Source organism: Saimiri boliviensis, chromosome 1 (genome assembly GCF_048565385.1).
Source record: "Saimiri boliviensis isolate mSaiBol1 chromosome 1, mSaiBol1.pri, whole genome shotgun sequence".
Taxonomy (NCBI): Eukaryota; Metazoa; Chordata; class Mammalia; order Primates; family Cebidae; genus Saimiri; species Saimiri boliviensis.
This window is the reverse complement of record NC_133449.1, coordinates 301,949,586-302,004,518: the sequence shown is the minus strand read 5'-3', so window position 1 is coordinate 302,004,518 and position 54,933 is coordinate 301,949,586. Positions and strand designations below refer to the sequence as shown.

At 41.8% G+C, this 54,933-nt stretch overlaps 1 protein-coding gene and 1 non-coding gene across 2 annotated transcripts; both read right to left on the bottom strand.

The window, feature by feature from the left end:
- Window positions 1–25,195: 25,195 nt before the first annotated feature.
- LOC141581638 (endogenous retrovirus group K member 25 Env polyprotein-like) lies at window positions 25,196–32,779 on the bottom strand. Its single transcript, XM_074387743.1, has 2 exons — window positions 31,774–32,779; window positions 25,196–27,987 (listed from the first exon to the last, which is right to left on the bottom strand). The coding sequence occupies exon 2, from the start codon at window positions 27,941–27,943 to the stop codon at window positions 25,979–25,981; it is 1,965 nt and encodes a 654-aa protein (XP_074243844.1). The 5' UTR covers window positions 27,944–27,987; window positions 31,774–32,779; the 3' UTR covers window positions 25,196–25,978.
- A 15,144-nt stretch (window positions 32,780–47,923) lies between these two features.
- Window positions 47,924–48,064, bottom strand: LOC141581839 (U4 spliceosomal RNA). The gene has a single exon (XR_012514610.1). It is a non-coding gene; the product is annotated as a U4 spliceosomal RNA (small nuclear RNA).
- Window positions 48,065–54,933: the final 6,869 nt, after the last annotated feature.

The window sequence follows — 54,933 nt, the reverse complement described above, 5'->3', positions numbered from 1 at the left end:
TTTTGGGAATCGACTTTTTTGGCATTGCCTGAAATCAATTTGTCTGGAGACGTGCCTTGTTTGAAATCGACTTTTCTGAAATCGACGTGCCTGGCCTTGCCTGAAATCCATTTTCCTAAAGCACATAAAGCGGGGACCATTTTAGCTGTGTATTCTGAAACACTTGTCTAGCATTCAAAGCACGGACAGTTTTAGCTGTGTATTTTCAAAAAGTTGTCTCTAAGTGCCATAGCTCATGAAGTCAAAACGAGTGATCTGTGTCCCCTTGAGTTGAGCATTCTTTTAGTAAGAAAGGATTAAGTTCTATATGAATTCTGGAAAACTGCCTCTCATCTTATCAATCAACTGTCAATTTTGTGTGTTAATTTCTAGGAGAGGTAATAGAGTCAATCCAAAACCATAGGTGTATTCAAGTCCAGATTGACAAGTAAAATCCAGAAACCAGGCACTGAGCTGGAAGAGGGATCTTTTCCCAGGGGGCCTTAAGGCCCACATAAATCCCTGTGAAGAAATTGGGAAACAAAGACAGAATGGGACTAGCCTAAGGTTTCTCACTTGAAAGTGTGTGGCGGACTGACTGGCAGAGGGCTGGAAATCAAATCCAAATCTTTGGACCTCTAATTCCGCAGGGTGCACTGCATCCCCCAGGCCCAATATTACACTTCAATGGCTTAACAAGAGCTTGACTGGATTGAGGTCAACATGAAAAGACATTAGATTCCATCGGCCCAGTCTTTGGCCCCTTGTCTCTAAGGAGAATGTGCCTGGTTCAAATTCTCACTTTGCTTCTAACCTGAGAGATCTGGCCTCAGAGGTCAATGGGAAATGAGCTGGTTTCAATCACCACCCTCTCACTCATCATCAAGAAAATTTCTTCAAACATACATGGATTGTGTTTTCAGGAGTGCTGTTTTTTTATCCACGGTTCTGAGTAACGTGCTAACAAAGGAGGCAAGATTTGCTGCTCAGGAATGGAGACAGAAACACTGACACACAGACACAGACACTGACACAGACACACACACACACACACACACAATGACACAAAAACCACACAAACACAGGCCTCACACACAACCTGTAGATTTCAGCCAAATATTAGTGGTATGATGTGCGCTTTGAACCCATCCATGCTCCAAAGGAAGACACACCTTTCGCTAATTCACACGGCCATTCTCGTGGGAAATGTCAATAATTCTTTCAGACATGGCTCATGATGACAGGGGCCACTCTCATTTCACCCTCAGAGGCAGACAAGAGGATTGCAAAGACTCAGGTGTCGTCCCTGCTGACTGAAAAGGACTCCCATTTCCCTTCGGACCCAAAGTCACAGCAAAAGTAGCTTTTTCTTTGAATAGCCCACAACTTTTCCAAAATACACAGCTATAATGGTCCTCAATTTAAGTGATAAAGCACTGATAGCTAAAGCACTTTAAATATCTGGACCTCTAATTGCAGATTGTGTACTGTCCCCCCTTCCCCAAATTCACAGGTAAATGTCTTAACAAGAGCTTTACTGGATTGAAGTCAACACTAAAAGATATTAGATTTCATCTGAACTTTCTTTGGCCTCTTGTGTCTAATGAAATTTTGCCCAGTTCTAATTTTAACTTTGGGTGTAACCTGTGAGACATTGACTTTCAGCCTGAAACTCTTGAAAAGCTTTGATTACCTTAGGAGTTTCTGCTCCAAAGGAAGAGTCAAGAAACATCTTCGGCAAAGGCGACCTGAACTCAGTAGTAAATGGGAAATAAGCTGTTTTCAATCACACCCTCTCACCAATCATCAGCAGAAAGTTCCTATAACATACTCGTATTGTGTTTTTAGTAGGGCTGGGGTTATCCAAGATTCTGAATAAAATGCTACCACTGGAAGAAAGATTTGCTGCTGAGTCCTAGAGGCAGAGAAACACACACACACACATGTGCACACAAACACCACACACAGGCTAGACACACGTCTGGTAGTGTCCAGCAAAATACTTAGTAGTAAGAGGAGGGCTATGAACCCATCCATGCTCCAAAGGATGGGACACGTTTTCCCAATTCACACGTCCATTCTCCTGTCTTCTCCCCTTACAGTGCTTCCACCTCAATACAATCAATTTTTACATAGAGCACAATTAGGCAGGGCTATCAGGTTACAGGATTGTCAGCAATACTCTCAGTATAAACAACCGCACCATCAGAGAACGCACTTTCATATAAAATGTGATAAATTCTTTCAGACGTGGCTCATGATGACTTTGGCCACATCATCAAGACAGCAGCTCTGCTATCCATCGAGCCTACCTGTGTACTTGGCCACATCCCATAGCGCTTCGCACTCTCATTTCACCATCGGAGGCAGACAAGTGGACTGCAAAGGACTCATGTGTCTCCCGTGCTCTCTGAAAAGAACTCCCTTGTCTCCTAGGAAACAAACATAACAACAAAAGTAGCTTTTTATTTGTAGAACACTCCACTCTCTCAAAATACACAGTGGAAACTGAATATTTTAGCTGTGTATTTTCAAAACGTAGACTCTAAGTGCTATAGATGATGAAGTTAGCTTGAGAGATCTCTGTCCACTTGAATTGAGCATTCTTTTAGTAATAAAGAATTCGGTTATTTTTTAATTCTTGAGACATGATTCTGATTCTTGTCAATCAGATGTGAGTTTTCTGTGTTAATTTCTAGCAGAGGTAAAAGAGTTAATCAAAAATCATAGGTGTATGAAAGCCCTGATTTACAAGTGTACTCAAAAATCCAGGCACTGTGCTGGAAGAGGGATTGGTTCTCAGTGGGCCTTAAGGCCCACATAAATCCCTGTGCAGAAATTGAGAAACAGAGACAGAAAGGGACTCGCCTAAGGCTTGTCAATTGAAAGTGAGTGTCTGGCTGACTGGCAGTGGGTTGGAAATCAAATCCAAATCACCTCACCTCTAATTTCAGAGGGTGCACTGCCTCTCCAAGGCTCAATTTTACAGTAAATGAATTAACAAGGGCTTTACTGAATTGAATTCAACATTAAAAGATATTCGATTCCATCATGCTGCCACAGAAAGAAGGAGGTGCTGCTCAGGCCTGGAGACAGACACACATAAACACACACACACACACACACACACACACACACACACACAGTCTAGACACACAACTGGTAGTGTTCAGTGAAATATTTAGTAGTATGAGGAGGGCTTTGGACCCATCCGTGCTCCAAAGGGAGACACACGTTTCCCTAGTACACACGTACATCCTTCCCCCTTCTCAACCAACACTGGCTCCTCCTCCAGCCCACGCATTATTAGGTAGAAAAAAAATAGGCAGTGCTATCAGGTTAAAGCATCTTCAATGATGCTCTCATTAAAAACAACAGCACAGTCAAACAGAGAGCATGCTTGCATATGATATGTGATTAATTCTTTCAGACATGGCCCATGATGACTGGAGACACACCAACAAAAAGAAGCTCTGGTTTGCTTCTAGCCTAGCTTTGGGCCTGGACACCTCCCAAAGTGCTTCACAATCTCATTTCACCCTCAGAGGCAGCCAAGAGCCCTGCAAAGGACTCATGTGTCTCCTATGCTCTCTGCAAACAGCTCCAATTTCTCCTGGGGACCGTAAGTTACAACAGAAGTGGCTTTTTATTTGTAGAGTGTACAACTTTTTCAAACTATTTTGAAAAACTTGTCTAGCACTTTAAGCAGGGACAGTTTTAGCTACATATTTTGAAAAAGTTGTCTCTAAGTCCGATAGCAAATGCAGTCAAAATGAGTAATCTGTGTCCACTTGAGTTGAGCATTCTTTTAGTAATAAAGGATTCAGTTTTTTTTTTAATTCTTGAGACACGATTCTCATTCTTGTCAATCAAATGTGAATTTTCCATGTTAATTCCTAGCAGAGGTAAAAGAGTTAATCATAAACCATAGGTGTATGAGCATCCTGATTGACAAGTATACTTGACAAACAAGCAAACAACTCCTCACAAGCAAGGGAACAAATCACGTTGGAGAATGAGTTTGATGAACTGACAGAAGCAGGCTTCAGAAGGTGGGTAATAACTATCTTCAATCAAGCTAAAGGAACTTGTTCTAATCCAATGCAAAGAAACTTAAAACCTTGAAAAAAGGTTTGACAAAATTCTAACTAGAATAACCAGCTTAGAAAAGAACATAAACGACTTAATAGAGCTGAAAAACACAGCAGGAGAACTTCACAAAGCACACGCCAGTTTTAATAGTTTAATCAATAAAGTGGAAGAAGGAATATCAAAAATTGAAGATCAACTCAATGAAATAAAATGAGAAGGCCACATTAGAGGAAAAAAGGAGTGAAAAGAAATGAATAAAGACTACAAGACCTAAGGGAATATGTGAAAAAACCAAATCTATGCATGATCGATGTACCTGAATGTGGCAGGGAGAATGAATCCGAGCTGGAAAACACACTTCAGAATATTACCCAAGAGAACTACCCCAACCTCACAAGGCAGGCCGACATTCAAATTCTGGAAATACGGAGAACACCACAAAGATATTTCTCAAGAAGAGCAATCCCAAGGCACATAACCATCAGATTGACCGGGGTTGAAATGAAGGAAAAAATGTTAAGCGCAGCTAGAGAGAAAGGTTGGGTCACCAACAAATGGAAGCCCATTAGACTTACAGTGGATCTCTCAGCAGAAACCCTATGGGCCGGAAGAGAGTGGGGCCCAATATTCAACATCCTTAAAGAAAAGAACTTTCAACCCAGAGTTTCATATCCAGTCAAACTAAGTTTCATAAGTGAAGGAGAAATAAAATGCTTTACAGACAAGCAACTGCTGAGAGATTTTATCACCACCAGACCTGCCTTACAAGAGTTCCTGAAAGAAGCACTAAACATGGAAAGGAACAACCACTACCAGCCACTACAAAAACGTATCAAAAGGTGAAGACCAAGGACATAATGAAGAAACTGCATTGACTAATGGACAAAACCACCAACCAGTGACAAAATGGCAGGATCAAATTCACACATATAAATATTAATGTTAAATATAAATGGTCTAAATGCACCCATTGAAAGACACAGACAAACTGGATAAACAGTCAAGATCCTTTGTTGTGCTGTATTCAGGAGACTCATCTCATGTGCAAATACACACAAAGACTCATAATAAAGGGATGGAAGAAGATTTACCAAGCAAATGGAGAGCAAAAAGAAGCAGGGGTTGCAATCCTGGTCTGATAAAATGGACTTTCAACCAACAAAGATCAAAAGAGACAAGGTCTTTTACATAACGGTAAAAGGATAAATGCAAGAAGAGCTAACTATCCTAAATATGTATGCACCCAATACAGAAGCACCCAGATACATAAAGCATATCACTCCTTCTAAAACTCTTTGAAACAATACAAAAAGAAGGAACACTCCCTTTTTTTAAAATTACATTTCAGGTTTTGGGGTACATGTGAAGAACATGCAAGATTGTTGCATAGGTACAACATGGCAGTGTGATTTGCTGCCTTCCTCCCCTTCACCTGTATCTGGCATTTCTCCCCATGCTCTCTCTCCCCAACTACCCACCCCCTGCTGTCCCTCCCGTATTTTCCCCCGACAGACCCCAGTGTGTAGTGCTCCCCTCCCTGTGTCCATGTGTTCTCATTGTTCAACAGTCGCCTATGAGTGAGAACATGAGGTGTTTTTAATGACCCACAAAGAGACTTAGACTCCCAAACCATAATAGTGGGAGACTAACATTCCACTGTCACTATTTGACAGATCAACAAGACAGAAAATCAACAAGGATATCCGGGACTTGAATGCAGATCTGGACCAAGTGGACCTAACAGACATCTACAGAAATCTCCACAGCAAATCCACAGAATATATATTCTTCTCAGCACTGCATGATACCTAGTCTAAAACTGACCACATAATTGGTTGTAAGTCGCTCCTCAGCAAATGCAAAAGAACGAAAATCCTAACAATCTCTCAGAACACTGTGAAATCAAATTAGAACTCAGGATTAAGAAAGTCACTCAAAACCACACAAGTACATGGAACCTGAACAACTTGCTCCAGAACAGCAACAAGATAAACAATGAAATGAAGGCAGAAATAAAGATGTTCGTCGAAACCAATGAAATGAATGAATGAAAACACGACATGCCAAAATTTCTGAGACACATTTAAAGCAGTGACTACAGGAAAAATTATAGCAATAAATGCCCACATTGAAGTGAGGAAAGATCTAAAATCATCACCCTATCATCAAAATGGAAAGAGCTAGAGGAGCAAGATCAAAAAGATTCAAAACCTAGCAGAAGACAAGAAGTAACTAAGATCAGAGCAGAAGTGGAGATAAAGACAAAGAAAAACTCTTCAAGAAATCGGTAAATCAAGCAGCTGGTTTTTTCAAAAGATCAACAAAATAGACAAGATAGCCATACTAATGACATAGAAAAGAGAGAAGACTCAAATGGATGCAATACAAAATGATAAAAAGGGTATCACCACCAATTCCAAAGAAATACAAACTACCATCAGAGATTACTACAAACAACTCTATGCATATAAAGCAGTAAATCTGGAAGAAATGGATAAACTCCTGGACAGTTACGCCCTCCCAAGACTAAATCAAGAAGGAGTTAAATCCCTTAATAGACCAACAATAAGGTCTGAAGTTGAGGCAGCAATTAATAGCCTACCAACCAAGAAAGTCCAGGCCCAGATGGGTTCGCAGCAGAATTCTACCAGATGTACAAAGAGGAGTTCATATCACTCCTTCTAAAACGCTTCGAAACAATACAAAAAGAAGGAATACTCCCTAACATATTTTATGAGACCATCATCATCCTCAGACAAAACCTGACAGACATACAACTAAAAGAAAAAAATTCAGGCCAATATCCATAATAAACATTGACGCAAAAATCTTCAATAAAATACTGGCAAACTGAATCCAACAGCACATCAAGAAGCTTACCCATCACAATCAAGTAGGCTTCACCGTGGGGATGCAAGCCTGGTTCAGCATACTTAAATCTATAAATGTAATCCATCACATAAACAAAGAAAAAAAAAACACATCATCTCAAAGGATGCAGAGAAGACCTTCAACGAACTTCTACAGCCGTTTATGCTAAAAAAAAAAAAAAAAAAAACTCTCAATAAACTAGGTATCAATGGAACATATTTCAAAATAAAAAAGCTATTTATGACAAACCCACAGCCAACATCTAACTTAATGAGCAAAAACTGGAAGCATTCCCTTTGAAAACTGGCACTAGACAAAGGTGCTCTATCTCACCCTTTCTATTCAACATAGTATTGGAAGTACTAGCTAGAGCAATCGGGCAAGAAAAACAACATAAAGCGTATTCAATTAGGAAAAAAAAAAAGTTAAATTGTCTCCATTTGCAGATGACATGATTGGATATTTAGAAGATCTCATTGTCTCGGCCCAAAATCTCCTTAAGCTGATAAGGAACTTCAGCAAAGTCTCACAATACAAAATCGATGTGCAAAAATCACAAGCATTCCTATACACCAGTAAAAGACAGAGAGCCAAATAATGAGTAAATTCCCATTTACGATTGCCACAAAGAAAATAAAATGCCTAGGAATACAACTAGCAAAGGCTGTGAAGGACCTCTTCAAGCAGAATTACAAACCACTACTCAAGGAAATAAGAGAGGACACAAACAGATGGAAAAACATTCCATGCTTATGGTCAGGAAAAACTGGTATCGTTAAAATGGCCCTATTTTCCAAAGTAATCTATAGATTCAGTGCTATCCCCCATCAAGCTACCACTGACCTTCTTCACAGAACTAGAAAAAAGAAAAAAAAAACTTTAAACTTCATATGGAACCAAAAAAAAGAGCCCACAAAACAACAATCCTAAGCAAAATAAACAAAGCTGGAAGCATCACACTACCTGACTTCAAACCATTCTCAAAGCTACAGTAATCAAAACAGCATGGTACTGGTACCAAAAATAAGATGTAGAGCAATGGAACAGAACCAAGACCTCAGAAGTAATGCCACACATCTACAACCATCTGATCTTTGACAAACTTGACAAAAACAAGCAATGGGGAAAGGATTCCATGTTTAATGAATGGTGTTGGGAAAAATGGCTAGCCATGCACAGAAAACTGAAACTGGACCCCTTCCTTACACCTTATACAAAAATTAACTCCAGTTAGATTAAAGATTTAAACATAAGACCTAACACCATAAAAACCCTAGAAGAAAGCCTAGGCAAAGCCATTCAGGACACAGGCACAGGCAAGGACTTCATGACTAATACACCAAAAGTACTGGCAACAAAAGCCAAAATAGACAAATGGGATCTAATTAAACTGAAGAGTTTCTGCATAGCAAAAGAAACAATCACTAGGGTGAACTGGCAACCAACAGAATGGGAAAGGAATTTTGCAACCTACCCATCTGACAAAGGACTGCTATCCGGAATCTACAAAGAACTAAAACAGGTTTACAAGAAAAAACGAACCTATTCAAAAGTGGACAAAGGATATAAACAGACACTTTTCAAAAGAAGACATAGATGAGACTAATAAATATATGAGAAAATGCTCATCATCTCTGGTCATTAGAGAAATGCAAGTCAAAACTACACTGAGATACCATTTCAGGCCATTTAGAATGCTGATCATTAAAAAATCTGGAGACAACAGAATATGCCCAAAGGATTATAAATCATTCTATTATAAATACCCATGCACACATATGTTCGTGGATGAATCTGGAAACCATCATTCTCAGCAAACTGACACAAGAACAGAAAACCAAACACCACATGTTCTCACTCACAGGTGGGTGATGAACAATAAGCACACATGAGCACAGGAGGGGAACATCACACACTGGGTTCTGTTGGGGGGTGCAGAGTTAGGGGAGGAACAACAGGGAGTGGGAGGCTGGGTAAGCATAACATTGGGAGAAATGCCTGATGTGGGTGATGGGGGGATGGGGGCAGCAAACCACCATGGCACGTGTGCACCTTTACAACAATCCTGCAAGATCTGTACGTGGATCCCAGAACTTAAAGTACAATAAAATAAATAAATAAATAAATAAAAGAATCAATGCAGAGCAAAAAAGACTTGTTTTCAAAGGTAAAACACATTTTTTTATAGAAAAAATAGAAACCAAACACTGATTTGTGAGAATAATCCATAATTCAGACATGTTATTGGTCGATAAATATCTGAAAAATAAGGTACAAAAAAGTGAGTTACAGGGAATATTACAATCTGACAATTATTGTGCATTTAGCAATAGGACAGTACCACAGGGGCAAAGGAATCTCAAAGACCCCCTATAATCTAACATAAGCTAGCTGAGTTCATCTTGTTCTCAAATTGGACCTTTGACTCCAGCTTATCTGGCCCATTTCCCTATACTCTGAATACAGCTTGCTCATTCATACATCTTTGCCTTTGGTGACACCTTTTGATGTTCATGGAAAAATCCTCTAATCCCTAAATCACATGCCTCATTAAAATCCTTCCCTAGATACACCTTTTCCTCACAGTGTTCCCTACATAACAATACTATTCTTGCAGAATTGAGAGAGGACTCACTTAGATAAGATCAAGAAACAGTCCCGGACCTGCCACGTTCTCACACAAATATGTGTTACCATGAAATTACTCTCTCACTGTACCACACTTGTTTATTGTGTCCTGCCAAATTAGATCATAAACTATTCTGGAGTAAGAATGGTGTCCATTGTTCTCTTTGTTCCAAATCACCTGGTTGAATAAGAGGTTAATAAATGGTCATATACTTGCTATTTTAGACCTAAAAAATTTCTTCCTAAAAAAACAAAGTACTTAAAACAATTACAACAAAAGCAAGAGAAGAGGTTAATCTTCATAATGTCTTTATTTTAAGTGGCCTAGGTAATTACTATTATCTTCAAGTTTAAGTGCAATTCTTCGGAAGAGGTCGGAGGAAAGACGAGTGAGGACAATACAATTTTTTAATGTTCTAAGTACTACTCAAGAAGCAAAAAAGCAGATATCCTTCATTTCCATACAGACCAGAAATATGTGATGTAACAGGCTTCACACAGACCCCAAGTAAATTTGTTTATATGTGAGGAAGAATTTTTCACTGCACAGCTAACCACTGAAGGAAGCTTCTTAAAGGAAATTTCAAAAACCATGTAGACAACGATGTGTTTCAATTCGTTGGAACATTTTACTACTATAGGAACAATCGCTTTCTTGACTCTCCTCCCCCTGCCCTAGATCCATCATGAACAAGTGTCTTTGGAAAAATCTTACATTTAGAAAGTTGGATAGTCTTACTGGAGTGAAAGAAATAGTTCTTACCATTTTTATCCACAAATAACATAAAAATGTAACAATGATTGCAAGTAGATACTGAAGAAATAGAGATGACACTGCAGGTTTATAGAAGACACAAAGTCAAAGCAAAAGCAAGCAAAAAGTCATCAAATGGAGAAGAAATTATTCAGCCTTTCTCTTTTCTTGATCTGTACCTCTGAAGCTGGCATAAACCCTCATGTTTATTAGAAATGTTCTGAACAGGGAATCTTGAAGCAGGGATGTGTATCCTAGTCACTAATGGGATTATTTAATCTCCCTGAACCTCTGTTTTTCCCCCATTGATAAGATGAGAATGAGAATACTTATCTACCTATATAGGTGCGACCAGATGCTGTCATGAATATGAACATATTTGCTAAAGTAAAGTGAGCTATTACTGAAATGTATGATTATTATGGGAAATTTGGTGGGGAAAGTAGAATATGATTAGAATAGCATTTTACTATATTATTATTATTTTACCACAGCACAATTGCCGATTTTCCATTTAATACTTGTTGAGCACCAGGTTCCCAGGGTAGAGAAATAAACAAAACAAATATTCCTGCAGTGATTGAAGGAAAGCAAACTCTTGTCAAATACATGTTTGTGCCTCAGTACAATATAGCTAACATTTCCTGACTGCCGGCTAGACAACAAGTGCATAAATGTTTCCATATAAACACTCAGAGCTTAATCTTTTTGCTTAAACTATTTTCTGACATGGAAAGAGCCCAGGTTTTCTTTCAAAAAGATAAAAAATTTAGAATGCTTAGTAAAAGTTATGACATCAAATTAATAGAAATTGACTCAGTTTTTACCACTTAAACTTTACAGTGCTTGAACTGAATCAATATTGATTGAATTCTTTTGAGAAAACTTCAACCCTTACTAGTGTTGCTTCCTTCAGGTTGATTCAACAGAACTTTAATCCACCCAGATCATATGTGCTGGGCCTGGATGTGCCTCTGGAGAGCATCAAACTCTCCGTGTACACAAACAGCTTTTCACTCAATTTTTAAATCCCACTTCAATATCGTGGAATTTTAGAATTACAAAAGGACCTTACAGGTTAAAATCTTCCACTCATTCTAGGAGTCTTATAAAATATTCATGGACAATTTTGACCTGTCTTAAAGCTAGACTCCTTTCTATTATGTAAACATCTAAAAAAAAAAAAAAGCATCATATTCTTTCATTAGGTAGCCCAAACGATTATTTCATTGGTAAAATATTAAGACAAAGTCCATATTCCTGGAACATATTTAATGCCTCAATTTTGAAAAAAAAAGTCATTATTGTCCTCCATCAAAATTAGGTAGAACTGGAAAATTTTTTAAATTATTAGCTGGACTTAATGTATTTTTAGACCCTCAGAATAAAATACGTACATATTTGCTTTTTAACGCCCGAAATTATCACTAATGTTAGTAGTCTCCTCATCTCTTACATTATGTTAATACAGTATTTACTAATTAATTTACTCAAATATTTTACATTCTTAGTATATGTCGTGTAGATTACCAGTCCATGAAAAAAATCAAAATTCAATTCTTTATTGTAATTCTTATGTGTTACACAGGGGTGACTCTCTTGCCTCTTCTGCAGCATCTCAGACAATTCTCCATGCCCAACAATCTTCCCTCTCCTTCCATGTCTTACCCCAGACATATTTGGGGTTCATAAGTGGAGCACCACAACCCTTGGGCTACCTAAAATAAACCCCTTACAAGCACAGAAACTTTGGCCTGCAGGTTCGGTAGAATGTCCTTCTACCAGAGGACCCTGGATTCAAAAGGTGTTAGGCCATCTCCTAATGCACCTGGTAGAATTCTTTGCTGGCACTACAATTGCCTTTGGCTCTTACCTTCCTGAGCAGGGGTCCCTAACCCCCCAGGCAGTGGACTGAGACTGGTCTGCGGCCTGCTAGGAACTGGGCTGTACAGCAGGAGGTAAGTGGCAGGCAAGTGAGCATTACCACCTGAGACCTGCCTCCTGTTACATCAGCCACCATTAGATTCTGACAGGAGCATAAACTCTGTTGTCAACTGCACATGTGAGGGATCTAGCTTGTGCACTCCTTATGAGAATCTAACTATTACCTGATGATCCAAGGTAGAACAGTTTCATCCAAAAACCATCCCAACTGGTTTTGGGATAAAGCTGCCCAAGATGGAAACCAGTCTCTGTTGTCAAAAAGATTAGGGACAGCTCTTCCCAAGGACGGGACTTCCCAGTTGTGTTAGTCCATTTTGTATTGCTCTAAAGGAATATCTGAGACTGAGTAACTTATTCAGAAAAGAGGTTTCTTTGGCTCACAGTTCTGCAGACAATACGAGCATGGCACCACCACCCACTCAACTAGTGGTCAGACCTCTGGGAGCTTTTACTCATGGTGGAAGGCAAAGGGGAAGCCGGTGTTTCACATTGCAAGAGAAGAGGGAGGTCCCAGACTCTTAACCAGCTAAACTAATAGAGCAATAAATCACTCATTTCCATGGGGAGGGCATCAAGCCATTCATGAGAGATCTGCTCCCATAACACAAACACCTCCCGCTAGACCCCACCTCCAACACTGGGTGAATCACGTGTCATCATGAGAGTCAGAAAAGATAAAACATCCAAACAATATCCCCAGTTCTCACACCTGTGCAGTGCCTCCAATCAGGGTCATACATAAAGCTGCTGGTGCTGTCATTCGGCCTCTGAAGTTTTTGTTGCATGTGGGTGTGTGCATATGCATATCAGTGGTAACTCCTCAAAGCAAGCCTGGGACTTATCGTCATTTAAGTTCGCATCATGGCCATACTCTTTATATTCCAGTTCCTGGAAGAAAATCCCATGAAACTAAAAACAACAAAGCTGACCTCCATAGCCACCTCCCTTGTGGGAAATGAGTTATCTAAAATTCACAGGGAGGCATGTTTGGCATGGGATATAGAAATGATCCTTTTTAATGTAGTGCTTTTGGTAGAAAGAATACCCACACTTGGGACATTCATATTATATGCCATGAAAAACATACAACTTTCTGGTAAATATAACCTCTGAGATGGAATTCAACATGTATTTTGGATTTTAACCTTCAGACTCAGTACACAAACCCTGTCCAACTCAACTAGACTCAGTCATCCTGGGTGTTGGACAGAAATTACCAATGAGCTTAGTAAAAACAAACCAAGCTAAAGCAGACAACCAAAACTCCTCTTGAAAACATTTTTTTTTTTCAAGTTCTTAAAGGCATTTTTATATGTGCAATTTCTTATGCTCTGAAGAAATTTATTTTATATAATCATTTAAGAGATTAAATAACTAGTATAATGAATAGAAAATTACTTTTCAATTATGTGGTTACATTTCTGTACAAGGTCAAGTATAATTCATGGGAAAACAGAATCTGTCCAAATAAACCAAAGAATGACACAAATAAAAACTGTTCGAGAATTTGGAATTATTTCTGTAGAAACTGTTATGCAATTGCGTCACTATAACCACTCTTAGCATGAGTGGTAGAGAATGTATTTCCAAGGCAATTTTAGTGGCAAAATAAGATCTGAACACAATTGCCTTAAATAACTTAAAATAATCACAAATTCCATAATTAGGAATCTACTTATGGATCAACGCAAACGAGAGTCAGGAGTAGGTGGCAGCTCCAGTCAGAGCAGCATGTGGAGGCTTCCACTGTGAATTTTAGCTCCAGATTGACTCCAAGAACAAACCAGCAATACTGAGATGACTGACAGACCCTCTGAAAAAAACAGACTCCTTTCTCAGGAACCCAGAGACACCCCGAATACTATGAGAGACCCGGCTTTGGAAGTGGAAAACGTCCCCAATGGAGAAGCTGAAGCTGAAAGAAGGAAACCCTCTGGCAAGTTTCTGAGCCCGATTCGTCATTCACCTGGAAACAGACTCGGGGATGCTGCAGGGGGCATCGTGGAAGTGAGACTGGCCCTTCAGGTTTCCTGGGAGCTGGGTGAGGCCTGCGACTGCCAGCTTTCCCCCACTTCCCTGACAACCTGCAAGACCCAGCAGAGGCAGCCATAATCCTAGGTACACAATGCCAGTGACCTGGGAGTCTTATCCCCACCCACCACAGCAACCACAGCAAGACCTGCCCAAGGAGAGTCTGAGCTCACACACACCTGGCCCTGCCCTACATGACGGTCCTTCCCTACCCACCTTTGTAGGGAAAGACAAAGGGCATATAATCTTGGGAGTTCTAAGGCCCCACCCACCAATGGTTTCTCTCCACACTACTGCAGCTGATGCTTTCTGGGATGTGCCACCTCCTTGCAGGAGGCCAATCAGCACAAAAATAGACCTCTAAATCAACAAAGTTAAGAACCCTCATGGGTTCACTGCACCCTACACCACCTACTCCTGAACAGGCACTGGTATCCACAGCTGAGAGATCCATAGATGGTTCACATCACAGGACTCTGTGCAAACAATCTCCAGTACCAGCCCAGAACCAGGTAGACTCACCGGGTGGCTGGATCCAGAAGAGACAACAATCACTGCAGTCAGCTCACAGGAAGCCACATCCACAGGAGAATGGGGAGAATACTACACCACAGGAACACCCCATGGGACAAAAAATCAGAACAGCCTTCAGCCCTAGACCTTGCTCTAACACAGCCTAGCCCAATGAGAAAGAACCAGAAAACCAACCCTGGTAATATGGCAAAACAAGGCATGTCAACACCCCACAAAAATCACACTAGTTCGCCAGCAATGGATTCAACCCAAGAAGACATCCCTGATTCCCCTGAAAAAGAATTCAGGAGGTTAGTTAAGCTACTCAGGGAGGGACCAGAGAAAGGCAAAGCCCTGTGGGGGTGGGGAAAAAAAATCCAAAAAATGATACTAGAAGTGAATGGAGAAATATTAAAGGAAACAGACAGCTTCAAGAAAAAAAAATCCAAAATTCAGGAAACTTTGTTCATACTTTTAGAAATGTAAAATGCTCTGGGAAGTCTCAGCCATGGAATTGAACAAGTAGAAGAGAGAAATTCAGAGCTCAAAGATAAGGACTTTGAATTAACCCAACCCAACAAAGACAAAGAAAAATGAATAAGAAATTAGGAACAAAGCCTCCACAAATTATGGGATTATGTTAAATGACTAAACCTAAGAATAATTGGTAGTCCTGAGGAAGAAGAAAATTCTAAAAGTTTGGAAAACATATTTAGGGAAATAACTTAGGAAAACTTCCCTGGCCTAGATAGAGACCTAGGCATGCAAATACAAGAAGCATGAAGAAGACCTGGGAAATTCATCAGAAAAAGGTCTTTGCCTAGGCATATTGCCATCAAATTATCCAAAGTTAAGAGGAAAGAAAGACTCTTAAGAGCTGTGAGAGAGAAGCACCAGGTAACCTGTAAAACAAAACTTACCCGATTAAAAGCAGATTTACCTGCATAAACCCTACAAGCTCGAAGGGATTGGTGCCCTATCTTCAGCCTCCTCAAACAAAACAGTTAGCAGCCAAGAATTTTGCATCCAGTGAAACTAAGCATTATTTAAGAAGGAAAGATACAGTCATTTTCAGACAAACACACACTGACAGAATTGACCATTACCAAACCACCACTACAAGAACCGCTATAAAAGGAGCTCTAAATCTTGAAACAAAATCCTGGAATCACATGCAAACAGAATCTCTTTAACGCATAAATCACACAAAACCAATAAAACAAAAATACAAGGTAAAAAGCAAAAACAAAACAAAACAAACCATACAAAGTATGCAGGCAACAAAGAGCATGATGACTGCAATGATACCTCACATTTCAATACTAACATCGAATGTAAATGGCCCAAATGCTCCACTTAAAAGATACGGAACTGCAAAATGGGAAAGAACTCACCAACCAACCATCTGCTGCCTTCAGGAGTCTGGCCTAACACATAAGGACTCACAGAAACTTAAAGTAAAAGGCTGGAAAAAGGCATTTCATACAAAAGGACACCAAACTGAGCAGGGATAATTGTTCTTAGATCAGACAAAACAAACTTTAAAGCAACAGCAGTTAAAACAGACAAAGAGAGATATTACATAATGGTAAAAGGCCTTGTCCAACAGAAAAATACCACGATCCTAAACATATATGCAGCTAACACTGGAGTTCCCAAATTCATAAAACAATTACTAATGGACCTACGAAATGAGATAGACAGCAACATCATAATAGTGGGAGACTTCAATACTCCACTGACAGCATTAGACAGGTCATCAAGACAGAAAGTCAAGAAAGATACAATGGATTTAAACTATACCTTGGAATAAATAGACTTAACAGATATATACAGAATGCTTCATCCAACAACCACAGAATACACATTCTGTTCAACAATGCATGGAACTTTCTCCATTATAGACCATATGATAGGCCATAAAACTACCTCCAGGAAGTTTCAGACAACTGAAATTATATCAAGCACTCCATCATACCAACAGTGGAATAAAACTGGAAATAAACTCCAAAAGGAACCTTCAACACCACACAAATACATGGAAATTAAATAACCTGCTCCTGAAAGAGCACTGGGTCCAAAAGGAAATTGAGATAGAAATGTAAAAATTTATCAAACTCAATGACCTATTTAAATTACACAATCTATCAAAACCTCTGAGCTACAACTAAGGAGGTGCTAAGAGAAAACTTCATAGCCCTTAACACCTACGTCAAAAAGTCTGAAAGAGCACAAACAGGCCGGGCGCGGTGGCTCAAGCCTGTAATCCCAGCACTTTGGGAGGCCGAGGCGGGTGGATCACGAGGTCAAAAGATCGAGACCATCCTGATCAACATGGTGAAACCCCGTCTCTACTAAAAATACAAAAAATTAGCTGGGCATGGTGGCGCATGCCTGTAATCCCAACTACTCAGGAGGCTGAGACAGGAGAATTGCCTGAACCAGGGAGGCGGAGGTTGCGGTGAGCCGAGATCGCGCCATTGCACTCCAGCCTGGGTAACAAGAGCGAAACTCCGTCTCAAAAAAAAAAAAAAAGAAAGAGCACAAACAGACAATCTAAGGTCATGCCTCAAGGAATGAGAGGAAAAACATAACAAACCAAACCCAAACCCAGAAGAAAGGAAATAGCCAACACCAGACTAAATGTAATGGAAACAAACAAACAAAAGATAAATGAAACAAAGAGCTGGTTCTTTGGAAAAATAAATAAAACTGAGAGACCATTAACAAGATTACCCGAGAGAGAGAAACATCCCAATAACCTCACTGAGAAGCACAACCGAAGATATTATGAACACCTTGACAGAAACAAACTAGAAAAGCTAGAAGAGATGGATGAATTCCTGGAAATATACAGCCCTCTTAGCTTCAATCAGAAAGAATTAGATGCCCCAAACAAATAACAAGTAGCAAGACTGAAATGGAATTTAAAAGTTACCAACAATAAAAAGAAGTTCAGAAGCAGGTGGATTCATCACAGAATCCTACCAGATATTCAAAGAATTGGCAGCAATCCTTTTGACACTATTCCACAAGACAGAGAAAGAAGGAACCCTCCTTAATTCATTCTATGGAGCCAGCATCACCCTGTTACCAAAGCCAGGAAAGGACACAACTAAAAAGAAAACTACACAGCAATGTCCTAGATAAAGATACATGCTAAAATTCTTAATAAAATACTTGCTAAGCAAATCAAACAACATATCAAACAGATAATCCACCAAGATCAAGTACTTTCATACCAGGGATGCAGGGATGGGGTAACATAAACAAGTCAATAAATGTGCTGTAACACATTAACAGAATTAAAGACAAATATTACATGATCATCTCAATAGATGCAGAAAAAGCATTTAACAAAATCCAGCATCATTTTCTGATTAAAACTCTCAGCAAATTCGGTACACAAGGGACATACCTTAATTTAATAAAGGCCATCTATGTCATACCCACAGCCAACATAATACTTTCCCCTGAATGGGGAAAAGTTGAAAGCATTCCCCCTGAGAATGGAAACAAGACACGGATGGCTATTCTCACCATTCCTCTTCCCGATAGTACTGAAAATCCTAGCCAGGGCAAAACAGACAAGTGAAAGAAATAAAGGGCATCCAAACAAGTAAAGAGGAAGTCAAACTGACTCTGTTTGTTAACAATATGATCATCTACCTTGAAAACCCCAAAGGACTCCTCCAGAAAGCTCATAGAACTGATAAAAGAATTTAGCAGATTTCCCAATACGAGATTAATGTACACAAATCATCTCTTCTATACACCAACAACGACAAAAAGGAGAACCAAATCAAGAACTCAAACCCTTTCACAATTGCTGCCAAAAAAAAAAAAAAAAAGAAAAAAAAAAAAACAAACTTAGGAATATAGCTAACAAAAGGGTGGACAGACGTCTAGTAGGAAAACTACATAACACTGATGAAAGAAAACATAGGTGATGCAAACAAATGAAAACACATCACATGGTCCTGGATGGGTATAATTAATATTGTAAAAATGAGCATACTGCAATGTACAAATACATGCAATGCACAAACACGATGCAATTCCCATCAAAACTTCACCGTCGTTCTTCACGGAGTTAGAAAAACAGTTCTAAGGCTGGGCATGGTGGCTCACGCCTGTAATCTGAGCACTTTGGAGGCCAAGGTGGGTGGATCACCTTAGGTCGGGAGTTCAGGAAAAGCAGTTCTAAAATTCATATGGAAACAAACAAGAGCCAACATAGCCAAAGCACAACTAAGTAAAAGGAACAAATCTGGAGGCATCACACTTCCTAATTCCAAACTATAAGGCCATGGTCACCAAAACAGCATGGTACTGGTATAAAAACAGGCACATAGATCAATGGGAACAGAATAGAAAACTCAGAAATAAACCCAAATACTTACAGCCAACTGATCTTCAGTAAAGCAAGCAAAAACATAAAGTGGAAAAAGGACACCCTTTTCAACAAGTGGTGCTGGGATAATTGGCCAGCCACATGTAGGAGAATAAAGCTGAATCCTCATCTCTCACCTTATACAAAAATCAACTCAGACAGATTAAGGACTTAAACCAAACACCTGCAACTATAAAAATTCCAGAATATAACACCGGAAAAACCCTTTTAAGCATTGGCTTAGGCAAAGATTTTATGACTAAAAACCCAAAAGCAATTGCAATATAAACAAAGATAAATAGCTGGGAGATAACTAAAGAGCTTTCGCATGGCAAAAATAACAGTCAGCAGAATAAACAGTTAACTCACAGAGTGAGAGAAAATGTTCACAATATATACTTTTGACAAAGGACTCCTCATATCCAGAATCTACAACAAACTCAAACAAATCAGTGATAAAAAATCAACCAACCCCATCCAAAAGTGGGCTAAGACATGAATAGACAATTCTCCAAAGAAGACATGCAAATGGCTAGCAAAAAGTTAAAAAAATGCTCAACATCACTTATGATGTGGGAAATGCAAATCAAAACTGCAATGCAATACCACCTTACTCCTGCAAGAATGGCCATAATCAAAGAATTTAAAAACAACAACAACAACAACAACAGCAGTAGATGTTGGTGTGGTTGCGACAATTAGAGAACACTTCAACACTGCTAGAAGAAATATAAACTAGTACAGCCACTACGGAAAACAGGGTGGAGTTCCTTAAAGAACTAAAAGTAGAATTACCATTTGATCAAGCAATACCACTACGGGATATCTACTCAGAAAAAAAGTCATTATTTGAAAAAAGATACTTGCACATGCATGTTTATAGCAACACAATTCACAACTGCAAAATCATGGGACCAACCCAAATACTCATCAATAAATGAGTGGATAAAGAAACTGGCATACATATACATGATGGAATACTACTCAGCCAAAAAAGGAATAAATTAGCAGCATTTGCCATAACCTAGATGAGATTGGTGACTTATTCTAAGTGAAGCGACTCGAGAATGGAAAACCAAATATTGTATGTTCTCACTGATATGCGGGAACTAAGCTATGAGTACACAAAGGCTTAAGAGTGACACAGTGGACTTCGGTGACTTGGTGGAGGGGGGGAGGCACAAGGGACAAAAGCAACAAATACAATGCCGTGTATACTGCTCAGGCGATGGGTGCACTAGGATCTCACACATTACTAAAGAATTTACTCATGTAACCAAATACCACCTGCACCCCAATAACTTGTGGAAAATAAAATAACCAAGAATCTTCTTATGAAGTATTTGTTATGCACTAGGCATCGTTCTAGGAGGTTTACATATGTTGATTTATTTAATATTCTCACCAACCACTCTCAGGGGACACTATTGTCAACCTCATTTTACAGATGAGGGAATGAGACGTAGAAAAGTTAAATTACTTACTCAATGTTACACATAATACGTGGCAAAGCCAAGATTTAAAGTAATTAATAATGTGACCATATTTCAGGGGAAAACTCAATTGACTTGAGGAAATAAATTTAAAACGCATCAGTGTTTCCTTTGCATTTCAGCAGATAACGCATTGTGCCCCACTGCTACTGATGAACCATGTGGGAAGCTAGGTGAGGCCAAAGTCGGGGTTAACCAGCAGTCTGCTGGTCAGAAGAAGGGTGAGAAAGTGCCAGTGGTGTCCTACCCATTCTCTATCAGCTTATCTAGGACTCTCCAATCTCTCTACTTTCTGATTCTGCCTAATACAGAATACAGGACAAAACCTGTCTACCTGAGACTAAAATGATTCACCCATGGTTGGTGTCTAGGGACCATGTTAATCATGTCTGAAACTTGGTTTAACAAATGCACAATGAATCATCATCTCTTTCATCTCTTTAAAATATGACACAGTCATTAAAACATATCTAACTTGACTTCAAGATTCACAGGGCAGAGAATCAGAGGGTTGGATGGGCATGGGGAGCTGGGTGCAGGCTCAGTCTCATCTGGTCTTCGCTTGCCTTCCTCTAAGCCAGATTGCCTGAGGGGAGGAGCAGTGTAACATCTGCCTCCAGTGATGAAAATCCACCCTCTCAACAGAACGGCCATAAATTGAGAAGAGTGAAGTACTGAGTTCTGAAACTCAGTACTTCATGAGTGAAGACTCGTCCCAAACTCCTTAGATGTAAGTTTACTATCTATCTGTGGATGTTATCAGACTACATAATATTGTAAATTTATCCAGACCGTCTTTTAGTTATTTTGAGTGAGTTATGCTTTTTCAATTAGTTGATGGTTCTTTTTTAAAACAGGGAAGAAATGCAGATAACTGTTTTCTCACCATAAACTGAGCACATATGATGCTTCAAGCCATATAAATGTTTCATGGGTTTTGTGAACTGTACTGGTAGGAGGAGAATTCTGTCATGTCACCTCATAACTGTTTGTGTAAAATCAACATGACAACAGCTTAAAATTGAAATCTAAGTTCAAACCTGATTAATAGTTTCATAAAATCTACAGTGGTAGTAAGTGATTGCAGGAAGGAAAAAATTATCTGGGTAGTTTTCAGCCATACTGATGTGTACAATGAATCTAGGGGTGATTAAATGTTGAGTGCATAAATAAATGAGTTAATTATAGATTGATGGCCTAAATAGTACATACAACTTAGTTATATCACTGACTATCTAGATGATTCTGCTTCCATGAATTGGTTTTTCTAGCTCCATTCTTTCCAAATCATCAGGAATGCTTGATTTACTGCCTGACTAACCAGGAGCTTCACAGGTATCTTCTCATCCTTGAGCCAAGGGCCTTCACTCATCACTATTTCTTTCCTTGATTATTACTTGCAAGTGATAAATGTACTTGCTTTTCGGCCGTGCACGGTGGCTCAAGCCTGTAATCCCAGCACCTCGGGAGGCCGAGGCGGGTGGATCACAAGGTCGAGAGATCGAGACCAACCTGGTCAACATGGTGAAACCCCGTCTCTACTAAAAATACAAAAAATTAGCTGGGCATGGTGGTGCGTGCCTATAATCCCAGCTACTCAGGAGGCTGAGGCAGGAGAATTGCCTGAACCCAGGAGGCGGAGGTTGCGGTGAGCCGAGATCGCACCATTGCACTCCAGCCTGGGTAACAAGAGCGAAACTCCGTCTCAAAAAAAAAAAAAAATGTACTTGCTTTTCATCATCTCTTCTTCCAATACATGCCCCATGATGAGAAGGACTCAGCCTGGCTTGTTATTCCCATAAGGACAAAAGACAACTAAAAATAAGAAGCTCAACTCTGTGTAAAGGACTGAATTGTGCCCCACACTAAATTTGTATGTGGAAGTCCCAGCCTCCAGTGTGACTTTATTGGAAGAGAGGGCCTTTAAAGAGTTAATTAAGGTTAGATGAGATGACAAGGATTGGGCTTCAGTTTGATAAGACTGGTATTCTTCTAAGAGGAGAAAGAGACACAAGAGATCTCTCTCCCTGTGCATGCGGAAAAGGCCACATGGGAGAGAGTGAAAAGGTAACTGTCTCCAAGATAGGAAGAGCAGTCTCACCAAAAGCTAACCCCACTGGCACCTTCATCTTGGACTTTCGGCCTCAAGAACAGTGAGCAAATAAATATCTGTTGTTTAAGTTACCCAATCTGTAGTATTTTGTTAGGAAGCCTATAATTACTAACTGAATAATATATTCTCCATGTTAAAAATAAGAAAAGAAGCACCTTTTGCTTTGGGTGTTTACTTTAGAGAGCTTGTACATCTTTGTCATTTTGAAATGTATGTAAATATTCTTAAAAGATAACTTAGTCTCATTAGTTTTAAGACCCAAGGATGCTGTTCTGAAAGCCTGGGAATCATCACTTTGAAAATTATCAAGGAAGATAACACCTCCATTTCTCAGGTTCAGTAGGAGGCTGGGAGGGTAAGTTCAGCAGGTATCTTACTCCAAGTTGCAAGAAACCTCCTTTTATAAAGACATAAGAAGTTTATTTTTTCTTGGAAAAGCCAATTGTCTAAAAGAGATGGTTACCCCAATTACTAAGAAAATTTAAAATGAAAGGTGTGTGACAAATGGGAATGTAAAGTCCTCTTGAGGACAAGTTATTGCTTACCTTGAGAATTAGTATGTTAAAGGTTGTATCTGCCTGTTATATAAAAAGGTGAGGTTTTTTTTTCTGTCTTTGCAATTTCTGAGCTGATTTCCTGAGAAGTGCATCTTACTCTGTTGTTTAATGCTAAAAGAAATAAAGGTTATTCAATTAGAAAAAGAGGAAGTCACATTTTCTCTATTTGCGGATGACATGATTGTATATTTAAAAGACCCCATTGTCTTAACCCAAATCTCCTTAAGTTGATAAGCAACTTCAGCAAAGTCTCAGGATACAAAATCAATGTGTAAAAATTATGAGCATTCCTATACACCAGGAACAGACACACAGAGAGCCAAATCATGAGTGAACTCCCATTCACAGTTGCTACAAAGAGAATAAAATACCTAGAAATACAACTAACAAAACATGTGAAGGACCTCCTCAAAAAGAAGGACAAACCACTGCTTAAGAAAATAAGAGAGGACAGAAACAGATATAAAAACATTTCATGCTCATGGTTAGGAGGAATCGATATTGTGAAAATGGCCATACTGCCCAAAATAATTTACATATCCAGTGCTATCCACATCAAGCTACCAATGACTTTCCTCACAGAATTGGAAAATAAACACCTTAAGCTTTAAACGGAACCAAAAGTGAACCAACATAGCCAAGACAATCCTAAGCACACAATTATAGAGACATCATACTACCTGACTTCAAACTATACTACAAGGCCACAGTAATCAAAACACCGTGGTACCGGTACCAAAACAGATATATAGACCAACGGGACAGAACAGAGGCCTTGAAAGTACCACCACACAGCTACAACTGTCTGATCTTTGACAAACCTGACAAAAACAAGCCATGGGAAAGGAAACCCCAGGTAACAAATGGTATTGGAAAACTGGCTAGCCATATGCAGAAAGCTGAAACTGGATCCCTTCCTTGAACCTTATACAAAAATCAACTCTGGATGGATTCAAGATTTAAACATAAGACCTAACACCATAAAAAGCCTAGTGAAAAACCTAGGCAATACCATTCTGGACATAACCATAGGCAAGGACTTCATGACTAAAACAGCAAAAGCAATGGCAACAAAAGCCAAAACAGACAAATGAGATCTAAGTAAACTTAAGAACTTCTGCACAGCAAAAGAAACTAGCATTAGAGTGAACTGGCAACCAAAAATGGGCAAAATATTTTGTGACAGAGATGAAGAGACACTTTTCAAAAGAAGACATTCATGCAGCCAACAAACATGAAAAAAAAGCTCATCATCACTGATAATTAGAGAAATGCATATCAAAACCACTTTGAGATACCATCTCATGCCAATTAGAATGGCAATCATTAAAAAATCTGGAGACAACAGATGCTGGAGACAATGTGGAGAAACAGGAATGCTTTTACACTGCTGTTGAGAATGTAAATTGTTCAACCATTGTGGCAGACAGTGTGGTGATTCCTTAAGGATCTAGAAATAGAAATATCGTTTGACTCAGGAATCCCATTATTGGATATGTACCCAAAGGATTATAAAACATTCAATTATAAAGACACGTATACACGTATGTTTATTGTGGCACTGTTTACAATAGCAAAGACTTTGAACTAACCCAAATGCCCATCATAGATAGACTGGACAAGGAAAATATGTCACATATACACCATGGAATACTGTGCAGCCATAAAAAATAACTTCATGTCCTTTACTGCAACATGTCGTGGACCGTCCGGACGGGTAGGCACGTCTGCCCGGGGGTCTCTCGACCTGCAAGAGGGTCCCAATACCTGGAAGAGGGAGTGCGCCTGAGAAAATAATAAAGACAGAGAGAGAGAAAGCGAGGCGTCTGGAGGGCTGATAGGCTGTGCCTAAACAGCAAATTTTATTTTTCAAATGCCAGGAATAAATACACTTTCTTGGCTCTGGTTTACGTCATAGCAAGAGGAATGTAAATGTATGCCTCACATGGCCTATACAATAGAGAAATCAGATACACAATGGTTGCAAGAGGAAATGCAAATGTATACCTTACATGGCCTATACAATTGAAAAGTCAGATACACAATCAGTGGTTGTAAAAAGTAACAGAATTTCCTGTAATCACAAAGCTTGTTTGCATCCAGACATTATTCCTCCTGGCTGCAGGTATCTCCGGTTTGATCTTGTTTTAGAACTGAGATGTGAAAAGTTTTTTGGTTTTGCTCATCAGAATATCTTTTAACCGGATTCTCCTTTGTCTACTCCTAACTCAACTTAACTCAATTTCCCATTCAGGAATCTCTGAGTCAGGAATCAAAGCCATCCCTTATGGTGGCATTTGCTTTGCAAATATCGACAGTTAAACCATTAGGCAGTCAGGTAAGTAAAGAAAAGGTTAAAACTTATTCTTAAAAGAGTCATAAAAAAGGTTAAAAAGCAGGAACTGGTTGCTGGTAGGGGGTCACTCGGTCTAGCAGCAACGCATAGTTTTAGGCCCAAACGATATTGTGGCTGATGATATTGTGGCTGATATTAGAAACTGATCAATCATCTTTCGGTTCCTATATTCCGGATAGCTCGACTGCCTCCAGTAGGAAACTGTGTTTGGGATCAAACTCACCGTATAGTGAGACTCACGCCTTTTAGGGGTCTCACACGGGAGCGTTCCCCACAATTCCCTCTTTTTTTGTTTTTAAATGCAGCTCAAAAAGTTTGAGCTGAAGGTGCTGGAGGGAGGAGAACACAAGGCGGAAGAGGAACGGCAAGAGAATGATGAGTACAAGGAGAAAACCTCCAATGCCAATCAAGGTAGAAAGGGAAGGTAAATGAAAACCACGAGTCCAAGAGGACAACGTGTCCACAATGTCGCGGGCAATAGTGGCATCCTGCGGCAGCTGTCTTCGAGAAAAGTCAATAGCATGAATTTGACGCTGTAAGCGAAAAATGTCTAAAGACAGATTGTTGTGACTCCAAATGCCTTGTAGATGGGCACGGACCAGAGGCCAGTCCCATTCTGAGTCATTATAAGGAGCACTAGTAACACAAATGGAATTATAATCAGCATGACAACGGAAACGAAGACGAGACTGAAGATTATGAACCTTGTCACCCAAAACAGTAACAGTTTGTTCTAAAGCATTAAGCTTAGCCTCCAATTTAGAATCAATATCAATTTGAGTACCCAAAGAAACAGAAACATTATGGGCTAGATGGTTAACAAATGTGGCAGCTTGAATACTGTGAGCTAAACTTACAGCTGCTGTGGCAGCCGTGGCCACAACACTAACAATAGTCAAAATACTAGCAATAAGAATACCCAGAAAACGTTTGGGGCGGACAATTAAATCGCGGATGTCATGTAAAATTTGCAGGCTATATTCATCATACCAGGGGCCAGAAACATTAACAGGAAGCATAACATAAGGGGGTTGATGAACAACGAGAATAGTGTGGGCAGGAAATATAGAGGAATCAATGCAGTTGGTAAGAGTGCAAGAAGGGCAAGAAATATGGTAGTGACCAGAAGAGACGGAAATGTTAATATGACCATAAAGTAAGGCGTAAGGAGAAGCAACACAGGCTTGAACATAATGTTGGGAGTGAGAAGGGTAAGAAACACTGCGGGTACCGGCCTTCCAATAACTAGGGGTAAGAGCAGTAAAAAGACGCCAGAGAGACGTATAGGTGCGGCCAGAGGAGGTAGAAAAAATAGGAGTGGCCCAGCCGCCGGGGGACTGGTACCGGTCAAAGGAGGTAGAGAGCGGCGCAGGGAGAGACCAATCATAAAGAGTAAAACCACTAGAAAGGGTATAGGTAAGGGCAGTGCGTTGTTTAGGGTAGCAGAGTTTCCAGGGGGGAGAGGGGTCAAAAGAGGAGTTAACAGCATGACAGCGAGAGCGGGGAATAGACGGGAAATCAGGAGAGGAAGAATTCCATGACTCTTTGATACCAAGATAGGTGAGAAGCCAGTCCCTAGCATAGAAAGAGGTTTCGCCCTTAAGGAGGGCAGAAGGGCCTTCAAATGTGGTGAGATGCTTCATTCCTAATTCAAAGCAAAAGGGACCGTTGGTAGAGGGGAGAATGGGCAAGAAGGGAATGCGAATATTGAGAGCAAGTTGGTCCCATATTTTTGACGCATAAAAACACATAGGGGGAGAAGCAGCTTGGGCAAAATAGGAGTAATTGGCAGTTTGAGGGGTAATATGAGTGGAGGAAGGGAAGCCAAAAAGAGAAGTATCATTCAAATAAACAGGAAAAGCAGGGTCAGTCCAGGTAACAGGACGGAGGATAGGAGGGTCTGGGACATAAGCCCAAAGGATTTGAGAAGAATCAGCAGAGTGAGCTTGGGAGGGGGAAACCTGGCAGGACAATATGGCCATCATGGCAATAAACATGACTGCAGGGGAACGGGAGTGTCCTTGTTCAAGAACAAGCTGGGTCGCTTCGGCAGTCAGACGGCGAAGTTGAGACCAGGTCGGCAGGGCATTGCCGTGGAGCGGTGTGCAGATTCGTTGTGTCCGTCGCAGGCGGCGGCGTCTCCGGTGGGGTGGCGGTGTCAGTGTCAGGCGACGAAATCGAGGAATTAGGGTGTTTGTTCTGCCGTCGAACTGGTCCATGCTTGACAAGACGTTCAGGTACCCAAATTGGCGAGGCAGCAGACCTGGGAAAAACACAAACATGTCCTCGTCCCCAGATGAGGACTGGATCTGGTCCATGCCATTGGTTAGCTAAAGGATCTTTCCACAAGACCTCAGCTGTAGCCTTATCCTGAGGGTGCCAGAAACGGTCGGCGGCGGAGAAGCCATTAGCATCCAAAGTTAAGAAATTTAGGACATATAAGGCATGACGCAACCAGTTGTGAGGCGTCTTATGAATAAAGTGAAGGGTGCTGCCCTGTTTGAGCTTGTGTAGTAAAGTTTTGAGGACAGCATGGGAGCGTTCCACAACGCCCTGACCCTGAGGATTAAAGGGAATGCCAGTGCGATGACAAATCTGAAACTGAGAACAAAAGTTAGCAAAACCTTTGCTGGTATAGGCAGGACCGTTATCAGTCTTTAAAATCTTGGGGGGTCCTATAATAGAGAAAACTTGTAAACAGTGAGAAATAACATCCTTCACAGCTTCACCTGTATGAGCAGAGGCCACGACAAAATGAGAATAGGTGTCAATGGTAACATGCACATATTGTAATTTACCAAAGGGTGCAAAATGAGTGACATCCATTTGATAAATATGGCCTGCCTGCAAGCCTCGAGGATTAACCCCGTGATGTTGGGTAACAGGCAGGTGAGGCAAACAAGCTGTACAGGTTTTAACGATTTGTCGAGCCTGCTCTCTAGTTATCTTAAATTGCAAACGAAGGCTGCGCGCACTTTGGTGATGCAGCGCATGAGAAGCCTCGGCCTGTTGGATAGGAGATAAAACAGGGAAAACATGTTGAGTAAGTTGATCAGCAAACGAATTACCCTCAGTCAGGGGGCCAGGCAGGGTAGAGTGAGCCCTGATATGTCCTATAAAGAAAGGATGAAAACGTTTTCTCACCGCTTGCTGCAAGGGAAGGAGGAGATGAATTATTGGAGAGGAGTCTGAAAAGGAAAGAGGAGCAGTTTCTAAATTTTGTATCAGATTAACCACATACTGACTGTCAGAATAGATATTTAAAGGCGTATCCCAATTTTCTAAAACATACTGGACTGCCAGTAACTCCACACGCTGTGCCGAATGTTCATTTGTCTGGAAGGAAAACGGCTGTTTGTTGACCGTTCCAGCTGCAATCCCAGAAGAGGAACCATCAGTAAAGGCTAAAGAAGCAGAAGGCAAGGGCGATTTAACGCAGGTTTGTGGAAAGATAAGAGAGCACTGTGAATAAAATTGTAGTAGTTTATCAGCAGGATAATGACACAAAATTTGTCCTGAAAAACCTGCAAAAGCAATTTGCCAAGAGTCAGAAAACTGCCACAGCCACTGCTGTTGGGCATTAGTATATGGAACAACAATTTTCAAAGGATCAGTGCCAAACAGAGTTAAGGCACGTTGCCTGCCCTTGGCAACCAACGTAGCCACCAGGTCAAAGTAAGGGGAAAGGACTTTACCATGACTGGCTGGAAGGTGGATCCATTCCAAAATCCCTTGTTGCCAAAAAACTCCAGTGGGGGTGTAAGCAGTGCGAAGAATGCAGTAACACCATGGCATATTGTCTTTAATTCTGTTCAATTTTTGTTGACGGAGGGCGTCATGCACAAGTTGCAGAGCCTGTTTAGCAGGATCCGATAACGATCTAGGAGAGGTTGGTTTGGAAGGACCCTTTAACATATCAAAGAGGGGCTTAAGTTGACCTGTTGTAAGTTTTAAACTAGGGCGAATCCAGTTAATATCACCCAAAAACTTTTGGAAATCATGTAAAGTCTTAAGATTACCTGTGGACAAAAGTGGAGTTTTAAAGGAGACCTGGTTAGACTCAATGAGTCTTCCAAGATAATGGTAAGGAGTAACAGTTTGAACCTTGTCTGGAGCAATGATAAGATTAGCTCTATTAAGACAATATTTTAGGAGTTCATATGCCTGAAATAAAAGAGACTGCGAAGGGGCAGCCAGCAATAAATCATCCATATAATGCAATAGTAGAGCATCAGGAAAGTCCTGACGTACTGGGTAAATGGCCTTGGCAACATAGGATTGACATAAAGTAGGACTATTTGCCATTCCCTGTGGGAGAACGACCCATTCATATCTATCATAAGGCCTCTCAAAATTGGTAGATGGAACGCTAAAGGCAAAACGTTTGCAATCAGCCGGAGCCAAAGGGATGGTGAAAAAGCAGTCTTTTAAATCAATAACTATAAGATGCCACTCCTGCGGCACCACAACAGGAGAGGGCAAGCCTGGTTGTAGCGGCCCCATAATTTCCATGGTTTCATTAACTTTCCTTAAGTCCTGTAATAGTCTCCATTTACCAGAACGTTTTTTAATGACAAAAATAGGAGAATTCCAAGGACTGTTAGTAGGCCGAATATGACCCGCATCAAGCTGTTCCCGAACCAACTCGCGGGCGGCAGTAATTTTTTCGGAAGACAGGGGCCATTGTTCTACCCATACCGGGGAATCAGATTTCCATGTGATAGCATCAGCATGAGCATCGGGAATTACAGTGGCCCCTTGGAAAAATACCCTAAACCTCGTTTGTCATATTTTGGAGAAGGAGAAATAGGCTCCGGTACTCCCTGTAAATTTTTACCTAAGTCTTTTCCTTCTTGGTAATCTTGTCTTTTCATAATCTGCCAAGCAAAATTTCCAATATTAAGTTTTGCTTCCATTGCTTCTAAAACATCTCGACCCCACAAATTAAACAGGAGTCCTGGAAGGATATAAGGACGAAAATATCCCTCATGTCCCTAAGCATCAGTCCACTTTAATAAATTAGTAGATTGTTCAGGATTATTACTCATTCCAATTCCTTGTAAAGAAGTCATAGAAGGGGAGGAAGGCCACTGTAAAGGCCAGTGATTAGATGAAATAACAGAAATATCAACTCTAGCATCTAGCAGACCCTTAAAAGGCTTGCTAGCAATCCATATAGTCAATTCAGGGCGAGTCAGTAATAGACTGCACCCAATAAGCGTGATTTGAGGATCCAAAAGCGGAGCAACCTCGAGTCTCAGTGGAAAGGGGTTTGCCTATAGAGGTATTCACAGGTATGACAAGAAGCTGCGCTATAGGCTTATCAGGAGTTAGAGTAAATATTCCACGAGGTGCCCAAACAATAACTTTAATTTTTCTAAAAGACTAGATTTACTGAGGACTTGAACCAACAACCTTATAGTTGCAGGCCTCACACTTTAATGAGCTAACAAGTCACTTGCTTTACAGAGTTAGAAAGTTTTTCTTAAATTGTATTTTGGATGCAAATTTGGCCACCTGAGGCGGTGTAGCTTGCCTGAGACCTGAGCGGGCGGGGCTTGCAGTTGGCAGAGAAAGGAAAAAAAAAATGTCAGTTTAAAACTGAGCTAGCAGTTTCTGGGCCTTTGGCCCTGCTGCGAGGACCCCCGCCCCAATCATGCGGAGGCAAAGCTTCTGTGGTCAAATTTTCTAAGAGAGAAACAGAAGGACAAACACATTCACAAAGCTTTCTCCAAACAGCAGTCAATACGACAGTTTGAGGTAGATTATTACCTGGAAGGCAAAATTGATTAAGCTTTTCTCCATTAAGTCCCCAAGCTTTGTCATCCGAACTTTCACCTTCAGGGATCCAAGAACACAATTCACGAACAATTTGCAAAAATTTCTGTACATGACTAAACTTTACATCACGACCTCTAGTCTTAATCATAAAATGTATAAACAACTTATATTCCTTAGACTCTAAATGCCCCATGTTTTACTCCAGCCTGAAAACTTGAAAATCAACACTTGTATATACACGATTAAGAAAACAACTCAAAAACTTAACTGCTGCAGCCTCACTCCTTAATTGATGTGCGTCACTGTAATCCCTCGTGTCCAGGCCCCGCGTCGTGGTCGCCAAATGTCGTGGACCGTCCGGACGGGTAGGCACGTCTGCCCGGGGGTCTCTCGACCTGCAAGAGGGTCCCAATACCTGGAAGAGGGAGTGCGCCTGAGAAAATAATAAAGACAGAGAGAGAGAAAGCGAGGCGTCTGGAGGGCTGATAGGCTGTGCCTAAACAGCAAATTTTATTTTTCAAATGCCAGGAATAAATACACTTTCTTGGCTCTGGTTTACGTCATAGCAAGAGGAATGTAAATGTATGCCTCACATGGCCTATACAATAGAGAAATCAGATACACAATGGTTGCAAGAGGAAATGCAAATGTATACCTTACATGGCCTATACAATTGAAAAGTCAGATACACAATCAGTGGTTGTAAAAAGTAACAGAATTTCCTGTAATCACAAAGCTTGTTTGCATCCAGACATTATTCCTCCTGGCTGCAGGTATCTCCGGTTTGATCTTGTTTTAGAACTGAGATGTGAAAAGTTTTTTGGTTTTGCTCATCAGAATATCTTTTAACCGGATTCTCCTTTGTCTACTCCTAACTCAACTTAACTCAATTTCCCATTCAGGAATCTCTGAGTCAGGAATCAAAGCCATCCCTTATGGTGGCATTTGCTTTGCAAATATCGACAGTTAAACCATTAGGCAGTCAGGTAAGTAAAGAAAAGGTTAAAACTTATTCTTAAAAGAGTCATAAAAAAGGTTAAAAAGCAGGAACTGGTTGCTGGTAGGGGGTCACTCGGTCTAGCAGCAACGCATAGTTTTAGGCCCAAACGATATTGTGGCTGATGATATTGTGGCTGATATTAGAAACTGATCAATCATCTTTCGGTTCCTATATTCCGGATAGCTCGACTGCCTCCAGTAGGAAACTGTGTTTGGGATCAAACTCACCGTATAGTGAGACTCACGCCTTTTAGGGGTCTCACACGGGAGCGTTCCCCACAGCAACATGGATGAAGCTGAAAACCATCATTCTCAGCTAACTGACACGAGAACAGAAAACCCAACATTGCATGTTCTCACTCATAAGTGGGTGTTGAATAATGAGAACACACAGACACAGGTGGGGGAACATCACACACTGGGGCCCAGGGGGTTGAGGGGCCAGGGAGGAATAGCATTAGGAGGAATACCTAATGTAGATGATGGGGCAATGGATGCAGTAACAACCACCATGGCATGTGTATACCTATTGAACAAGCCTACATGATCTGCACATGTATTGCAGAACTTAAAACACAATAAATTTTTCTAAAAAATAAGTGGATAGTGAACAATGAGAACACATGGACATAGGGAGGGGAACATCACACACTGGAGCCTGTGGGTGGTGGGGGAGGGGTGGGGAGGAACAGGCAGGGGTGGGGGATTGGGAAGGGATAACAGGAGAAATACCTAGTATAGTTGACGAGAGGATCAGATGCAGCAAAGCACCAAGATACGTGGATAGCTATGTAACAAACCTGCACGTTCTACACATGTACCCTGGAAATTAAAGTGTAATAATAGTATTTCTTTCTCTTCTACTTTTGTGGAGAAGTTTCCTTGGTTGGGAGGAAATTTTGTTTTCAATTATTTGTCTCTAACACCTCCCAGTCTCAGTGAGAATATTAAACATATATATATATATATATATATATATATATATATATATATATAAACATCTTTTAAATTAGTATTTTATCTCTTCATCTGTATTAGTCCAATTTGCATTGCTGTAATAAAGGGATACCTGAGGCTGGGTAATTTATAGGGAAATGAGGGTGATTAGACTCATGGTTGTACAGACCGCCCAAGAAACATGGCACCAGCATCTGCTTTTTGTGAGACCTCAGGGAGCTTACAATCATGGCAGAAGGCAAAGGGGAGCTGGCACCTAACATAGTGAGAGAGGAAGCAAGAGACAGACGGGGGCAGTATCACACTTTAACAACCAGATCTCAGTGAGTGAAGAGAGCAGGAATTCAGCCATTACCGTGAGGAGGGCACCAAGCCATTCATGAAGGATCTGCCCAATGAGCCAACACCTCCCTCCCAGCAGGCCCTACCTCCAACACTGGGAATCACATTTCAACATGAGATTTGAAGGGGCCAAACATCCAAACGATATCACCATCTCTGTTACTACTGTATCTACACAGATAATGAGGGGTTCTGTTAGACTTCATTAAATCTTAATTCTGCTGCCTGTATCAGATGAACAATGGTAGGCTGATAATGAGAAATCAGAGGTATAGGCCAAAACTGGTTTTACTCAAATGGCCATAGCATCATTTTAAATGTTTGGAAAAATTAGATTTCTTGGGTTAGTGCGCTGATTAGTGGAAAATGCCCTGTACTTGCAGTTGGAAGAATGGGATCTGAACTCCGTTCAACCACTGACTATGTGAGTCATACCAGTCTCCTAATTTCACTGTGAAGCCCAATCTCCTCATCTGAAAACGTCTCTTGTTTCTTATAGGGTCACTGAGAGACCAGATGAAATATTACAGGTGTGCTTTGCGTGATGAACACTTGTACCCTAGTGCTTTCTTGGTATTCACTAACCTTGCCATCTAAAGGGACTGTGACATTTACCAGCTAGTTTCCAAAGGGGCTTACTCCTAAAGGAAAGGAAAACTGATTTTCCATTTCCAGTTCATCTGTCCATTCTTCTACTCCTTTAAACTTCTTCATAAAGACTTTCCTGCCTTTCAGCATTGTTTTCTTTCTTTAATAACATAGGATATGGTGCTCACAGTTTTGCACATTTAATTTCTTCTCCATTGAGGGTTATGGTTCCTAAGGGGGGTGCCCTATCAAGTTACCTTGTCTTTTCAGCTAAAGAATTCAAGGTGTTTATAAACTGAGGGAATACAATGACTTCAAGTGGAAAATAAAATGAGGAATAACTGCATACTACAAGATAGCAGTGCAATTTAGAGCTAGAACAGGCCTAGTGTGTTCTAAATCTAGCATAAACACACTTTACATTATAAATATGTATTGTAAGTAAACAACCAAGCTTTCTGTTGTGATTTATTTATTTAGGTTTCTCTCTAATTTGGTCTTGAGGTCTCTCTTTAAAGGAGGCTAGAAACCAGCCCATCTCCAGGAGAGCCCTGGCCAGGGGGAAAGGCAGGCTCTGGGGTGTCAGTCAGTTAAGGCATGAGGAGGAGGCAACATCAAAACACAGGAACAGAAGAAATCTCTAACTTTTATACATCCTGGAGAAGTTCGGGGAGCGTCTGGAGCCTGAGGGGTAGTCTGAAGGCCGTGAGAAACCAGAGAGCAGAGGGAGGGCCTGAAGCTTTGTTCTGGGACTTTCCTGTGAGGGTGTGGCTTTGCTGATTTAAGAGAACACGTGGAGCTGGGCTTATTTACAGGGTTCTGGTGTTGACCATTAGGTTTTATCATGATCAGCAGCTCTGTGATGGGTGGGTTCTGGCGCAGTGGGATGAAGAGCAAATGGGCCACATCACAACCACTCGGGGAGGGGGAGGGTTACCCAGATCGGAGGGGATACAGTGAGACTGGGCTTCAGACAACTTAGGTCAGGTCTGAAACTGGATGCTGAGGCAGCAACTATTACACACATTTGTGACAGCTTCCCCCGAAACCTGGCTTTTAAATCATTTATATTACACATGAACCAAAACTAAACTGAAAATATTTGGAAATAACCCCTTTGGTTTGCACTAATAAGCGGAAATCAAGTTTCTAGGTTGTCCTGTTTTAAGTAAAATGACCATGTTATTTAAGTTCTCCTATTCCTAGGTTCTCCTATTATAAGTAAAAGGACAATGTCATTTCATCTTAAAGCTAAGATATGAAAATATAGAGGGAAATATGTAGCCCTTTACCTGAGGGGTCAAAGTGTTTCTGTTCATAAAGGCCGTTTTAAGTTTCAGTTTCAGATTTATCTTGTTCTTTTAGTGTAGTCTAGGTGAAAATATTCTTTTGAGGCTGTAAAACACATGTTCCCATAAAGATATTTCATTGACCATATATGTTTCTATTATGATTGTCGAGTGTTTCTTTCATCTAGAGGTTTATATTGCTAAAGAAGTTGCCTATGGTTATAGTTTGCAGCCAACAAGTTACCCTGAATTAGCAAAGGTGACTCTTGTTATAGGAATGCCATGGCGTGAGGCTTAACCATGGTTCTTATATCTAATCATTTATAAATAAGATACTATACTAAAACATTAATTACTGAGCATAGCTAATTCAATTTTATATACTTTTGTCCCGTATTTTTATGGAGAGAATAAAGATATTTTGGCCTGTTAATAATTTTTTTTAGACAACACTGAGAAATTATACTATGAGGAAACATCACTCTAGATGTCGGGAGAGATCATATACTCATACATTTTCCTTTTTTTTTTTTTTTTTGAGACAGAGTTTCGCTCTTGTTACCCAGGCTGGAGTGCAATGGCGCGATCTCAGCTCACCGCAACCTCTTCCTCCTGGGTTCGGACAATTCTCCTGCCTCAGCCTCCTGAGTAGCTGGGATTACAGGCACATGCCACCATGCACAGCTAATTTTTTTGTATTTTTAGTAGAGACGGGGTTTCACCGTGTTGACCAGGATGATCTCAATCTCTTGACTTCGTGATCCACTCGGCCTCTCAAAGTGCTGGGATTACATGCTTGAGCCACCGTGCCCAGCTCCTCATACATTTTCTAATCTACTATAGAATGTTAATATATGACAATTTAAAATTGTCTACTTCCTAGTTTACTCTGGAAAATAAAGATTAAGTGTTTAAAATATAATCTATACATAAATAAAATTACTAGAAATAACAGAATAACTAGAAACTCTATGCAAAGTATGCAGGAAAAGTAAGGCAAGTTATGCAAATAAAGTACATTGTATTTTTTATAAGAAAAACTATACCAAATACACAAGTAAAAAGAGATATCTAACCTTCCCTGGGTTATATTTGAATTGGTAAAATGTTATGTTTTCAAAAATTATATAAAATTCCTGGAAATTTGTCAATGTCTTCCTTATTTATGCTATCTGCTGGTATAGTGTTATGAGTCATATATTCAATTATTATTTTAAATGTCATATGCCACAGGCAAAATTGAATATCCTTGTCAATTGTGGTATAATGAATTCTCATCAGGTCTTCTGTCATAGTCATTTCATGCTCTTTGTCATTTAGATATTATTTAGCCCTGATGCTTTCTGAAAAGCTCCTGCAATCAGCTATGGATCAGAATGTTCATCTCCAACACAGGACTCCCTCTGAGACTCACATAAAAGACTGTGACAGGTACTCTGGTTACAGTTTTCTGATGATATTGCTCAAATAACTTTAAGACCATACACTAGACTCAGTGAAGATGTCCAGAAGTCTAGTTGAGAAACTGATGGGTTCATGACACAGCTAACCCAAGATTCAGCAAAACTGGAATTGAGTACATGGCATTGAATAAACTGATGAAAATTGATTATAATTTTATAGCTTATTTTAAGCATTGCTGATTCTTTAATGTTATAGTTTCTGGATTTAAGAAATCTCTTTCTCTTAAGCTAACTATAACTCACAACAATTTAGTAGATTACATTTATTTAAATAGAAATGAAGCATTTATCTTTTTTCTTGACTGATTTCTCCAGAATTTTGAAATTCTTACTGAACACTCTTATTTTCATGACAATATAGTTGTTAGCAGAAGTCCAATAAGAATCTGTTCACCTTAGAACAGGACATAATTGGAAACTTTGTTTATATTATCAAGGCTTTTACAGGAATATCATATTTAGCAATAGTGTACCTAAGATCAGCTATGACCAGCAATTTTAAGGAACTAAGGTTGATTTTTATGGACCCAATCCTTACAAAGCAGTCTGAGAAAAGCCAGCCTGATACCTAGATTACAGGATTCACATCCTTACAGGTTAGTAAGAAAGGTCCTTTCTTGTAGGCCCAGAAATTTGGGGATAGTTTGGGAGCCTATAGAAGAGAGGAATTCACTCAAAGCTATTAGGACTGCAGCTGAAATTTGATAGTATGTTCTGGGCTTGGCTTTTAGCCTCAATAAGGCCTTTAAAACTCCAATCTGAGATTCTGTAGGAAAACTTGCAGCAAAGAAGCTTGAAAGCACCTATGTGGTCAGCTCCTTTTCTTGCTTCACTTACATAAATAATCAGGCAAAATCTAACAAAACTAGACTTATTTTAAAACAAGAATAATCTGTGATTATCTATGATCAAAAATTAAGGTTACTAAAGAGAGAAATTTTATGTTTCAATGAAAAACTATAACTCAGCCAGGCATGGTGGCACATGCCTATAATTCCAACACTTTGTGAGGCCAGCAGTTCAAGACCAGCATGGGCAACACGGCAAAACCCCGTCTCTACTAAAAGTACAAAAATTAGCTGGGCATGATGGCATGTGCCTGTGGTTCCAGCTAATCAGGAGGCTGAGGAGGGAGGCTTTCTCGTACCCAGGAGATAGAGGGTGAAGTGAGCTGAACTTGCACCACTGCACTCCAGCCTCGGCCATAGAGCCAGACCCTGTCTAAAAAAATTTTTTTTTTAATAGGAAAACTACAGCCCTTGTGGGTTATCAGATTCTAGTCTTGTTTCTTTTCTTTGGGCTATTTTTACCTCTTTGTAAACTGGATCCTGCCATCTCATGAATTTTGTCACATGATGATACAGGTGGAAAAAGCCACCAAGTATTGTCTCCTCTATTAATGTATCTATTGTTAGACAACTTGCAGGCCTCCAACCCTGGAACAAAGGAGAGGAAGGTTTGGTCCCCGAAATGCATAACCAAATTGTAATACATTTATGCAATGGAATACTATTTCACCATAAAAAGGAACAAGCTATAAACTCAGATGAAGACACAAGTGATCTTTCATGCACATTGCTAAGTGGAAGGAGAATCCTCACAGTGTGAGGAGAATCGACACAGTGTGACCTCATTTAATGAGATTCTGGAGAAGGGAAACTACACAGATGGGAAGCCATTGGCTGCGTGGGGAGGGGGTTTTAAGTGTTCTATATGATACTTTAATAGTATATACCGGCCACTATCCATTTGTCAAAACATGCAGAATTTACAGCTAAATGGGTAAATCAAACTCTATTCAAATTAAATATTATTCAGGATGTGGAGTATCCCAGCACAGAATCCATAATGTGAAAAATAATTTAACTATGTTACAAATTACACTGGTTTGGATGTTGTTTGTCCCTGCAAAAATTCATGTTGAAATTAGACCCCCAAGGTGGCAGTGTGGGGAGGTGGGGCCTAGTGGAAGGTATTTGGATTATGTAGATCGATCTCTCATGAATAGATTCATGCTCTCCCATGGGGGTGAGTTCTGTCTGCTCTCACATAAATGGATTAAATCCTGCAAGAGTAGATTGTCAAAAAGAGTCTTGGTTCCTTGGCTTCCCTCGTGCTTTCACTCTTGCTGTGATCTCTGGTGCACCCCTTGCTCCCCTTCCACTTTCACCATGAGGTGAAAAAGACTGAGGCCCCGCCAGATGCAACTGCCCAATCTCGGACATTCCAGCCAGCAGTATTGTGAGCCAAATGAACCTTCTTTACTTACAAATTACCCTGCCTCAGGTATTGTGTTACAGAAGCACAAAATGGACTAAGACGCAAATGTGGGAAGCAACTCTCTGAAGGTGTAGCGAAAACGGTGCTGACCTAAGTCTCTTTAACAATGAGTAGAATCTGTAGGCTGAAGGAAAATAAACTATACTTCATCATTGGATTCCACTTCATAAAGTCGCAGATGGTAGGAACCAGGTCCCTCACTGTTGAAATGGGAGGTTATAAATTAGCAAGGGGAGAAGGGTAGAAAGATTCATGTGATAGTAGATCAGAGGTGAAGACATCAACATAAACTTATGTTTAGTTTAATACAGATACATACAGTTCCACATCGAAACCTTCCTAACTAGGTGTGTAAAGGTAGGCGACATACACACATATACTTCCTAGCATTGCTAATGAGAGACAAGACACAATGTGCTTACTCAGCAGCCAGATTTCTTTCTACCATTCTGAAAGAAATCAGGTTCTTTGAAGAAATGTGTGATACTAGAACTGGAACAGTAAATATATGAGCCAGGATAATCTCAAAGTATCAGAAAGTAAGAACTAAAAAAAAAATTGAAATATGTCAAAGGAAAATTGCAGCCAATAAAAAGAGCTACTGGTGGCCAACACAGGAATGAACTGTTCAACATACTGCTGCAGTGTTTAATACTAACTAAAGCTTCAAGTAATCATCTAGGTGTCTCCATTTGTGTGTGTAGGTGAATAAGCAAATGGAGTTGAATAGAAATCTCCTTTGCAAAAGAATTCCAAATACTTAATGTAGACACTCAGCCATCAAGAAGGTGGAGCTAACGCCTCACTCCATGAGTGTGGGCTTTGCATATGTGTAAACTTGTTTTCACATTTTTTTCTTGTGCTGTGGATGTGTCCTGGGTTCATTCTCTAAAATGCTGTTCACCTTAGACCAGGAAAAATAATAATAACCTTACAGATTCTATTTCAATTCATGGATATTTTATAAGAGCGACTTTGTAAAATTATGTTCCAATGGCTGATTGACTCATTGTGACTGGATCACTTATTCCAAATACTTCTTGTCTTTATTTTTTTCCAATGTCTACCTTTTAGCCATAATACACCAGAATCAAATATTGGCCACTGGGAAAAAATATTCAAAGAAAAAAAGAATGTGAACCGAACTTGTGACCATGATAATTCAATGTTTTACCACAACACTTCCTAAAACAAAAATGTTTAAAAGGATATTCAAAGTCAATTTCCTCAATAAGGCTTTGCAGAAAATGAGGAAACTAGAGATACAAAATTGGCAGAACATCCTATGGGTGATTTTAGATGTTTCCATGTTTTATGGGGAAAAAATACTTTACCTTTAAAATAATTACAAAGAATTACTGGAAACCCAAACTCTGGAATGTTTCCAAATTTAGTTGAACTTCTATGTAATTATTTAGCTAGTCATGAACTTGATGTATTTTTAAAAATCTCTGCATTGTGTAATAAAATACACAATGAATAATTAATGCTCATGGGAAAACATGTTAGACCTTGTGAAAAGAAAATAAATCTTGGGGACCCAAAATCACTAAGCTATAGGGAAAAGTCAAGCTGGGAACTGCTTACGGCAAACCTGCCTTCCATTCTATCCAAAGTCACCCATCTGCTCACCGAGATAAATGCATATCTGAATGCCTCATTTGGAAAGGGAAATCAGCAACTCAAATGAATGAAATCATTCATCTTGATCTACCTATGATCTGGAAGCCCCCTGTTTGGCCTTCTTTTCAAGTTGTCTCACCTTTCTGGACTGAACCAATGTACATCTTACACATAATCATTGATGTCTCATGTCTCCCTGAAATGTATAAAACCAAGCTGTGTGCCGGGCGCGGTGGCTCAAGCCTGTAATCCTAGCACTTTGGGAGGCCGAGGCGGGTGGATCACGAGGTCAAGAGATCAAGACCATCCTGGTCAACATGGTAAAACCCCGTCTCTACTAAAGATACAAAAAATTAGCTGGGCATGGTGGCACGTGCCTGTAATCCCAGCTACTCAGGAGGCTGAGGCAGGAGAATTGCCTGAACCCAGGAGGCGGAGGTTGCGGTGAGCCGAGATCGCGCCATTGCACTCCAGTCTGGGTAACAAGAGCGAAACTCCGTCTCAAAAAAAAAAAAAAAAAAAAAAACAAGCTGTGCTCCTCTCACCTGGGGCACATGTTGTCGGGACCTCATGAGGATACATCATGGGTGCGTGCATCATCAAACTTGGCAAAATAAACTCCCTAAAAATATCTAAGGCCTGGCTCAGATTTTTGGGGTTTATACATGTAATGTAGGATGTTAATGTTTGTAAAACACACATTATTCTATCTACTATTAAAACTATACTGCCAATTAACCTTAGACTTTCTCAACAAAATAAAAATGTTGATGAGGTATGAATAATATATTTAAATTTAAATAATGTTGCAAGTTTTAATATGCCTACTTTTTATTTTTTTAATATGCCTATTTTGACTACTTTAATGCTGTAAGAAAAAATGAGTAATTAAAACATCAATAAAAGTGTTTACAGGGGGTGGACATGTTTCCTCCAGCCTCAGGATATGGGCGACTTGAAAGGCAACTGCCCATCCTGAGCTTTTATCCCAGCTGTCCTGATGGTGGCTCTAAGTGTTTCTCCTTTCTCTATATGAAGACCTCACCCCAAAAAACAAACCCAAATCTTACAATACGTTAGGGCACGCTAAGATGATGAGCAGCCAAAGCCTCAGGCAAGGGATGCTTCTGAAAACAAGACTTGTAGAATATAATGTGTGAAAGTAAAGCCAGTGTTGGAGTTCCTTCCTCTGCACACGGGCAGCAGACAGGAAGCTTTTGCCTCACCTTCCTCACGTGGCCTGCAGTCACGTCTCCCCAGGTCAGACTTGAGGAGAACAAAACTTTGGTCGTCATTGTGGACATGCTACCAGGTGCTCCAAAGCCATGGCCTCTCCTCAGGTGGGTCCTGAGGAGAACAAAGCTCTGCTTCTAATCCTAACCCCATCTCTAGACTTTGACCCTGACCCTAAACCCTGATCCATACCCTGGTCTATAATTCTGACCCTATCTTTGAAACTTTGACCCTGACTTTTATCTTGACCCTGACCTTGACCCCAACTCTAACCATACTTCCGGCCCTGACCCTGACCCAGACCCCAATTCTAACCCTATTATTATCACTACAATCTCTCTCTAATCTTACCCTCTAGTGCTAAACAGCTGTACCAAAAGCACTTTTTGGTTATTTAACTTCTTTTCCTTGAATTCTCTAAGGACATCCTAAAGGAGATGTCATTATGTATTCTGCAGTCCCTGTGAGTGGCATGGCTTCAGATAAAAAGTTCTAATACTTTGCAAGACAGAAGTGTGAAGGGTAGCAGCACTGGGTTGTCAGGAATGCATGTTAGCATTCACGAGAGTCATTGGCGCTGTTCTCCACATATTTTCAGTTCATTTTTTATTAATGCATTCTGAGTGTTCCATCCTACCTACTTAAATTTTTGCATGGCCACATAATTTTTTTTTTTTTTTTGCCATCGCAGGTGAGAAGAAATAATATGTGACTTTTTCAGGAGTAATATCCAAGAAAGAGTTCTATCCAGTATGCTTTTTGTCTTTTCTAGAGCAATGGGGATATTATTGATGGTACCTCCTTCAGCCTCGATACCTGTGTTAGGACGACACAACACAGAGCGACCACTCGCCTGATCCATGATGAGATGCAAATAAACGAGGAAGAAGATTTTTTGAGCCACTGAAACTTGGAGGTTGTTTGTCACTGTGGTTTAACCAGCCCCCACTGACTGATGCAGGGCTGAAGAATGAGTCAGAACTGGGTCTGGACATGTGAAGTGCACTCCTCCAGGCTAAGTAAAGTTCAAGTCTTGTTGCAAAGGTAACAGTGAGCACGATGTGTTATTAGCATGTCATACCTGACATAAGGTATGTCAGGTGAGAATAATGAGAAACTCAACTTTAAAAGACAGTGCTAATTTGGACTGTGGAGAGATTACAATGTCCTACTTAGCATTTGAGACTGTGATGGCTGAACAAACTCATTAAGAACCCTAAATGCATTTAAGAAATGAAGCCTCTGAGGCTTAGGGGTTAAGTTTCCCAAAGTCAAACAGAAGGTTACTGTCACACACGGACCCCAATACTACTGTGAGGCAAGTACTGGGAGTTAAGAAGCTGCCATAAATTTTCCAGGCAAAAAGTGGTAGAGCCAGGCCTTAAACTGAGGTCTGTGGTCACAAAGCTGATGTTTTGTCTACTAGGGCACAGTGTAAAATGATCTATGTTGGATAAGCAAAGTGCTACTTCCTTTCATTTAATAAACCATTGTTAAAAAAAAAAAAAAAAAAAAGAACCCTAAATGAAGGCTTGGGATAAATATCCGAGGGTGTCTAATATACCAATTATTCATCCTAGAATGGGCAGAGTTCTTGACCCCATTCTAGGGAGTCTTCCAAAAGAAAAAAGACCTGCATTTCTCCAACAACCCACATCCAAAGACTTTCCTGCACTTCTGAGCTGTGGCTAACACTCCTCACCTTTCATTCTGTCCTCAGCGTTTTGGGGAAACACCTTTAACTCTCTATGACTTACAGGCTAATAAGTGGCCCTTATAATTCCCTCCAGAGATAGAAAAGACTAATGATGAGGGAGTCTGAGCTCACGGCAGCAAGCAGGCATGTGTGCTCAGCAGCCAGGTGGCTCATCTGCTAGATTGCTACATACGATGTTCTGCAATGTTGCTTAACACAACGGGACTCTCTCCCTACTCAGGTTTGATTGCTCACCTACTTCTTTTTCTGCCCTCTTGGGCTCCTAAAATGAAAAGAACTCTAGGGTGATACAGTGAGTCAAAGGAGTGCCAACCGTATCACAGCAAAATAAAGATCCCTAAAAAAATTCCTGGCCTAAGATGACAGCCTTGGTTGGGTTAGTCTGAATGTGCTAACAGTGGACATGGGAGCATTAAAGCGGTCAAAATGTTCACATTAAAGAACTTCTGCACAGACCAAAAGAAAAGAGGGAGGAATGGAGATGGCAGCATGAGTCCCTAAAATAAAAGCAGATGTTTTGCCGGGTGCGGTGGCTCAAACCTGTAATCCCAGCACTTTGGGAGGCTGAGGCGGGTGGATCACGAGGTCGAGAGATCGAGACCATCCTGGTCAACATCATGAAACCCCGTCTCTACTAAAAATACAAAAAATTAGCTGGGCATGGTGGCTCGTGCCTGTAATCCCAGCTACTAAGGAGGCTGAGGAAGGAGAATTGCCTGAACCCAGGAGGCGGAGGTTGCGGTGAGGCGAGATCGCGCCATTGCACTCCAGCCTGGGTAACAACAAGAGCGAAACTCCGCCTCAAAAAAAAAAAAAAAAAAAAAAAAAAAGCAGATGTTTTGAGATCAGTTATATTCTTTCCGACAAAAATTAGAGACAGAAACCAAAGTTTAGCCTGAGGCGACAATTAACTGGGCAATAAGCCAGAGGCACATGTGGCATAGACAGATTTAAACATTTTCCCTTATATTAATAGAAATACTAAATTAATATCATATAAATATAAACACTTGGGTCTACAGTAGTTTTAAAGATCTCACAAATGGGTTTGGCTTTTGAAGGTTAGCACTGATGGTCCAGATAATTCATTTTTGTCCAAAAAGATAAACAGAGGAATTCATTTTGTTCCAGAGAGAGAAAGAGAGGAATTTTTCGGGTCCCTTCAGGAAGGCGTCTGGCTTTGCCTTGCCTTGTATGTTTGAACTATGCATATGGCAGAAGACAGAATTTCACAGATTTAAGGTGTGAAAAGTCACTGGGTGCTTTAAGAAGCCTGGGATTCTTCTTGGAAAAATAAGTTTGTGGAGACAAAATGAGTTGGAGAAGGTTGTTATTGAAGTGAAGCAGAATTGCTTTTAGTAATCTGATTACCCTCACCCTCACCTCCTTAACCTCTAACCCTAAACCCTAACCCTGTGACCCTAACCCTACCCCTACCCCAATTCCTCATCCTACTCTTTAGCCCTGACCCTTGACCCCAACCCCCAAACCCCAACACCAACCCTAAACTTAACCCCTAACCCTACCACTAACCTTAACCCTTTACATCTGCTCAGATTCTCTAGCAAAAGCAGGGACCCTTGGCTCCCAGCTGTGCACCACTGCATCTGGCACAGGACTCCATAGTAGTCCCCAAATAGGCACCTGAATGCCCACTGTGCCAGCCATGCAGTGGAAGCCCGCGCTATATTGTCACCTCCAGAACCAGGGCCCAGCACCTGCATCAGGCTGCTCAGGGCTGAAGTGAGCTGGGACACCCAAGGTCTTCATAAGACCAAGGCTATCTCATGCCTCATGTCACAGAGCGAGACGCAGACCCAGCAGCACTACACGCCCCCTCCTTCCCTCCGCAGCAGCTCGGCAACCTTCCAAGTTGACACTTCCCTGATGACACTCCAAGCACAAAGCACTGGACTTTCACACAGTGAGGCTGCACACATTGTTCTGTGTAGATACCCACTTAGGCCACTGGGAGAAAGGCTGGTAGAGGGACCCTCATGTTGCCCTGTGGTATGCATGCTCTGGTTTATACGACTGCAAGCTATTTATGAGAAACTCAAGCTGAAACACTACTTGTTTCCAACGTTTTTTCGGGAGAGAATTTAAAATGTACGCCCCCAAACAAGCTAGCCACAGAGCACACTGACTACTTCCCCTCTTAAGTCACTCTGAGGGCCTCCGTATCAGTCCTAGAATTGGAAGATTGGTGGAGAAGAACTGGATGTTGAGGGGTACTGGATACTTGCTGGACACCAGCCTCCCCTCACCTAAGCTTACAGACAGCCCAGATCCCGCCTGATAAATCAGACATTTTAACACACACAGCTCGCAATAGCAGTACTTAGAGAGGCAAAACTCTAAGGCAAAGGATTGTCTCAACTCCTTGGTGTCTCAAGGAACTAAAACACTGCCTAGCACAGGTGCACCATCAGCCTTATCACTAAATACTCCTCTATATTTTACACATCTTTGATTGTGGAACTGATGTGATAAACGCAGTGGACTAACAACCTTTGAGATCTCTTCATGGGATCCTATCTGGTGGACCCCCAGATATGCCAAAACAGAGAAGGCATCGTAAACATATGCAGGACAGAGGCCAGATAAAAACTGTTTCTCAGCCTCAAAGTGGCCTGGCAGTCACAGGAACGGCCACCTGGGGTCTGGCCCATACCAGGAGTAAAGCTTTTGGCTTGAGGCACCCCACTGCACCTGCAAAACCAAGTTGTGCCTAACAAAGAAGAATCAGCCAGCCTACTCTCTCTAATGAAAGATTCTCCCCGGGGCCTGACAACTTGGGGGTAACTCCTCCCTCCTTAGGCTCGGTCCCAAGGTACAAGACCGCGTGCACCAGCAGCATGGGTCAGCAAGCCAGCAGAAGCCAGAAAAGGGCAGGCCGGAAGACAAGGAGCCCCTGAATATCAGGAGAGAGGCTGTCTAGGTACCATGGAGCAGTTACATCAGACTGGAACACGTTCCATTTACAGGAGATTAGAAAACCCCAGCCTCACCCTCACTTGGGGCTGACACCCTTTTAGGCCTCAGCCCGTCTGCACCCAGGCACTCATGAAAACAGCATGTTGCTCCACACCACCTCAAGCTGTTTGCTGGCGCTCTTAGGGTTCAAACCAATAATAGAGGCTTGTGCCTAATATCCCAGGTGGTAATCCAAGAGCGATATCTGCGTGACATGCCTCCTCCTCCACCCTCCATATCCAAGCAATCACCAAGGATACAAGCTGGCCAGGCAAGGTAGCTCACACCTATAAGCCCAGTACTTTAGGCAGCTGACACATGTGGATCACCTAAGGTCAGGAGTTCAAGACTGGCCTGGCCAACATTGGAAAAGCCTGTCTCTACTAGAAATGGAAAAACTAGCCAGTGTGGTGGGAGGCGCCTGTAATCCCAGCTACTCAAGAGGCTGAAACAGGAGAATCACTTGAACCTGGAAGGCACAGGCTGCAGTGAGCCGAGATCACACCATTTTACTCCAGCCTGGGCAACAGAGCAAGACTGTCTCAAAAAAAAGAAAAGAATTAGTATAATTTTGTCTCCAGAAGAGGGGTCTTGTCCCAGGCCCCAGCAACAGGATTTTGGATCTCACACGAAATGGAATTTACGGCAAGTCGCACAGTCTAGTGACGTAAAAAGGGTTTCTTAGCCACTACTAAGTGACAGAGCAGGGAGTCCTCAGAAAGCAAAAGGAGGAACGCACCTGTTTTAAAGAAAAAAAAAATCTGAGATGGAGTTTTACTCTTGTCATAACGACATGATCTCGGCTCACTAAAACCTCTGCTTCCTGGGTTTAAGGATTCTCCTGCCTCAACCTCCCAAGTAGGTGGATTACAGGTGTGCACCACCACATCCAGCTAATCTTTTTGTATTTCTTTTCCATTTTATTTTTTTTAATTTAATTTTTAAATTCCATTCCTGTAGAAACTTCCAAAAATTGCCAATGCCGACTATATTTCCAGTCATCATTGTGGGGTATTGGGAAAAGTTTTCAATTAGCCATAATCATACCTCAGATAAACCTCATTGGCTACAATACTGCCACTGTGCAAAGCTATTTTTTTTTCTTAATTTTTAGTAGAGACTGGGTTTCACCATGTTAGCCATGCTGATGGCCAGACATTAACGTACAAACAAAATTACTTAATATTCGTTTATATAGGTTATTAAGAATAGTGTTGTCTCTTATGAAGGATTATAATCAGTTTGTGTCAGGCTATTTGTATTGCTACTTTTCTTTGTTACTATTGATTTTAACAATAATTTATTAGTGTACTATTACCTTTAAAACTTACTTTTAAATTAAGAATACTTTTGGCTTAAAGTACTGGTATATTTTTATAAGTTTTGGGTCTTTATTTAGTTATTAACTTGTTCCTGCAACCATAAATATTTTATAACCAAAGGTGCTCAATCCCTAAATATATGATCCGACAGATTTAACCTGTGTGTGTGTGTGTGTGTGTGTGTGTGAGAGAGAGAGAGAGAGAGAGAAAGAGAGAGAGAGAGAGAGTCTCACTATGTCTCCCAGGCTTGAGTACAGTGGTGTGATCATGGCTGGCTCAATGCGGCCTCAAACTCCTGGGCTCAAGCGATCCTCCCACCGCAGCCTCCTGGGTAGCTGGGACCACAGGCACGAGCCACCACACAAGCTAATTTTTATATTTTTTTGTAGGCATGAGGATTTCAATATTTTCCCAGGCTGGTCTTGAACTCCTGATCTCAAGTGATCCTCCCGCCTTGGCCTTCCAGAGTGCTGGGATTACATTCGTGAGCCCTGCACTCTGCCCAGATTTAGCTTTTTCTAAAGCTTTTATTTAAAATAAAGTCATTACGGTTAAGATGCCTCTGATGATTTTGCATTTTAAGTGCAAAGACTATGTTGAGTGAATTTTTCCATCAGTTGTAAAACGTGCATCCATGTTTATCTCATTCCTATGGTTTCCAGTTAATTGGCCCTTCTTCCTTTTTATAAACACACGGGCTAGTGGGCTCCATGTCAGTTTGCATTTCCAGAAGGAGGGCGCTGAACACTCTGCGCTCCGACTTCAAGTGGTGCAGCGGGACGGCCACCAGAGGGCGCGCGGCCTTGGCCAGCGCTGTGAGCGCGAGGGCCCTGCAGTGCCCCGGCCGCCAGCAGAGGGCGCGCTGGAGCAAGGCGGCGTAACTGCCTGATGACCAAGCTCATCTAACAATCAGAAGCCCGGCTTTACAGAGGCTGACAACTCCAGATACGACATGTGAAAGGGTCTTGGGGTTACAGTTCTGGAAATTACATGGGAAAGGGTCTTGGTCCATGGAGTAGGTGTGAGGTGTGGGCTTGAACTCATGTAAGTTTAAAGAACGAATTCCAGAAAGATTCCCCCACGCCATGCCTGCGATCTATAAGGTGGCGCCCGGTCAGCAGCCTTTACTTCTATTGAAATGCAGTGTGGAAGTCGAGGGGGAGGTGATCTTAGATGCTTGGGTCTCTCACCAGGTCACCTCCTCCCTGCACACGGTCACTCTCCCACCTGGGCTACTTTCCAGTCTCACTCACAATCGCTCTGAGCAACTGTGGAAAGAGGACAGCTGTGGAGCCTCTCCCTTGTCCAAGTCACTCTGCTGAGAGACCTGATAACTCGTCTCACTGGACCCTGGACCGCCCTGGGAAGAATACTTCTGCCCCTGTATTTCAGACAAAGACTATGAGGTGGTCAGGCACGGTGGCTCACACCTGTAATCCCAGCACTCTGGGAGACTGAGGCAGGTGGATCATGAGGTCAGGAGTTCAAGACCAGCCTGTCCAAGATGGAGAAACCCAGTCTCTACTGAAAACACAAAAATTAGCCGGGCGTGGTGGCGGGCACCGATAATCCCAGCTATTCGGGAGTCTGAGGCAGGAAATTGCTTAAACCCGGTGTCAGGTCTCCATAGGTAAACCTGGAACCTGAAAGTCTGAAGTCCTGCTTACCTCCTGATCGTCTCCCAACCCCTGCCCCCCACGTTCACCATTGTCCCTGAGTGCGGAGCGGAGCTTCCCCAGACAAGCCCCTCACCCAACCCTGCCATCTCAACTGTTCTTATGATAATGTGAATGCCTCTCACCCATCCTGTCATCTTAACTGCTCTTCTGCCTCACCGCACCGCCACTGTAACTGAACTTGGGGTCATGTACACTCCTTGCCCCTACCCACCACTGTAACTGATCTTACTCGGTGACTTTCCACTGCCCGCCCCAAACCTGTAAAACCAACTCCTATCCCACTACCCTTTGCTAACGCTGTTTCGGCCTTAGCCGACCTGCACCCAGGTGAATAAACAGCCACGTTGCCCACACAAAGCCTGTCTGGGGGGTCTCTTCATTCAAAGCACGAATTTTCAACATTTTGGTACCAAAACCCAGGATGGAGGAACTCCTAGAGGAGACCAAACCCCCATCCCTGCTCTTGTGCTCCTTCCATGAAGAGATCGACCTACCAACCCGACCCCGGTCATCAGACCAGCCCAAACACACACCACTGGCTGTTTTGGTAAGCAGTCACACTTTTTTGCTTTCTCGTTCTTTTATCTTTTCCTTTCCACTTCCTCCCCCTTTCAGTTTCATCGTTTTTCCACCACAAACACAAGGAAAATCAGGTAAACCAGGTTCTTCCATGAGGTTTGGGACCCAAAAAACCCTATGTAGGTCATGGATCCTTGTACCCAGTTTCCCCAGGAGTTTGACTATCATGGAGACGTTCACCCTAGTCACTCACCCACCAGGCTCAGGGCCGATATTGGTGGCAGGTCAACATTCAAGACGCTTTTTTTGACTGCTCACCAACGACGAGGTTCAACGCAGGCTCACTGAGGGACACCTGTTGAGCGGCTGGGATGCGTGCCTGTTCTCCTTGTCTCTGCTGTCTTTCCAGAACCATGGGCAATCGTCCATCCTCTATCCCTCCCTCCTCTCCGCTGGCCTGTGTTTAAAGAACCTCAAACCTCTCCAACTGTGCCCTAACCTAAAACCCAAACGTCTCTGTAAACACTGCATTCTCTTTACTGGGCCACTGCATGGTCACAATACAAGTGAAACAATGGCTCCAACTGGCAAAAAAATTGGCACCTTTCACCTCTATTTTATGAAATTAAGACAATTTTCATCACAACATGGGCAAATGGTCTGAAATTCCCTAAGTTCAGGCAATTTTTTTACACACCAATCCCTCCCTAATCTCTACTCCTTCTCTTTGCTTCCATCTGCCTTTCCTTCCTCTGCGGGTTAGCCAGACTCCTCCCTGTTCATCAACCTTCCGACCTTTCTCCTTCCCGCCTGTGAACCAGGCCCTCATCCAGGACCTAACCCCACCCCAGAGCCTTCCTCCTCTTCCTCTGCCCACAACCCGCCTCCTCATGCCCCTCCTGTCACCTCCCCACCGCCCCACCCGGCTTACAGCTAGTCCTGCGGCTTCGTCCTGCACCCCTGCCCGACAATCCCCCTTCCAGAGGTGGCTGGAGCCAAAGGCACAGTTAGGGTCACGTTTCTTCCCTTTATCTGACCTTTCCCAAATCGACCACTGGTTAGGCTCCTTTTCTTCAGATCCTCCAATACTCTTCACCCAGTCCATACTCTCACCTGGAGTGACTTAAATGCCATCCTTACTTCCACTCTCACCCCTAAAAAACGCTTTATGTGCATTCTATCACCCAGTCAACCCCAACATTACAAAAAGGTACAAAAATTAAAATCTGGCCCTCAAACACCGCAACAGGAATTAGGCAACCCTACCTTCAAGGTGTTCAATAACAGGGAGAAATCTGCCCGGCTGCACATCTCAGAACTGCAGACGCTGCCTCCTCAGTAAGACAAACCCCAGCCATGCCACCGGCTCACAGAGACTTCAGAGCACCCGGACTGTAGCAGCTCCAGCCGACCCCGCAGACCTTGCTTCACGTGTCGGAAACCTGGCCACTGGGCCAAGGAATGCCCGCAGCCTGGGACTCCTCCTGAGCCCTGCCCCATCTGTGCGGGGCCCCCACAGAAAGTCGACTGTCCGACTCAGGTTGCTGCTCCCAGAGCTCTTGAAGCTCCAACCCTCGGCTTGGCGGCTAAAGACTGATGCTGCCCGACCATCTCAGAAGCCCCCTGGACGTTCACAGATGCCAAACTTAGGGTAAGTCTTACGTGGAGGGCAAGTCCATCTCCTTCTTAATCAGCACGGAGGCACCCACTCCATGCTGCCTTCTTTTCAAGGATCTGTCCCCTTGGCTGCCGTGCTGTTGTGGAAATTGACGACCAGGCCTCCAGGCCTCTCATAACTCCCCACATGTGGTGTCAATCAGGCCAGCACTCCCTTCCACGTTCTTTCCTAATCATCCCCACCTGTCTGGTTTCCCTGTTAGGCTGGGATATCCTAGGGAAATTGTCTGCCTCCTTGACTGTTCCTGGGCTACAGCTACACTGTTGCAGGAGTGGCCACAGGAAACAGATCTCTTGAACACCGAATATTGGAGGAAGGAGTTTATTCGGCCAGAAGCCAGGTGGCATATTTGCCTAATATCCAAGCTCGCCTAACAAAAGTGTCCCTCTTTATATAGGCTTATACTTTAGATGTTACCTGGAAGAATCTTAGGTTTATAGCTTAACATATGAAAAGGGTCTCAGTCTACCATCTTAGGAATTACATATGAAAAGAGTTTCAGTTTACAGTCTAAGGAATTACATATGAAAAGGGCTTCAGTTTACAGTCTTGGGAATGAAAAGGGGAAGTTTACAGTCTTAGGAAAAGGGAAGTTGATCTGAGATGCCTGGGGCTCCCTCGTCAACACCTCATTGCCGCCCTCCTCCCCAAACCCATACCTCCCTCAATAGCTCCCCTTATGTCCCCCAACCTTAAGCCTGGAAGTAAAACACCACCTTCCCATCCGTTGCTACAAGTCACTCACCCCTTCTCATCGCCTTAGAACCTAGCCACCCTTACCCTGCCCATTCCTGTACCCCATCCCACAACAGCTTTTAAAAGTAAAGCCTGTTATCACCTGTCTGTTGAAACATGGCCTTTTAATTCACCTGTCTGCTTCTTCAGCATCTGTACTCAAAGGGGTATCATATATCCCCTTCCGAAGCCCAAATTTCTTCCCATCTTTTATAATCTTTTGCCAGCATACACATGCTCCCCCTGCCAATGGCATCCAGTAAATTTCCCAAACCCCAAAACCCCCTCCACCAAACAACAACTTATCTCCTTCCTGGGTGTGGTTGCTGCTTCACCTCAGGATACCAGGTTTTGCTATTCTAACTGAGCCATTGTATAAACTCACTAAAGAAAACTTATCCAACCCTATTAATCCCAAATCCTTTCTTCACTCCTCCTTTTGCTCCTTAAAAAACAGCTCTAAAAACTACTCCCTCCCTAGCTCTCCCCAACCTGTCTCAACACTTTTTCATTCTATACTGCTAAAGTCCAGGGCTGTGCGGTCAGGATTCTCACACAGGATCCAGGCCCATGGCCTGCAGCCTTTTTATCCAAACAACTTAAGCTCACAGCCCTGGGCAGGCCCTCATGACTATGTGCAACAGCAGCTGCTGCCCTGATACTCTTAGAATCCCTCAAAGTCACAGGCTCTGCCCTACTTACCCTCCTGCTCTCACTGCCTCCAAAGTTTTGTCTTTACACCTCACACACTTACCTTCAGCCCCTCGCCTTCTCCAGCTTTAAGCAGTCGCCCCTACTGCTTAAACCACACCTCAAAATGTCTGTTTCTGTTATTCCTCACTGAGCCGAAATTCACAGCACTCATTTACTTTTACATGCCCTGCTTTTCTTTAAGTTGCCGGTTTACACGTTTCCTCCAGGCAATTACAGCTGACATTTCACTCTTCATCTGGCTCCCGTTCTCTGCTCAAACACAATCTTGTTAATAAAAGTGAGTGGTTGCTTATAGATACCGCACTCTTCCTCACATGCCATGAAAACAAAAGCTCTCCCTCCACACAGTTACCCCACCAAGCCCTGTAACGGCAGCAGCCCTTACTGGTTCCCTTGGCTTTCGGGTCCAAAGCTCCAGAAAAAATGTTGTTAATATGTAAAGCAGCGTGGCCTCATATTTAATGACATCAATTAATGAAGAGACAGAGCCCAAAAGCACACAAATCAGGCAAATGGTTATTCTGGACCTGGGTGGACGGGCTGGATGCTGTCTAACTGGAGTCACGGTTCCTCCCAATCCTTACTCCTTTAATACCCATCTTTCTTCTTCTCCTGTTTGGACCCTGTATCTTCTGTTTAGTCTCCCAATTCGTACAAAACCGCATCCAGGTGACCACAAATCAGCCGATGCTTCTCTGGACGACCCACAGTACCGCGGAGTGCCTCTAAGTCCCCCAGCAGCTTAAGCATTCATAAGGCAGAATGTATTGTCCAGACCTTCCTTATTTGCACACCTGTTCTGTTCCCATTTCCACCCTGTCTCCCCCGCTCAAAAAAAAAAATTTTACGTGCCCCCGCAGTCCCCTGTCAGGCACAAAGTAACCTTAAGAAACTTCATCCTCACCCCCAGAAACCTGTGCTCACCCCCTCTTCTCTAATTCTTTCTCTCTATATAGATAAAGACAGGTATGTCAGGTCTCCATATGCAAGCCTGACATCCTGCCTGCCTGGGCTGATTGTCTCCCACCCCCCAACCTGTGTTCGCCATTGTCCCTGAGTGCCCAACGGAGCTTCCCCAGACAAGCCCCTCACCCAACCCTGCCATCTCAACTGTTCTTATGATAATGTGAATGCCTCTCACCCATCCTGTCATCTTAACTGCTCTTCTGCCTCACCCCAGCCGCCACTGTAACTGAACTTGGGGTCATGTACACTCCTTGCCCCTACCCCACCAGTAACTGATCTTACTCTGTGACTTTCCACTGCCGACCCCAAACCTGTAAAACCAACTCCCATCCCACTGCACTTTGCTAA

Excerpts from the sequence above, each read along its gene's own strand:
- LOC141581638 (XM_074387743.1), bottom strand. The coding sequence starts at position 27,943 with ATGGACCAGTTCGACGGCAGAACAAACACCCTAATTCCTCGATTTCGT.